Below are 72,089 nucleotides of genomic sequence, written 5' to 3'. Positions count from 1 at the left end.
CCTATTTACTGCTAGGTAGCAGGATATCAGGGTGAAAGAAACTCTGCCCATTTTGTTTCTGCCTTCATCGGGGATCGAACCCGGACCCCTAGGATTGCGAGTCCAGAGCCCTGTCCACTTAGCTATCAGATCCCATTAACCCCCATTATGTGTGTGTATGTGTGTGTGTGTGTGTGTGTGTGTGTGTGTGTGTGTGTGTGTGTGTGTGTGTGTGTGTGTGTACACACGTTGTACCTAATAGGGCAAGTTGCCAAACAAGCCGAATTCTCCTTATACTTTATTATTTTCACAATTTTCGTTCTTGTGTAATGATTAACCTTTCCATTACATTATACATGATTTGATTTTGTATTTGAGTAAACACTAACATAAAAATTTGATCAAACCTAACATAATTTACCTAACCTATTCAAACCTAACCTAACATAACTAAGTCAGTTACTCATGTTCCTAATATAATAATGGAGAAATTTATTACACTGCGGCAGTGTTTCAATGAAGTTGAAGAGAAAACCCAAGTTATGTTTATATATATTCAAAACAAAAAAATCAGATGTAACCTACATCCTTTCTCAAGGTGCTGTATACATTCTGATCAAGATTCCAGACGCTTGCGTTTATACGTCTGACACAACGTCATCTGTAAATATCAGCACAGACGACCTTCTGAGGCTCTGAGTAGGGAACGTAGCTCCGGGGGACCCCTGGTGACAGTTCCCAGAAATCAGGATAATTGCGCATTCTTCTGTAACTTCGTCATCCCTTGGAGAGTCCCTGGGACGCGCCATCCCTTGGAGAGTCCCTGGGAGAGTCATCACATCAACGTCTAATGATGTACGTCAGGCTGTCAGTCATATAAAAAGCGAACTTCTAGAATCTTCTTCAGTTACGGGTTATTCATGACCGTGCCACATCTTGGGGTGGCTTAATATTGATTAATCATTCAAATCTTCTTCACAACATTATATACAGCACCTTGAGAAAGGATGAAGGTTACTTGGAAAAATTTGATTTTTATACACTTCAACATAAATTGGATCTTTCCTTCACCTTCAGTGTAATATTATTAATTGTAATAAACTAATTTAACTAATTTGGAAAGAAATATTTGAAAATAACGAAAATCACTCTTGATTATTAGGCAAATTGGGCCTTTCGTACTAAGCCAAGTAGTGCAGTTCCTGGCTATTAGGTACGACACACACATACACACACACGCGCGCGCGCGCGTCTGCGGCATATGCGAGGCTGGCTAACATCAGAACAGCCTTCAGGAACCTGTGTAAGGAATCATTCAGAATCTTGTACACCACATATGTAAGACCAATCCTGGAGTATGCGGCCCCAGCATGGAGCCCGTACCTTGTTAAGCACAAGACGAAGCCGGCAAAAGTCCGAAGGTATGCCACTAGACTAGTCCCAGAACTAAGAGGCATGAGTTACGAGGAAAGGATGCGGGAAATGCACCTTACGACACTGGAAGACAGAAGAGTAAGGGGAGACATGATCACAACCTACAAAATCCTCTGGGGAATCGACCGGGTAAACAAGGATAAACTATTCAACACTGGTGGTACGCGAACAAGGGGACACAGGTGGAAACTGAGTACCCACATGAGCCACAGGGACGTTAGAAGGAACTTTTTCAGTGTCAGAGTAGTTAACAAATGGAATGCATTAGGCAGTTATGTGGTGGAGGCTGACTCCATACACAGTTTCAAATGTAGATATGATAGAGCCCAGTAGGCTCAGGAATCTGTACACCAGTTGATTGGCAGCTGAGAGGCAGGACAAAAGAGCCAAAGCTTAACCTCCCCAAGCACAAATAGATGAGTACACACACACTCACGTGCGCGCGATGAGGGGTACCTGGCGATCCCCGATTTAGTATATCTCACCCTCAATCCACCCCCTCTTCTCCCCCCCCCCTCAAGAAGACCTGAAATTCTCTCTCACACTGCTATTCCCTCTCAAGATGCGGGGATATATTTTTTTAACACATTTAGGTGCATCTGCATTTGTGCAGCTGTCCTAGACTATATGAAGGGGAGCACAGTGAGTCAAAAAACTAGCTGTGTGATGTTACAAATCCCCATCTCGCAGGACGGTTAGTCATACAGGGCCATATGTTCAGTAGCCTGCACTGGCAAATTTTGGGTGCAATATGAGGATATCTTCAAGAACACGAGAGTTAATAAAGTAATTGCCATAATTACCTTACCTATGCTAAATACGTTTCACATCTATGTTTGCTTAGTACCTGTTTTTATGAAATTTACTAACGAGTTTATCCCATGGTGAATAACCTGACAGCCAAAACTTCAGGTGACAAGACCTACACTTACACTACCTGTGTGTGTGTCGAGCCGTCATCTGATGACGAGGATCGGGTCTCACAAGGGCATCCTTCCGTGCTGAAGCCCATCTTCCAGACGCCACCAGAAGCTCCAATGAATGATTCTCTCCTGCAACCCCTTAATGATGAGGTCCACCTCCCTGTAGCCTCTCCTAACGACAGTCTCGAAAAACTTTCAGGTAATTTAAACCTAGCGGTTTATACACAGTTATAATCTGACCTATCAATTAGCGGTCCCCAGGAGAGACTATTATATATTTTTACAGGTAACTGTTTGATACTATTTATATGTGATCGTTCTATGCATTCTCCCCCCGCGTGTGCTTGCAGAAGGCGAGGGTCCGCTGCTTGGTATACAGGAACCGGCTCGCACTAGGCGCTACCGTCTTGCTAAACAAGTATGTGATTACGCCACTTGGCTCACTGCCATTTGAATGCGACATAAACAGATGTTCCTTGTGACTTACAAAAGTTTTCTTGACGATTTGTATGCATATGTTGGTCCTTTCAGCTTCACTGTGTTTATTTTTTTTCCATTTAAACCGCGATGAATGTTTTGAGAGTACTATATAGGTATATTCAGAATGCTTATGAAGACTGAAGGTTCACCTATTGAAACTCGATAAAGTCGACCGAATCGGACTGTCTGATAGGATAGAAAATCACTTTTCTGGATTTGTCGGTGATAATGCACCTTATTTGTTGTTAGGCAGGATTTGGTTAGTGCATTTAGATATAGGTTATGTTAGGATAGGTCATGTATGAATAATTTTTAAGTTAGCATAGGTTACTTTAAGCTTGCTTTGGTTAAATTAGGGTTATGATTAAGAACATAAGAACATAAAAACAAAGGCAACTGCAGAAGGCCTATTGGCCCATACGAGGCGGCTCCTATCTATAACCACCCAATCCCACTCATATACATGTCCAACCCGCGCTTGAAACAATCGAGGTACCCCACCTCAACAAAGACCAAACGCTTGCTAACCCAGCCGCTAAACTACCTTTTTTATAAATGAAAAAATCACTCTACACACGACTCAACCGATGACGTATGTACTGTTCCAGAACAGTGCTTTGGTCACGTCCTCAGCACGAATCGCACCTCCATAAAATGCTTCATCCACGTTCTGCAAATACCAATAATGGCCAACAGAGCATAACTACCCAACTAAAGTTACGCCTAACGAGAATATAATAGTATTACCGTATATTTGACAAAAAAAACTCATATATCCGCCAAAAATCATTCATATATGCAGTATGTGTAGCCTACCCTCCAAGCAGTCCATCGATTCTTATATTATGTTACCCGGTAATGCATTCCATAAGTCAACAGCCCCGTTTCCAAACCAGCAATTACCGAGGTTTCTCCTAAATATAAACTCGTCTAATTTTTCGCCATTGTTTCGAGTCCTATTTTTGTATGCATGTGTTGTGCTACAGGTGTTGATGTTCTTGGGCGTGTCAGTGAGCCATATAGCTCAGCTGGGGATGACTCTCACCTGGCCCAATGTCCTCGCCTCTGACTTCCAGCACGACAACACCACCATTTACGGCTCCAGTCTCCACCTCCAGGACTGGCAGATGGACATGATGGGTGAGTGGGACGCCATGGTCCACCAGTCTCCCAGTTTCCCGTGTAGGGTTAAGTTACTTAACGGAATAAATGACTTACCTTGATCTCACCGCTTACTGGTTTAATGTAGTCTTTAATGCACGTGTTTTAAATCCTTCCTGCTTCTCACTACGTATAGGACGATTACACAAAGCACTTCAGAGCCCGTAGCTTCGCACGCACATTCACTGGGACACGCGCACAACAGTGACAGGCCTCCAGAGATTTAACAGTTTCACTCGTTGACTCCAAATATCCAAACCCCTACCAATGAGTGTGACCAACCAACCCATCATCAAAACATTGGTAAAATGCTCGTTAATCCAGCTGTTAAATCCCCTGTTTAGGAATGAATACTGGTTTACGCACGACTCACAACTGATGACGTTCGAACATTTCTCGAACAGTGCTTTGCTGGCGACCTCTGTTTGCAACCCAACCTGTCCTCTAAACAAAGCAGCCCGTCCTCCAAACAAAGACCCAAAAGTGATTCCATGCACCCGCCAAACTCCCTTTTTATGAATGAAAACGGTTTACACACGACTCACACCTGATGACGTTCGAACAGTTCCGGAACAAGTGCTTCGCTGACGAATTTTGTTCGAACCACAACGCTGTAAATGCTTCACGCACGTACTACAAATACAAATAATCGCCAACAGAACTTAAACACCCAACCTAACCAGCGCCTAAATATGTGCAATATGCTAATATAATATAATATTTACATTTTATAACAAATGGTAGTTCAGAAGCTGTATTGCTAGCTTCCTTTTCTCACTAACCCCCTCCCACTTTCTCCCTCCCACTAACTTCCTCCCACTGACTCTCTGCTATGGCCGCAGGTAGCATGGTGTACATTGGGTCGTTGCCAGGGTACGTGGTGGCAGGGTGGCTGGCCCGGCGGCAGGGTCGGCGCTGGTCTATGGTGATGGCGACTGTGCCTGGACTGCTGGGCTGGGGACTCATCGCCCTCAGCCTCAACACCCACATGATCATCGTCGGGAGGTAAGCGCCGGGGGTCTCCCGCTCCTATATACACCCTCGTCACCGAACATAATATTTGGTATTCACATAGTCTCCCCAGCTTGGTGCTTTATTTTGATAATAACTTGCTTATTGCTTCCTTTAGCAAGCTATTGTAGCAAGTCCTTTTTGTAATGTTTTTCTCCTTTATAAACTGCGGTATACATTTTATCCATCTGGATATTTGGTAATTGAACCCTGACCGTGTTTGTTGGCAATCCGCTGCTCTAATTGCTGACCAGAGTGCTCACAATATAGGCACACGGGTAATCAATTACCCAAATTGAACCCAAATCATGTCTAACATAAGAGGATGCTCAATGTTTTGGAATAAAACGTAAGGCTAGAGCTCGATCTGAGAGTATCCGCGTGGATGAAATTATTATTATGGCAGTATGGATTAGATCTTATGAAGCATGGACGACATGGTGGAGTACCACTGGGTACCGTGGTGGATGCTCCGGGGAAGGTTTAAAACGCAGGCTTATGGAAATGTTACTTATGTGTTACTCTTTAGCAAAGCAGTCTTGCTTCGCGAGGCAGAGCGTTCATCTTATGAAATAATTGTAATTAAATATTATATATTTACAGTATGTTCCCCTGCTCTCTCAGGTTCCTGACGGGCTTGGCGATGGGCCTGGCAACTGTGTCTGTGAGGATCTACCTGGCGGAGATCGCCGACACAGAGATCCGGGGCGCCGCTGGCATGATTGCCTCAGCTATGCTCGAGTTCGGAGGTCTGGTCACAATAAGTGTGGGTATGCTGCTGCCATGGTACCATATAGCCTTCCTGGTCATTGTAATACTTCTCACCTTCTGTGTTTTCATAGCACCGTTCCTACCTGAGAGTCCCATGTACTTGGCCATCAGCAACAGGGATGCGGAAGCGCGGCAGGTGTTGCTCAGTCTTAGGGGAAACTACGTCGATCTCGACAAAGAAATTAGCCTCCTCAAAGAAGAGAACAAGCAAGTTGAAGGTCGCTATAGTTGGGACGCTCTACTTAAGCCCTTCATTCTGAAACGCATCTTGATAGTCACCGGTATCTTCTGCATCTCTAACTTCTGCGGCACCGAAGTCATCCGAGCCAACGTGACTAGAATGCTGCAGACGACGGGCATGGCCCTCAACAAGGACCTGAGCACCATCTTGGTATTTGTGTTGACCCTCGGGGGCAACTTGACCATGACGATGACTATTGACCGCCTGGGACGTCGGCGGTGTCTGGTGGCGTCGCTGGCGCTGCTGGTGGTTGCCTACAGTGTCCTTGGCTTAACTATTTGCCTGACGCAAAACCCTGCTGTCCTTTACGACACCTCCAGCGCGCCCGGACAAGGTGTCGAGTACTCCCAGGATGTTGGGCATAGGTAAATAATACTGTTATAATTCAATACATATCATAATAGTTATATTAATCTATTTTATTCAATGATATGCATAACCCTGAAGCCCGTTCTCTTGACTGTTCTCTTGATTCAGTATTTTTCTGAATCCTTACAAACAATTAGGTGAGTATGCAGGCGATGAGTCACAATAACGTGGCTGAAGTATGTTGACCAGACCACACACTAGAAATTGAAGGGACGACGACGTTTCGGTCCGTCCTGGACCATTCTCAAGTCGATTGTGACTTGATCACAATCGACTTGAGAATGGTCCAGGACGGACCGAAACGTCGTCGTCCCTTCAATTTCTAGTGTGTGGTCTGGTCAACAATTAGGTGAGTACGCTTGCACCTTTTGGAGTCAGTGCCAAAGTGTCAATGATCATAACAGGTGCCAGAAACAACAGGAGAACGGAGTTAACTTGGAAGTTCCATGTACCGACTGATTAGTTTATTTAATTAAAGTTAGTTCCATCCCTTGGGGATTGATCTAACTTTAATCTAATCTAATCTAATTAGTGGATATTTCACACCCACCCCAAATCCCTTGAGGTGGGTATGAAATAAAGCATATGTATGTGAGTGTATGGGCATTTCACTCAATATTTGTCATCTCCCGGCAGCAGGGCGTTGGCAGTAGAGGACTGGTTGCCAGCCGCATGTCTCATGGTGGCAGCTCTTGCCATAAGCCTCGGGGTTGGACCCATTCCCTGGGTTGTCTCTCCTGAGTTCTTCCCAACAGCAATCAGGTCCCAGGTCAGTACTACGAGACTGTCTTTGGTTATGCATATTTATGTATATGTCTATACGCAGAAATAAGTGGTGTATATGAGGGGCACCTATTAGTATCCTAATCTACGTTTTTGGCTATATTCCTTGTCACTCACGTACAAGGTAGTGGTCTGTTGTTACTCTTCACACTGTCTATAAGCCGGCATCCTTACCATTCACAATATTATTGATGTTACAATTACAATATAAACGTAATTATATTATATTATATTATATTATATACCTTTATACCTTTCTCGTATCCTCCTCACAGGCAATGAGCGTGTGCACGATCATAGGCTGCCTGATAGCTGTGATTCCCCTGCAGCTGTATAGCCTCATGCAGGCTATACTGACGCAGGCCGGCCTCTACTGGACGTACGCGTGTGTTTCTATGTTGGGCATCATCTTCACCATCACCTGCGTCCCGGAGACCGGCAGGAAGAAGATATGGTGATGGTGACGCTAGAGGAGTATGTAAGGGAACGGTAGATCCGGTGATGAAGTCTTGAGAACAGGGACGGGGATAGTAGATCTGGTGTTAGTGAAGCTAGTAGGACAGGAAGGGTAAATCTGATGATGGTGACCAAAATGGTCAAACTTGACTGTGCCACCGCCACCCACTGGATGGGTATGTGATGCATGATGGACAAATGAATGTAGCATTCAATTAATTCACCACATATGTAAATTATTTAGCTTCAAAATCACCGGGGTCCAATTTCTGAACCCATTACGAGGCTGCAACCTTTCTGCCGCCTGCCACAGGCTGGGTAAGAAGCCCATAACTAGACAAAAGGTGCCACATCAGTACGAAGCAGCGAGAATAAACTAAATGAACTGAGCCTGAGGCCACTGGAGGAGATAAACACCAGTTGAGACATGATAAGGCTGTAGGGAGCACTCAGGGAAACGGTCAGGGTGGATTGCGATAGACTGGTTGACTGTGATAGATTGGCCAACTGTGATAGATTGGTTAACAGTGATATATTGGTTGACTGTTTAAATGTTGTAGACTGGTTGACGAGGACTGGACCAGAGCCAGGGAATATGAATGAGTTATTAAGACAAACACACCAGGCAGCCAAAGGGGCATGAGGTGTAGTCTAGAAACAAACACACACACACACGCACACACACACACACACACACACACACACACACACACACACACACACACACACACACACACACACACACACACACACACACACACACACCTTCACCGTTGTGTCACGTCTGGCTATAGTGGCGTGCCATAGATATTTGTGAAGACTTTGTGACTACGGTTAAATAAATAATATCAAAATATTGTAAAAATACATTTTGTTTTTGGCAAGTGAAGTTTTTTATTTTTTATCCCCTACACACAGAGGGTATATATATATATATATATATATATATATATATATATATATATATATATATATATATATATATATATATATATATATATATGCAATTGACGATCACTAAACACTGATCATTTGTATGCGGAAAAAACACAAAGAAATGGGGAAGAGAGATGAACGTTTCGGCCTGTTAAAGCCGTTGTCAACACCAGACCTCTGGTGTTGACAACGGCTTTAACAGGCCGAAACGTTCATCTCTCTTCCCCATTTCTTTGTGTTTTTTCCGCATACAAATGATCAGTGTTTAGTGATCGTCAATTGCATATATATATATATATATATATATATATATATATATATATATATATATATATATATATATATATATATATATATATATATATATATATATATATATATAATATAGTTGTGATAGCGGCACCGATATACTAGGTAATCACTGGTTTATTATAAGTTGACTCATCGTTGTACAATTCAATTTAGGAAGTTCGTTCACTGCCATGTACATATACAGGTCACCTCCTGAGGTGTACATGTACAGGTCACCTCCTGAGGTGTACATATACAGGTCACCTCCTGAGGTGTACATGTACAGGTCACCTCCTGAGGTGTACATGTACAGGTCACCTCCTGAGGTGTACATGTACAGGTCACCTCCTGAGGTGTACATGTACAGGTCACCTCCTGAGGTGTACATGTACAGGTCACCTCCTGAGGTGTACATGTACAGGTCACCTCCTGAGGTGTACATGTACAGGTCACCTCCTGAAGTGTACATGTACAGGTCACCTCCTGAGGTGTACATGTACAGGTCACCTCCTGAGGTGTACATGTACAGGTCACCTCCTGAGGTGTACATGTACAGGTCACCTCCTGAGGTGTACATGCACAGGTCACCTCCTGAAGTGTACATGTACAGGTCACCTCCTGAGGTGTACATGTACAGGTCACCTCCTGAAGTGTACATGTACAGGTCACCTCCTGAGGTGTACATGTACAGGTCACCTCCTGAGGTGTACATGTACAGGTCACCTCCTGAGGTGTACATGTACAGGTCACCTCCTGAGGTGTACATGTACAGGTCACCTCCTGATGTGTACATGTACAGGTCACCTCCTGATGTGTACATGTACAGGTCACCTCCTGATGTGTACATGTACAGGTCACCTGATGTGTACATGTACAGGTCACCTCCTGATGTGTACATGTACAGGTCACCTCCTGAGGTGTACATGCACAGGTCACCTCCTGAGGTGTACATGTACAGGTCACCTCCTGAGGTGTACATGTACAGGTCACCTCCTGAGGTGTACATGTGCAGGTCACCTATTGGTGTGTACATGTACAGATCACCTCCTGAGGTGTACATGTACAGGTCACCTCCTGAGGTGTACATGTACAGGTCACCTCCTGAGGTGTACATGTGCAGGTCACCTATTGGTGTGTACATGTACAGATCACCTCCTGAGGTGTACATGTGCAGGTCACCTCCTGAGGTGTACATGTACAGATCACTTCCTGAGGTGTACATGTACAGATCACCTCCTGAGGTGTGCATGTACAGATCACCTCCTGAGGTGTACATGTACAGATCACCTCCTGAGGTGTACATGTACAGATCACCTCCTGAGGTGTACATGTACAGATCACCTCCTGAGGTGTACATGTGCAGGTCACCTACTGGTGTGTACATGTGCAGGTCACCTCCTGAGGTGTACATGTACAGGTCACCTCCTGAGGTGTACATGTGCAGGTCACCTACTGGTGTGTACATGTGCAGGTCACCTCCTGAGGTGTACATGTGCAGGTCACCTCCTGAGGTGTACATGTACAGATCACCTCCTGAGGTGTACATGTGCAGGTCACCTACTGGTGTGTACATGTGCAGGTCACCTCCTGAGGTGTACATGTGCAAGTCACCTCCTGAGGTGTACATGTACAGGTCACCTCCTGAGGTGTACATGTACAGGTCACCTCCTGAGGTGTACATGTACAGGTCACCTCCTGAGGTGTACATGTGCAGGTCACCTATTGGTGTGTACATGTACAGATCACCTCCTGAGGTGTACATGTACAGGTCACCTCCTGAGGTGTACATGTACAGATCACCTCCTGAGGTGTACATGTACAGATCACCTCCTGAGGTGTACATGTACAGATCACCTCCTGAGGTGTACATGTACAGGTCACCTCCTGAGGTGTACATGTACAGATCACCTCCTGAAGTGTACATGTACAGATCACCTCCTGAGGTGTACATGTACAGATCACCTCCTGAGGTGTACATGTACAGATCACCTCCTGAGGTGTACATGTACAGGTCACCTCCTGAGGTGTACATGTACAGATCACCTCCTGAGGTGTACATGTACAGATCACCTCCTGAGGTGTACATGTACAGACCACCTCCTGAGGTGTACATGTACAGGTTACCTACTAATGTGTATATAATAAATTTGATTAATTTATAATGCGCATGTCACTGTAAGTATAATTACTGACTGCAGGCTTTCATTAAGGTAATATTAAGAATACAGATGACTATTATAGGTTATGCACGGATGATTATTATAGGTTATACACGTATAATTATTATAGGTCATACACGGATGATTATTATGTCATGCATAGGTGATTATTATGTCATACATATGTGATTATTATTTATTATACATTGATTATTACAGATTATAATCGAGTAAGACGGGTTTCTCTCCGCCAATGGCGTTAGGCTGCTTTGTTTATCTCATATAACACACACACAATTTACCTCATATTTCAGACAGTTGACTTGGTAAGCCTGACCAGGTAAGTTATACAACTATAGCTCATTTTCGGCTGTTTTCTACTGGACAATGTATATTAATTAAAGCCCAATTGCGTTTGGTTTGGCTTGGTGTTGGGCTTAAGGCTGATAACTGCTCCATTTTGTTTCTAAAGACTGTCAACATGGTTGCATATGGCCTCTGAATGTCATATTAACAGAAGTATATTCATGCAGTGTAGCATTAGCCTAAACATGTATGGAAGAAGCTTACTATGTATGCTATAACGTTGTTAATAATTAGTAATTCGTATCAATACTCCAGTTATTCCTTCAATATTCATAATAATTCATTGCAATACTTTAGTTACTCATACGTACAACAATCCCTGCAACAATTCGTAAGAGTACTCCAGTAGCTCCTACAATGCCCCGCGCTATCATTTCCAATTGTGCCTATAACGATGGTTACTTTGCCAGGAAAGTTGTGCACAGGCCATCACTGAACTTCTTTCACATACATATTATTGACCAACTGTAGATAAACACGAACCCCAAGAACGTTAAGGCGAAGAGGATGCGTGAATACCACAGGACAGCAGCAGCACGCAGAGACTGCGTGGGCACAAAAGTATCTTTTGGCGGGAATGAGGCGGGACAGGATGAAGGTGACAGCCAGCTAGGGTTGAGAGGCCGGCGGCTTCTCGAGCCGCTGGTAGAGAGGTGTACGCCGATGATGAGAGTCAAGTACACCATGGTGAAAATGTACCAAATGTCTGACTGAGTGTTGTAGGAAGTACCCGGAAGGTCGGCTAGCGAGTCGGTGTAGAGGGCCACGAGCACCAACAGTGAAGTGAGACTCATGGTGCCGCGGTCGGCAAAGGGCTCCGCCGGCAGGAATAATGTACCATAACCAATAGCCAACAGGAGGAAGGTGGGGAGGTAAGTACCCCACACGTATTGCTCAGAGCGTCTCTGCAACACTAAGGTCACAACGTTTGTGTTATCGAGCTCCTCCACGGCCATGGAGACGTTATCAATGATGTAGTCTTCCATGACAAGATTACCTACGTACTCTACCTTGGATGCACCGCTGAAAACTAAATGTTTTGCATTGGTGTTGGCAATGTTGATGTCGAAGCTGCAGGTCTGGGTGTCCCAGGGGAACCGTTGCAAGTCCAGGTTGCACCTCACCACCGGTTGCAGCTGCACTGACTTTTGCAGAGAGTTCTCAGAGCCATCGAACACGACGTCTGCAACATTAAGAACTTTATTGAGTTGAAAGGGGAAAAGCTGGTCACAACGCTGACTCAAGAAAAACCAAATGGAAGAAAAATCACTATTGTTTAAACAAATTTATCAGGGAAGCTCGTTAATAGGTATAAATAAAGGGGTGCAAATTAATAATAATAATAAATGTATTACTATTATTTTTACGCTACTTAAAAATTACTATAAAAGTTTAAAAGCTAGAATTATCTGTATCAAAGTGAGGAGTTTATAATTGTACAAGATACTATTGAAGTGAGTGTGTGATGGTCGCCAGCCACCAGCGTGTTTCATATTTTTATATAAGGTAAATTAGATATTATATATTTAGGGAGATAAGAGCATCAAAATTGCTATATCCGTGCAAAGGAGAATTCATCATTATTATTTTTATTATTAATATTATTATTATTATTATTATTATTATTATTATTATTAATCATTATTATTGTTAGTATTATTATATTGGAACAAATAAAATATAACACTAAAACTTTATTCGCAAAAAATTTTAACATTTTTTTTTTAAGGGAAGGGAGTACCACCTCTGGCTGGAAGAAGGGGGCCCTTAGCCTCGGAGGAAGCTTTATTTATTTATTTATTTTTAATCATATTTCGTAATTAGTTTTTACGAAGAATAATAATAATACCATTGTGAGTTGTATGACCGTAACGCATTCCTCTGAAGCAAATATTGACAGAAGGGCTGTATATAAACATGTTACACCACATCGAACGCTAAGGAATTTGTTTCAGGCAATGATAAATTTAAGGCAAGCATTAGTTCGTGTTGACGCAGCAAATTAAAACCATTACTCAATTTTTAACAGGCTGCACTAGGGGACTGAGTGAAGTCACGTGACGGCCATCAATGTGTCGGGTCTTACCGTCGCCCTGGTAGCTGCCACCCGCCTCTCTCGTCACCACAACGAACGAAGAGCGTTGGTTAGCGAAGCCGTAGGTGGGCGTCACCCCGACGCTCGGCTCCCACAGTGGACTGTGTCTCCCTCCCGTTCCCACGATATTGGTGGCCGTCCCCGGTCTCAGGTTACGGTATCTCACGTTGCTGTCGTACCACCTCAACTGCACTGACAGGTCCAGGACGATGGTCATTTCTCGCAAGTTGACGCTGATGACCTGGAGAGTGACCAAGATGGTCATGGTGAGAGATAAGGAGGGCGGGAAGCTGGTGATGTAGCCTGGGGGAACTATGACCACCTCACAGCCACGCTCGTCACTCCAGTCCCCACAGGTGTTGACCAGGTCACACCGGTCGTCCATGCTGATGCAGGAGCCATCGTCACACGTAAACTCAGAGGCGGAGCAGATGCTCAAGGTCAGGTTCTGAATTTCTGGTTCGAGCTGTCTATTTCTGGAGACAATGGACCATGGCAGTCGGCCGATAGGTAAGCCGTTAAACTCGCAAAAAGCTAGTGTCTGGTTTTTACCTGAATCATAAAGTCTCCAGTAACCATCACTCTCATAAATAATTCTATAAAGCAGAAGACCTATAAAGTAAACACTACATTTAGATGATGTCTGAGAGAGAACAAAACTGTATGCAAGGGTTCGTGGATGCTTGACCCGCCTCAGGCCACGCAAATGAAAGAGTGGTACTTTGTCAGGCACTAATCCAGCAAAGCAGTTTTCGCTATCATTATCATCCGTGATCCAAGTATTGTCAGTATCCTGTAAAGCACCATCTGAGCTTTCGTAAGTACGTTTGTGCCGTTTTAGTTCAAACTGCAGCTTCTCCCCAGTCACGCCATTATGCCAACTGTTGGAGGTGAAGTTAAACTTGGCGTTAATCCATACAGTATTGCCAGTATCCGCATCGTTATCACAGTTTGTGCCATAGACGTTCAATTTCCTGTTTAAGTTTTCGGCATCTTCCAAGTTTCGCGGAAGGAAGGGGCTCATCCCCATGATTCTTAAAGTTTTAAATGCCTCTGGTCGTGTAAGCTTTACATTGAAAAAAATTAGAGAATATGTCTTCTGTGTGCACGGACCGTCGGCGTGGCGTCGGTAGCGACCGCTAGGCTGCCAGGCCTCGGTATCCCACCTCACCCAGTCACCAGGAGTGGATGCTGCACCACACAATCCTTGTTGTTGGATCTCCGTGGGCGTGAGGGCCCGACTCCAGGCGTTTAGATCAGTCACGTGGCCGCGGAAGGCTTGATCACTGTTGTAGCTGGCCATCAGTAAGTCCTGCTCCTGACCCAGCACCAGCGCCCCGCCAGGAAGAAGGCTAGACTTCTCCGCCCAGGGCCACGACTTGAAGGCGACACCGTCCATGTAGAAGGTGTGGTTGAGGCCCTCTACTCCCACCATACACACCCGGCGCCACCTCTCTAGTGCGTACAAGTTCTCTATGGCCACCTCCACCGTCTTGTAGTTATAAGTCACGAAAATCTTAATTGGAGTAATGGCTGTCGACAAAAGAAATGAATCTGTTAAGAGGTACTCGGATATACATGAAACTATCTAGAAATCTACAGATACAAAATATAGACAAAAACATGTGTACAGGTGTGAAGTACAACAAGGGGAAACACGTGACCAATAATACTAGTAACTTATTTTATCCTGTTATAATGATAATACAATTTATATTGTAGTAAATTTGTTTCAGTTACAAAAAAACGTAACCTACAAGATATATGTGTAACAAGTACGTAACTACAGCTGTATCTTCAGTGTAGGAGAAAATGTTATATAAATAGTTAACAACTCATGATTAAATGCAACTGTGGGAACCGACCTGTGAGATTTATATTTATTTAATTTATATGAATTTATATTTACGTTAATTTATATACTTCGATAGCAATTTGTATAATGATAAGTGGACTGTATTTCTGCAATAATCTCATAATCTCACAAATCGATCCTCTACACATTAGGGGGGTTTATTAAATTAATATATATGCAGCCAATCAAACTACAGTAATAGCTACATACATTGATGAGGTTCCTTCTCTTATAGTACAGCAGGTTAGTCCACCAGGTATAACTAGAGTGTAGACACCAAATTATCCTCTTTGAGGTAGCTTCTATCACCCAGTAACTGGTGCACATAATCTTGCATCCTCGTCTTGACCTGTCAAAAGTGTGCTAGCTGTGAAGCCAGAATCCTATATATGACAAGCTATATCAGAGAAAACACTATACAGTACATGGAACCTTAAAGACCTGGCTTAATTACCTTTAGTATGAGGCGATTTCGCGTTCTAACCGGCTAACCCTATATCCTGACATTAATGGCCATAAATGAATGATAAACGGGTTTCGGATAGACACTTAACTTGTATTTGTAGACAGCGTGTTGACAATGGTACACCTTTGGGTTCCATAACACTACGTCCAAGTAAATTTAACAGGAGCCGAATTTGCTCCCGTGTGAGCCTCTGGTCTCAATAACAATGGCTGCCCTCCTTCCCCACTCTCGCCTGGCCTACTTTGTCCAGATTTCAGAAAGTGATAGAAGGGTCACATTTACTCTACTTTAATATTGATAATTAAGTTAATTTATATGAGATGTTTTATGATGGTAAAGTCCAAAGACTAATGTATTTAAGAATAATTCCCACCATAATAGGTGGTGAATTATAATAGTATGTGGTGATGATATCCCGTTTTCTTTAGACGGTAATTCCACTACAAGTTACGTTTTCTATGGTTAACTTGTTGGTAATACAGCTATTATCTGTATGATTATTAAATGGTGTCGGATTTTCCGACATAATTCCCCAGGGGGCTGCTCACGGGTCGAAGTCCTGTTTAGAACAGACGAACACCGATACTCCTCCTTCGAATTATTAGATTAATTTGATGTTAGTAGTTAGTAATCACACATTTGTGTGTCTGTTCGTACAGGACGGATGTCCCGTACTAGAGTTGCAGGGGTTAGAAGTCTAATGCGATTTCATTTCCCTGTCAACTCTTGAAAGGCTAATATTCAAGCCTTATTACTTATTATTTAACCCAGAAGACTGAATGTGATCAAGTACTACAGTCAAGTATGATTCAGGGACTGCAGTGAGATCAGTGACATCAGATATAACTTGAAGTTTCTTCAGGTAACTGGTCACTGATATATAAACACTGAGGCCCATGGAATACATCTTGATTAAATAATAAATGTATCAAATCAGTCATCAGATTTATTGGGGTTTAATTTAGTTAATTGATTCAGAAGATTGAATAGCTCATCATTAAAGTAAAGTATGGTTCTGAGACTGCAGTGGGTTCAGTGACATTGGTCGCAGTGACTTGTAGCTGTTTAAGCTACTGTTCACTGATTTGCCACTGAGGCCTCATGAACTCATCTTGAGCTTTAAATGATGATACTAACATCAACCTCTGTTAGTATAGTCAGCTGTAATCTCCTTAGTATAATGCTACTGGAGAAATATAATCAGCTGACAAATTTAGTTTCTATTGGTATTGTTTATCTGCAGGCATAGGTCTCCTCAGGCTTGATACTGGGCCTGAGAGTAATTTACCTCCTGCAGACTTTAACATGGTTATACCCTGATATTTAGTAGGGCTACCGATGAATCGATGGTAGTAGTCTGCCCCCACAAGGACAGCCATTTGGCATTTGATTTGCTCAAATTTACCTGCAGCTGCTTGATAATAGCTTTCCAGGTCAGCATAATCAATTTGAGATTGTTGTGACAAATCTTCACATTTCTTGATCTGTCTTGTTAAATGGCCTTTAAGACCTGCAAGGGTTCTTTTCATTCTCCCTGCATTATCCATACTGGCTAGTTGGTGAAGCCTTGTGGGGCTTGTACTTGGGCTGCTCATAATACTGAACAAACACTAATGATAGCCTAGGGTAAATTCTGCACTCACTAGGCAATAATCCTACCTCTACTAGAGGTTAGCACTTAAAATTAATACACATTATATATATATATACAATCATACACACTAATGATTTGAGTGATAAACCAGTGTCACTGGAAGTACCTTTAGGTTAGCTCTTCTATATCACCCTAGGATGGTAGAGACACTAATTAATCACTCAAAGGTGTAATGATCATAAGTAAATTATTATATATACAACTCAACTCGAGTTGATAAAAATTACACCCAAAATAGGGTCTGGACCATTCATTAATGGTGTTAGGTTGTTCAATATAGTACAACTGACTATGGTAATAATGGGACTAGGATGAACGATAATAGTTCAACTAGTCAATGGTTTTATCCTACCCTGTTGTGGGTTGGCAATTAGTAAATATTATACTGTGATCACTAGTGCAATATATATTAAATAATTCTCTATTTTGGAGAAATAATATACACAATTATTGTTAATAGCCTCTTAATTAGCCTCTATGAAACTTCTAATATTATCTAGAAGTATTAAATATTATTAGTGACCTCGCGAAATAAACTCCACAAAATTCGTAGATAATCTCTCGCGAAATGTAACACCACGAAATCCGTGAACAATCTTGCGACAGTCACTAATTGGCTGGCTTCTATATTAGCGCTGTCATTTCACGAAATAACACGCCACCAAATATCTGTGGGTGTGCATGAAACCGCTGACGAAGCTGAACTGGGCTGAGGGAGGCTCCTGAGCTCCCTCGAGGCTAGGCTGCCGTCTTGACTGCTGGCCTTTGTTTAAATAACACTGCACTAGTATATTTAATGAATCCACTGGTTAACTGGTTCATCCGGTACTAAGATGACCAAATGTGGGTTCATAGGACCGAATATTCCGGTTCCGAAGGTCCAAATAATCCGTCATCCGGTTCGAAGATGACCAAATAATGTGGGAACCGACCTGTGAGATTTATATTTATTTAATTTATATGAATTTATATTTACGTTAATTTATATACTTCGATAGCAATTTGTATAATGATAAGTGGACTGTATTTCTGCAATAATCTTATAATCTCACAAATCGATCCTCTACACATTAGGGGGGGTTTAATTAAATTAATATATATGCAGCCAATCAAACTACAGTAATAGCTACATACATTGATGAGGTTCCTTATCTTATAGTACAGCAGGTTAGTCCACCAGGTATAACTAGGGTGTAGACACCAAATTATCCTCTTTGAGGTAGCTTCCATATCACCCAGTAACTGGTGCACAAATCTTGCTTCCTCGTCTTGACCTGTCAAAAGTGCGCTAGCTGTGAAGCCAGAATCCTATATATGACAAGTATATCAGAGAAAACACTATACAGTACATGGAACATGAAGACCTGGCTTAATTACCTTTAGTTTGAGGCGATTTCGCGATCTAACCGGATCACCCTATATCCTGACATTAATGGCCATAAATGAATGATAAACGGGTTTCGGATAGACACTTAACTTGAATTGTAGACAGCGTGTTGACAATGGTACACCTTTGGCTTCCATAACACTACGTCCAAGTAAAATTAACAGGAGCCGTATTTGCTCCCGTGTGCCTCTGGTCTCGTATACACAATGGCTGTTTAACACTCCATACTATTGACGTTACTGGCCGACATTGTCCAGAATGATAGGAGCCGAATTTGCTCCACACGTCTCGGAGGTGACACAACAATGGCTGCCCTCCTTCCCCACTCTCGCCTGGCCTACTTTGTCCAGATTTCAGAAAGTGATAGAAGGGTCACATTTACTCTACTTTAATATTGATAATTAAGTTAATTTATATGAGATGTTTTATGATGGTAAAGTCCAAAGACTAATGTATTTAAGAATAATTCCCACCATAATAGGTGGTGAATTATAATAGTATGTGGTGATGATATCCCGTTTTCTTTAGACGGTAATTCCACTACAAGTTACGTTTTCTATGGTTAACTTGTTGGTAATACAGCTATTATCTGTATGATTATTAAATGGTGTCGGATTTTCCGACAGCAACCACATAAAAAATATATTATAATTTGTCATACGCGTCAAGGAAAAAAACGAGATGTATGGCAATACAAATAACATAAATGAGTATTAACTGTTCTAATACTATGGTGGCCTTTTAATGCTCCCAGACAGCTGAGTGTACGTAAGTGCATCAGTGACGACACAAGTGCCCCAGCGTTCGTCAGGAATTACTTTAGAGCTTCACTTAACACGTGATGGTATAGTAAACATGAACCTAATGGAGTGCAGACTTTGAAGGATTCTAATGTACTCCTGCAATTAATGAAAATTGTACATTTGCATGTGGTTCTGAGATTTTTCATGCCAACTAATAGTCAGCACAGGTTCCAAAATGGCCCCTCAGACCCAAATTTTCTCATAATACTAAGAATTTACACGAATATTATATCATTACTTCGTGACCCACTCTGACGGAGAGCGACAGCATGCAGTAAATTAGGCGAGTAATATGTGACAAATCATATCCTAGGGACAGGTTATAATCATATACAAACGAGTGTAAGTGCATTCACAAGTGATTTGCCTGAGTGTGTGTGTGCTGGTGTATGACTTGAGTGTTCACACACACAGTACACTACCCGTTCGGAGTAAAATTACATTAATTATTGGTTGTGTTTACGAGAATGATCGATGTAAATGCAATGCATGAGACGTTAACTTGACTTCCAGGACGAGCACGTGCATGTCATGTCTCAACCAGGACGAGCATGTGCATGTCATGTCTCAACCAGGACGAGCATGTGCATGTCATGTCTCAACCAGGACGAGCATGTGCATGTCATGTCTCAACCAGGACGAGCATGTGCGTGTCATGTCTCAACCAGGACGAGCATGTGCATGTCATGTCTCAACCAGGACGAGCATGTACGGGTCATGTCTCAACCAGGACGAGCATGTGCATGTCATGTCTCAACCAGGACGAGCATGTGCGTGTCATGTCTCAACCAGGACGAGCATGTGCATGTCATGTCTCAACCAGGACGAGCATGTGCGTGTCATGTCTCAACCAGGACGAGCATGTGCATGTCATGTCTCAACCAGGACGAGCATGTACGGGTCATGTCTCAACCAGGACGAGCATGTGCGTGTCATGTCTCAACCAGGACGAGCATGTACGGGTCATGTCTCAACCAGGACGAGCATGTGCGTGTCATGTCTCAACCAGGACGAGCATGTACGTGTCATGTCTCACCTAACACCAGCATGCTGGTGACGGTATTACTGAGGGCGTAGCTGAAGACAGTGGCCTTGTCCGTGAAGGAAGAGAGAGAGAAGGCCACGCAGATGGTGTACTCCGTCAGAGGCTCTTGGAGGTCGTCACTAACGCAGCCACCAGTTGTATCCGGGCTTGAAGATGTGCGTGGTATTGAAGCTGTATCCGGGCTTGAGGATGTGCGTGGTACTGAAGCTGTATCCGGGCTTGAGGATGTGCCTGGTATTGAAGCTGTATCCAGATTTGAGCCTGTGGATGTGTTTAGGGCTGTATCTTGATACGGGTCTGTGTTAGGGCTTTGAGTCGTGTTTGGGCTAGATTTTTCATTTCGGAGATCTACGTTCAACCCTGGCTGTAGCAGATCCGGAGAGCTGCCTTGATTCAAGAGCTTGGGGGCGTGTTGAGGGAGTGGATGAGACGGGTACCTCTTCTCCGGAAAGCAGGCCGGATACAGGACAACACATGTATGGTTGTCCGAGGGATCTGCGGCCTGGAGCTCGTACACCACCGTGCACCGCACGCAGTCTGCAACACCAGAGACGGGGTATCAAACCTCACACTCAGATACAGCCGGTTCATGCCCAAAACCCACATAGCACAGGGGAGGGGTAAGGTCTCTGATATTTGTGTGTATTTACTATTTGAGCCGAGCTGTTAGCTTTTGGACCCCACCTTTCTAACCGACGGTTGTCTGATACACTGACTCCAGACCTATTTTCCTCTATCATATCTACTACATATATTTTTGTTTACACACACGAACATACATCCTTAAGATGCAGCCCGTTGTAGCTGTCTCACTTCCAGGTACCTATTTACTGCTAGTTGAACAGGGCCATCAGGTGAAAGAAACTCTGGCCTGTTTCCTGCCTCCGCCGGGAATCGAACCCGGGCCCTTAGGACTACGGCCAACGAGCACTGTTCGCTCGGCCTCGAGGCCCTGTGTGTGATACTCACCTAATCGAGTTCGCAGGGTCGAGCATCTGCTCTTAAGCAGACGATTCTTCATTTTCAGATGTGTGGGTTGGGTGTCCACTATCCACTGACTCCCTCTATAATGGATTTTTCTCTCGTCATAGACTCTCACATACACAAAGACAACAAATACTCATCCACTCCCTCAAGTGAGGCTAAATGGTAAAGTGAGCTAGGCACTAGGCCACAAGCGATGCTGTGATATGTAACGTGTGGACGCAGATAACATAATTTAGTAGCCACAGTCAATGAACTCATCATTCATAAAACACAACGTTGATGTTATATGCTTTTAGTATTATATTATAACGGTCGAGATGATAGAAGCTTTTAACCGCAAAAAACGAGTTAAAATATTTTAAACCTCTTTTGTATGTTGAAATTGCGTTCTAACCTAAGAACGAGTCATTATGTTTGGACTTACTGAGCGATGAAACGGCGAGCGCTAGCAGCTCCATGAGAAAGAAAGGAGTCATGGTCTTCAGTGGTGCTGGAGGGTCACTGGCAGGCTACCTGTGCCACCTGCCTGCCGAAACTAAACCTCCAAACCAGCTGAGAGCGTCTGCTCCTATGTTTACATGGAGGAGCTCGCGTCAGCCACGGAGAACGTTGGTAAACAAGCACGATGGTTTGATCGAGCGGCCCATGTCAAGGCAACCTGATCAAGCCTCCATTAATCAACTCGTGCACAAAAAAATCTTTGAGAGCGAACAGAGTTCAAGGCCAACACGACACGAGCAATTATCTGGTGTTGACCACCTTAGGGCGGACGTGTAAGCAATTAGTGAAAGTGTTTACTGTTTGCTTGCCCTTTTGTTGATCGGGTGATAGTGTGGATGGAGCTTGTAGATTACAGGCTTCGTTCTCGACTCATAGACGAAGGTTCCCGGGCAAGACAAAAGTGGTTAGGCACGTTTCTTTTCACACAGTGCTTATGTTCACCTAGTAGAAAATAGGTACCCGGGAATTAGGCAACAGTTGGGAGTTGCATCCTGGGGAGGGTCAGTACCCTGGAAACACAAACCGAAACTGTCTCTATTTTCCGCTTGCTACAACTTGTAATAAAGTTGTTACATCTTGGCTTAACGTGTTTATGGCGTATTAGAACGTTGTTACAACTTGCTATATTGGTTGTTATAGCTGGTTAGGAAGTGTTAAAACTTGTTCGAACGTTGTACCAACGTCGTAGTTTCGGTGTGTGTTTGGCGGGTAGTCCCACCTTAGGGAACCTCGATACAAGCCTAAAATTTCTATCTACACAGTACACGTGGGTCATCATTGAAGAGTCCGAAAAGTATCTCAGGGACCAATTGAGAAAGCAACTCAGCAATGCCAACTTGACCTGATGCAGGCAGGTTAACTAGACAAGCTGATTGACTCCGAGGGCCACATTGAACCTCTCATTTTACTCCAGTCCCCAAACCAAAACAGTGTGTTGCCCCCAGGGGCAGCAGCCGCTGGGTTGGCAAAACTACCAGACGGGTCACCGTGCATCACCACGCAGGAGGGCAAATCGTTTGTACACCGTCACAGCAGGCTGGAGAGGACAGCAGAAGCCATTTGGTATGTCAGCTTGGGTCATTTTATGTTTCCGTCTCCACATGTCGGGCTAATTAACCCTCAATATTGCCCCTTAGTGAGTGGTTCCTTGACGAGGTCAGTGGGCTCTTGTGCAGCACAAGGGCCCATGCACTCACTCCAAGGAACCACTCACTGAGGGGGTAATATTGAGTTAATTAGCCTGACATGTGGAGACGGAAACAAAATGACCCAAGCTGACATACCAAATAAAATTCTTAATGACAGCCATTTTGGGGGCCAGTCTCAGACAACCATTCTTACATCAGAGTTTATCCTCAAATTTTCGGTCATTTTTATCGGTATTATTAACCGCTAAAGTACTGTACTAATACACATTCCAGAACATTGTTGTTAAGTGACAAGAGACAATGAATTTCATCAGTGAAATGTACAGTACCTCAAATCACCAATGACCACAGCTTCAATTAAATTGACTAAATTAAAGTGGCTTCAAGTACAGTATTTTACGCTCATTATAGTGACCAACTTCATTGCGTTTGATGTTATATAATGAAGTCGATATTAAGGCCCAACTGAAATAGTCACTGCTTCCCAAAGCGGTAAAGTTTCTGTGGGAAGAAAACGTATTACCATGAATTTGTGTCTAACCGACTAAGTTGTGCGCGCGCGTGCATTGAAATTGAAATTAAAATTGAAATAAGTTTATTGAGGTAAAATACACACAAAGGGATGAGGTAGCTCAAGCTATTCTCACCCCATTCAGTACAACGTGTTAATATATACATACACACACATTGAACGGGGCGCGTGCATTGAACGGGGTACTTAAAGCGCGCCCGCGGACTCGGCGACCTCTTGTTCGCCTTCTCGTCAGATACACTACAAAACGCCCACCCTCCTCCCGGGATCCCCTGCATCCCCTGTTATACTTTCCAAGGGAAGACGCTAAAGCAGTTTGCTGGGGACACTTGTTCCATCTTGCAACGAATTTGTGTTACCTTTGGGGGTGCTCCGACAGGACCCCCAAAGTGATAAGCTAAGAATACCAAGAATTGGAATTACCGAAAATTCAAATCATGCAACTTTCAATTACTAATTAGAGATGTCACTTTAACTGTAATTGATTTAATACATTATCATTATAACGGCTATCCATTAATATTATTTCTGTATAATAATTTATGGTTATTCACTAATCATTATTAGTCACCATAATTAATTATCCACTTTAATTATCTATTTATTCGTTATAATTAGCTATTATGCTTCTTCATTTAATTAATAATAATAATAATTATGATTATTATTAATTATTTGTATTTAATTAATTATTATTATTATTATAAAAATAAAATAAGTCCCCCACTCTGAGCGTTTTCTTCCAACCGCAGAAATTGTGCTTTCTTATTGTTAACAAGGTATTTTTTAAGATTTCGTTGTCAAGATTCTGAGGGGCCAAGTCTGCACTAACTTTGACACCTAGTGATATGATGACCCCCTCCCCACCACCACAGACGAGGTAGTGGCAGAAAAAAATGTAAAAAGCTCGGATGGTCAAAGACATATTCAGAGGTGTGATTTCAAGACAGTAGGAAGGTGTCAACATCCACTGTCTAAAGCAACAGATGTTGGAAGAGAGACTGGCGGGTTCAGGCTCAAAATCCTTGCTACTACTCTCAGCTTAAGGCAGTGTTCAAAAAAAAAATGTCATCGACAACAACAAATCAAAGAAAAAAGCATACAATTTTTTTCACATTTCCAGCAATTACATTTTTGTCATGGGCGACCTGCCAATTTTAAATTTTTAAAGAAAACAACAGAGGAATGCAGTTACATCCAAAAGTTCAATGATTATGATTCAAGCAGTGATATGAACGGAAATTTCAAATGCTGTTCCTCATTCACAGCATTATAAAGATTATAGCCTGAAATCACATTTAACTGGTTTTATCTTACAGCTTCCTGGGCCTGCAAATTTAACCAAGACTATCCAACATATTATAAGGTACAAAGGAATGTACAGTATATGAACTTTAGCTTTGCTGGATGAAATAAAAACCATAAAGGGGATACACTACCCAAATTCACTGGAAAACAATATACTCTATGTATACATAAGAAATTAATTATGTTTGAAGGATTAAAGGAAAACAAAAATTATATTCCAATATGATTCTTCAGCACTCATACAGCAGGAAACATCTGAATATAAATGATATATACTGTGTGTGTGTATTTTTTATATATTTATATATTTATATATATATATATATATATATATATATATATATATATATATATATATATATATATATATATATATATATATATATATCTATCTATCTTTTAAAGGAAACCCACTAATCTAATAAATACTGTAGCAACAAAGCTACACTCTGAAGCTACAACTCTCACCAATATTTAAGGCAAACCCTGAAAGTCTGCAAATAATACTGTCAAACGAATATACTTTATAGATTTTAGGTTTTAAATAACAGCTTGAATATCAAATTGACTACAACAAAAAAGTGAAAGTCAATAGTGCCCCACAAAAACTCGTTAAAAATTGTACATGTAGAATTTAATTTACTGTACTGTCAATAGGTAAAAACTAACAAAATATAGTACACCACACCCTAATATAAATATAATTTCAATGAGAAGCTCCTTTAGAAATAGTTCATCAACCCACATTACTTATGAAAACCCTATACTGTATCCTTTTCACTCCCAACAAAGAGGCGACAATCAGTTGTAAAGCAAGGAAATGCAACCAAGTGATGAAACTGGAATGTTACAAGGATATTTTTCAACTATGACGGGCTATCCCAAAATATGCGATTTCATAGTAAAAACCTATTTTAACTACTGTATATGGTTTAAATTACAAGAAGATTTTGCATTGAAATATTGCCCTTTTTTAAATAACTATTGAAAACATGTACAGTATAAGAAATATTTTACTTAAAAGTATGCAATACATGTATTACCATTTCAGTAACAATAATTGTGTACTGTATTGGCATTTTGATTACACAGTTTTTTTATGAGATTCGTGAATGTTACAGCTGTATTTTCCATTACTTACCTCCATATGAACCCAAAATAATATTAATATTATTTTTAATGTTAGTTTTGCACATTAAGTCATGCTGAGAAGCAGATTTTAATGCATGCTGCTGGCATGCAGCAGAGTATCTTTACATGTTAAAACTATTTTCACTCGTTATCACACAGGAATTAAGAGAATACTGTATTGCAAATGAAATGGATTTGCTAGTAATAAAAATCAATAATATCTATTTATATTTTAAAGGTTGCATTCATGCAAAAAAAAAAGTAACATGTAGCTCATTCAAGCTCCAGAGGCATCTATTAAGGGCAGAAAAAATCCTTCATAACCTGACTGCTGTGGGGTAAAATGTATTATAACAATTGCTGCAGAGCCGTCTTGGCAAAGAAACTGTTATAATCATAACAGCTTAAAAGTTCTCCATTTTAGCCCTCAAGTCTAATGCAGTATCTAAATTAGATTTTATGTACATCATAAAATGTAAAATTTTAAAAAATGCACAGAAATGTCTTAAAACCTTGTTAATTACTAGTTATCAATAACTCCATGCTAACTATTGTTGAATTAATTAATTTTTTCCTAACCACCCTAAAGTTGCTAATATGAAGGTCCTATCCAAACGAGCCACATGTAACAAATTCAGCTATTTTTTTTTTTTCATCCTAGGTATCAATATTCCATATCATTCTTCTTCATTACAAATTTAGTAAAGTATTTAAAAAAAAAAAGTCATTGATCAGCAATAAAAATTTACACCAGCTCTGCTAAATTTCTTGATGTAAAACTCTGTTGCCTCTTAGCATAAATGTAACTATTTATAAACCTCTCTCATTTCAGGTTTCATAAAATTTAATTTTGCTCTAACACTTTTCTAAACATGTCTATCAGACTCACTGCATAAAAACACACACACACACACTACCACTTTCTCTTTATTTTCTTCTCATCCCCCTCTAAGCATCAGAACACTAAATTTTAACTCTTGCCATCTTGTTAACCACGCTATCCACTCACTCTTTCTCAGGAAGAACACATTAGTTGTTCATATCTAATGTTACTTAATGGCACTCCACTAAATACACACTCATTAAACTTCAGCTCTACAGCCATGTAAATCACAAAAATTTATTTACACGCAAGGAACCGATGCAAAATACAATTACAGACAACCACATACTTTCCAGACGCCACTTATCCAGATATGCCTGTTATCCATTTTGGGTTTATCTGAATAAAACAAAAAAAAGTCCTAATAACTGGTAAGGCGGGCGGTCAGAATAAAAATATACAATAAAGTTGTGAAGCGTGAGAGATGGGCCCAGTTTGCTCAGTGACTGTGTTGGGTGCCACTCGAGTTTCTACCCATGCGACGCTAGTCACGTCCCATTACCTCAAATTGTCGAGAAAGCAAAGCATTCATTCCATGATTTTTCCATTATGAAAATCTAAAAACATCCATGTACAATATCAGCTCCAAATGCATGCATTGTGTGAATGAATGCTTCAACAACTGAGATACAAACAAGAAAGCGGTCAGTGCGAACATTTGAAAGGAAATATGAAATAATTAAGAATGTGGAGAATAGATTTCAAAGAAGTGTTGTGTGTGTGCTGATTATGGTGTTCAAGATTACACTTTCAAATATTATTAAGGCCAAATATACCATCTTTAACTATTTTTCTAGAAGCAAAAATGATAAAGCAATACATAAAAGAAAGGCAGCAAGTAAAGCAAAGGTGTAGTGTTGAAAAAGCAGTGTGGCAGTGGTACAAGCAAAAGGGTGAGGAGACAAAAAAGCCAGTGGCAGGCTGGCTACTTATGAAAAATGCCTGAAAATTTCATAAATCTATGATCACCTTTTCCATCTAAATAACAATGATCCATCAACAATAATCTTCAAGTTAATAAGCAGATCAGAACTCTCATAAGGCGAATAAACAAAATACTAAATTTTTTTTCCCCCTAGTTTTTCAGGATGACGAACCACTTATCCAGACACAACATGTTATTCGTTCAGTCTCAGTTTCAAGGCGTCCAGAAAGCATGTGGCATCATTAATTACCTACATGTGGCTATTAAATATTACCTGCACCTAAATATTTAATCTTTTAGATTATACAAGGTTTTGTCCTTGTCTAAAATAATGCTCGATCCAAACTTTGACAAAAAAAAAATATTTAATAATTAAATAATTTTGTCTGACAAGCCTTAAATATATTTTTCTATATAATGAGCATAAGGAAATTTATAAACTAAAATATAGGATATGTGCATGCACTTGGTAATAAAAGATAAATAATTTACCAGTTTATGAAAATTGTGAAACAAACCAATATTTGCAATTTAAAGATTTTGGCCTTAACAATAACAAAAACTTTGAGTGCAAACCAGACCAAAATCACTAGTAAAGAATAAATACTGTAATCTAAGATATTCCACAAATGGAGAAGAAAAATATTCACAATAAAAAAATTACAAATATAAAAATTTATACAAAGGCCTCAATCAGCCTGCAGAAACACTTCATTGCTATTATGTCTTTTTAATTGAATTACATAATTTACACTACAACTAATTATATACCATTCAAGCATTAAAACATAAAATTAACACTAATTTTTAACTTCCTATTGCTAAAATCTCTCTACTATATTTTTACAATTCAATAAAGTATGAAAACTACAGTTTCCTAAAATCAAGAGAGAAAGGCTAAAAGGTTAAAGCTAGTTACACATGAATACAGGCCTTGTATATTTTGATACCATCACCACCTCAGCACTCACATGGCACACAGCAAAATTTGGTTTATAACGATAATGAACAAACAATAAGTTGTTGCACATAATCTATAAAACATTTATTTGGACTGATAACACTACATTAATAATTACTGTATATCACTAATTATAACACAATATTTCAACAAATCTATAAGATACAGGGCTCTGCTGGGTATTTTCTGAGGAATGCTTTAAAATGAAATTATGCAATGAACACACCAGAGAAAAGCAAATTAAATAAATAGAGAATTTTTTTAAAAAAGATACTATATTACCAATTCAATAACAGGTACAGGCACAGCATTACCAATTTAATATGTGCACTGTATCATCCTTATTTATAGAAGTCCACTACGGTCTCACCATAGCCCGTGCTACATGGAGCTTTTGTTCCGAGTAGCTGAATCTAAATCATCATCATCCTTGGTTATTTCATACCTGAATTACTGGAGAAATACTGTACATAACAGTTAGAAACAATAGTTATTAATTACAAAATTATTAGTGTAATACAGTATACTGTATCTGCAGAAGATACACATTACTTTGCCTCTACTGCAGAATCAAGCACAATACTGTACTAACATATTAACTTAAAATACAAGATAAAAGTTTCAAATGAGGTAATATGAAAACCAACTTTTCTAACAATGAAGTTAATATACCCTAGAACAAAATTCCGTTACGCAAAACATGAATGTCAATTTCTTAAAATATTTTTAATTCATTCGACGACTCACGATTCTTAAAATTGGCACACTATTTTAAACACTGTACTCAAAGGCAATTAGTTAATCCACTTTAAACAATTTCCCAAACTTACATGAAGGTAAATCAATTTAAATAAACATACTGGCATTTAAAATACAATAATTTAATCAGCATTCTCAACTCCACTAAGTTGTGCAATTTAATATTTCTTTGTTCATATGATTACAGAAAGTAGAACTGTACTTCAAACATTAAATGAATAAAGGCAAAACACTACACAGACACACCCCCTTCATCGTAACTTTCACTTGAGAACAGCTTTGATCAAGTCTACTGAAAGATCAAGCCGGTCCCAAGTCAAACATCACATACAGTAACATTTTGTACCCTGTGTGGTATGTGCCAACACATTGTTGTCAGCAGCCATTGCCTTGCATCCAAGAAACTATGTACTAAGGGTGCGTTAAGACATTCTTGAATACCAAGATCAGAGAGCTTAACATATAACACACAACAATGATTTAGTAGCAAATGTCCAAGTTTTTTTTATCAAATATTTTATACATGCTGCAGCAAAAACTAAATGAATTTGGTACCTTTTGTTAACATTAATATTTGTCACTTAATTTTAAACAGCATTTAGAAGAATGCTTACTAAGTGGACAAAATTTCTGTAGTCTTCAATAGAATGCGTTCTTCCCTGTTTAAAATAATATTAAATAACTTTGCTACAGTATTAAAATGAAGATTAACATCAGAAAAGAATTATGACACAGGTCAGGCTGATGCTGCTAGACTAAATTAGATTACTTTAAAAATCACAATACAGTAATTGTTTTAACATATAAGGGAACCAAAGCAAAGTACAACCCTCCCTAAAAGTCTACTGTAATTATCAAGGCTATAGGTTACAATAAGGGAGAGAATAATGCATTAGTGTCATATATGTATGTGATAGTTTCAAAATTCAAACTAAGCCTTTAAGTACAATGGATCTATCTTTCACTATTTTCTCTTTTTAAATCATAATAAAATAATTTAAATGTCTAGCATATTAATAATTTAATGTACATACTTCAAGAAAGTTATGTCTATATAGGTGACCTCACTTACACAGTCCTAAAATTATGTTACTTGGTAGGAGTTTCATAGTAAAGTTTTCAAAACATGGAAGATTAAATAATCTACATAACAAGTTATATAATGCTACAAATACTTTACTGACACTTGCTTAACATGTGAGCACATATTTAACACTTACAAAAACTGACTACACAATCAGCAAGTGTAAAATATTGTGCATGTCCATTACCCGAATACTGTATATACAGCACATTGTAATGTAGAGGATAGCAGCTAGCAATATATCTCCAAATATAGTTTAAGTGGCTTTCAATTGGTCTACTGCATTTGACCATTAGCTGAGAATATGAAAAATAAATATATGTACAGCATGATGAGCAATCACTTGCCCACTAACATAGACCCAAATTTCAATATCAAAAAGTTCTCATTATTCGCATATAAAATGCATACAAAAATTACATCTAAATAGTGTTGTCTTTCCGAGGCATTGCAGAAATACACTGACTAAAACACATATCCTAATAACAATCCTGTCAACATATTTTAAAACATGCTTATGAAAACACCATATACAGGTACATACATACACAATTGGGTCAAAGTCCAAAATAATTTCCTTCACATTGTAGAAACACCAAAAAAATAGTTTCATTGTGTCAACAAGTGACTGGATAAACTTTGTCACACACACATTTAACTACAAGGACATGCATAACTCTTTCATCTGTAAGCTTGTTTAACTTATGAGGAAGTGGTTGTGGTAAGCCTTACACCAACTGTGTTGGAAAGACACTAGGAATGATGACCAATGTTATGTGAAGTTTCAAATATTTTGAAGTATTTCACCATTTTCTATATTCAACTATTTCATAGCAAGAGTCAAGTAATGAGGTATTACAGCCTCTTGTAAATAAGTGTATTAACAATAATATCACTGAAGATAATGCCAGGTTTCACATTCAACTTAATAATGAGATTTCAATAGTCATTTGCATAAGGCAACAAAAATATGAGCAAAAATGTGGATGGGACAATGTATATTGATGCTGCAAATTGGCAAATAATCCAACCCAAAATGAGATTTTAAACACTAAATGTTAAAAAAATGGAAACGAGTCATAAAACAATGAGAGGGGGACAATTTGTATTCAACAATAAGATAAGGAATGCAATCTCATCAATGAGAAAGGTTTTGGCTACCACAGTCATAAAGGGGGGTCCACATTATTCCAACACTGAAAAAGGAGAGACTATCCCAACAATAATGGAGAGGTTATATTGCCAAATAAATGATCCAACCACTGAAAAGGAACGGTATCTTACCAATTGGATCAACACTCCTTGACATTACATATACAGAGCACCATACTTTAGTATCCTTATTGAGATACGCATTACAAAATGTCCTTAGTAATTGCATAGAATAAAATATAAAAATATATGATGAATTTGTCTAAATGTACTGTATATAAAGTTCATTGTTTCTTCTGGTACATGTAAACTAACAGCTTCTTTGTGAAAATTCTGCCAAGAGTTTCTAATAAAAAAATCTATTATGCTCAGACATTATGCATGTACTAATTTGCATGGAATAAATCATAAGATTTAAATATATACAATACTGCAATGTACTATATTACATATTTTGCTGATCTTGTATATCACTTTCATCACTAACACTGTCTCAAACTCAATAATTTACAATTTATTTAAAAGATCTTTATCTTGCTAAAGTGCTAGACCCTTATAACAAGACTCGGATGCTGGACCCCTATAAGTAATTATCAAAAGTGTTAAACCAGTACGGATACAAAGCATTAAAGTTACAGAATATTCAAGAGGCCCTCGATATGTCGAACCCTTAAAATATTGCTGGGGAACTGGAAACTTATAATCTTGCTATGGTGCTGGGACCTACCCTTCAGGCAAAGCTGGCCAAATGACACTGCTGTGTCTTTATAAATTAGTAGAGATGCAAGGATAAAGTTAGATAAAGGTATATAACACAAAGGAATGCACTGTACAGCATGATAGTTAAAAAAAAAAAAAAAAAAAAAGTGCACGCCTAACATTTTTCACATCAAAATTAATGTGTAATTCTGAAGTGTTAGAAAACAAGTGTGATTACCTAATACAGAATTGACAAATCTGCAGCTCAAAGGCTTATGTTCCAACAAAAAATACACCCAAGTCAAAATGATAAAACTGCTTATCTATTAGGAATTTCTACTCAAAGTATATTGTATTTGCTATTGTAGTCAGGGAAAATGTTGAACCCTTGAATCTTTAATGGTTAAGAAATAACTGCAAGATTAGTGTGCCTGACACTAGATAATTACTGAGACATAGTACCTGGGTGTCTAGGGAAACAAAGATTGGCTTCCTAAAGTCAGGAAGCCTGTTACGATTATTGAAGTCCCCCTAGACCAACTACAGAGCTTTTCCCGGGATGCAACCGCCTAACTCCTGAGGTATCTATTTACTGTCAGATGAAGAGAGACTTCAGGTGAAAAACTTTGCCTAAAGACTTCTGACCTTCTGTGGAAAGCCAACCCGGAACCTTTCAGTTGTGACCCGTCTATGCTAAGAGGAATAACCAAAAACAACTGTATTGCAGAGAAGAAATTTTATATAAAAGAAGGCAATGTTAACTAAAAACCAACCAATAGATTTATTCAGTACTGTGAAAAAAAATGAAAAAGCATCCACTAAAATAAAACAAAATAGGAAGACTACTGTATGATTCTCAGTGAAAGAGTGTAGACAGAAGAATATGCAAGATGTAGAAAAGGAAGAGCAGTAAAGGGGTGAAAAGAGAAATGGCAAATGGGAGATAAGAGCAAAGTATCAATGCAAGCTTGATGGTTGGTTGGTTTGGGGGGGGCCGGGGTTTGTGCGTGCACGTACACAACCTGAGGAGCTTCCCTAGCCAAGCTTGCAGCAAACAAACTCAAGCCTGTGCCTTCATGGGCATTAATCAAATGATGTAATGCATTATTAATTAATATTCAAGTCAGTGCATGATGTTGGCCTCCATCAGTACAACTCATACAATACTTTCACACTGAACACTTTTTTATAATCATACATTGGTCCATCTGAAGTTTATTTTTCCTATGCATGTCCCAGTGTGGTTACTCACGCTCAAAACACGCACAAACACCTACAAATTATGTGGAAAGGCATGAAAGATCTCTGACAAAGAAAGATACAGTATCTAGGGATAGTTCTGGATAGTACTCACCAGAGGACTACATAAAGCACATTGTGCGAGGAGCATATAAGTACTATGCTCTCCTGTTTAGCATAGTTTTTAAATACTGTACTGTACAGTATATGGATGGTGAAATATTAAAGTGACTGCTCATGACTTTTGTGAGATCAAAACTGGAAAATTTATCAGTTGTTTGGTGTCCATATCTCAAGCAGCACTTCAGTAAACTGGAATACAGGGGTACCTCGGTTGAAGAGTTTAATGCGTTCCTGGGGACAGCTCGTATTCCGAAGCTAATTTCCCCATAAGAAATAATGGGAAATGAATTAATCTGTTCCCGACTACCCCAAAAACCCCACATCAAACTAAATTTTTATACCTAATTCATCTAAATAAACCTACAAAACTATGTTCAAGTTATTACTTACCCTTGCTGAGGACTGCTGTTGGTGTATGGAAGATGTGAGGAGGAGGGAGGAGGAGAGGTGTTACTGTTTGGAAGGGGAGTCTCCTTCCATTATAACATCAGGCAGTGAGGACTTCACTGGTATGCACATTCTGGCACATTTTGCCTGCATACCACTAGGACTTGCTTGTTTTACTAAGAATCTGTCTAAAGACACTTGTTTTTCCCTACATTTTAACACTTGTCTGTAGTAAGACATCACATTGTCATTTAAAAGGTCAATGCAAAGCTTTATCTGGGTGAGTTTTTTCAACAAAACTTTGCAGTTCTTCCCATACTTCACACATTTTCTTAATCAAGAAGGGACATCCTCTACTGCGTCTACTTACAGCTATTTGCTTAGGTTGAACCTTACCAATGGCTTTCTTGAGACCCATGGCGAGATATATAATGACAACTTTTATGCTCAAATGGCCAAAAAAACGACAAAAAACTGTAAATCCTTGTGAAGAATTCAGGTGGGATAGTCACTGGGTGCGAGACACTGGTAAACTGAGGCGCGATCGCCGTGCCACCATGCGCTAGTCGGCCTGTACACGTATCAACAAACTCGTGTTCCGAGGTAACCCTCGCCTTCCGAGGCACATTTTCCGAGCAAATCCTGCTCGTATTCCGAAAAACTCGTATTCAGGGACACTCGTATTCCGAGGTACCACTGTAGATGCAAAGGTATCCTACAAAATGGTTTCTGTAACAGAAAACAAGGGGTACAAGGATATGCTAGAGAAGTTAATTATACCAAAGCTGGAAGACAAGAAAAAAATCAATATGATCACTACATAGAAAATAACAACAGGAACCAACAAAATTTACCAAGAGGAATTCATGAAACTTGCAACATCAAAAACAAGGGTCATCCCTGGAAACACAAACCGAAACTGTCTCCATTTTCCGCTTGTTACAACTTGTAATAAAGTTGTTACACTTTGGCTTAATGTGTTTATGACGTATTAGAACGTGTTACAACTTGCTATATTGGTTGTTATAACTGGTTAGGTGGTGTTAAAACTCCTTCGAACGTTGTACCAACGTCGTAGTTTCAGTGTGTGTGTTTGGCGGGATAGATTCAATTTAAGGAAACAAAGGTGAAAGAAAAAAAAAAAAAAAAAAATCTGTTTTGCAAACAGGGTTGTAGATGGTTGTAACAAGTTAAATGAGAATGCAGGGGATGCCAAAGCCGTCAGTAGTTTCAAGGTGTATCTATACAAAACAAGCTATATACAGTACAAATTTTTTTTTTAGTTCCATATTCAGGGAACTTGTTTCAACATTAGCGAAAAAAATAAAAATTTAATTTACTTTTTATGTGCACCACAGAGTTGTCACATGAAACAGATAAACAGTGCAGTGGTTAATAATATTAACATGCAGAATTATACTGTGTAGACTTCATGCATAACTCTGGCCTAGTTTTGCATGTTGACCCGTACTGTATTAAGGAATAATTGCCATAATTTGGTTAGATCATGATGCAAAGTTTTTAAATAAAAAAAAATTGCTTCTTGTTCACTTAATACACATGTTAACCTTTTACGAAGCTTCTATTTGTAACAAAATTCAGCTTTTTGTGTAACTGACTATTGGATATGACACCATATGCACCTGTGTACATGTACAGTATGTTTATAGTGCGCATGCATTTACACACACACACACCCTGTCAATCAACTGTGCCAGTTGATTGACAGTTGAGAGGCGGGACCAAACAGCCAAAGCTCAACCCCCGCAAGCACAAATACGCAAGTACAAATAGGTGAGTACACACACATGCACACACACAAATTTCCATTACCAGCGGGAAGTAAGGAAGTGTTTACTAGAGTTGGATGTGACAAAGGCTATAGGCCCAGATGGAATCTCCCCTTGGATACTAAAGGAGGGAGCAGAAGAACTGTGCCTGCCACTCTCCATAGTGTATAACAAATCCCTGGCAACAAGGGAACTCCCAGAAATTTGGAAAGCAGCTAACGTAGTTCCGATATACAAGAAAGGGGATAGACAGGAGGCACAACTACAGGCCAGTATCTCTAACCTGCATACCATGCAAGCTGATGGAGAAGATTGTGCGAAGAAAGCTAGTGGAAACTCTGGAGCGAAAGAACTTTGTAACTCTGCATCAATATGGGTTCAGGGATAGCAGGTCCTGCCTCACAGGGTTACTTGAATTCTATGACCAGGCAACAAAAATCAGGCAAGAAAGAGAAGGGTGGGCAGACTGCATATTTTTGGTTTGTCAGAAAGCCTTTGATACAGTACCACACAAGAGGCTAGTGAAAAAGCTGGAGATGCAGGCTGGAGTGAAAGGTAAGGTACTCCGTTGGATAAAGGAGTACCTAAGCAACAGGAGACAACGAGTTAATGTGAGGAGTGAGGTCTCAGATTAGCGAGACGTTACAAGCGGAGTCCTGCAGGGGTCAGTCCTTGGACCTATACTGTTTCTGATATATGTAAATGATCTCCCAGAGGGTATAGACTTGTTTCTCTCAATGTTTGCTGATGATGCAAAAATTATGAGGAGGATTGAAACAGAGGATGATAGTAGGAGGCTACAAGATGACCTAGACAGACTGAGTGAATGGTCCAACAAATGGCTGTTGAAGTTCAACCTGAGTAAATGCAAAGTAATGAAACTAGGCGGTGGAAACAGGAGGCCAAACACAGGATACAGAATAGGAGATGAAGTACTTAATGAAATGGACAGAGAGATCTAGAAGTTGATATCACACCAAACCTGTCTCCTGAAGCCCACACAAAAAAGAATAACATCTGCGGCATATGCGAGGCTGGCTAACATCAGAACAGCCTTCAGGAACCTGTGTAAGGAATCATTCAGAATCTTGTGTACCACATATGTAAGACCAATCTTGTTTGCAGCCCCAGCATGGAGCCCGTACCTTGTCAAGCACAAGACGAAGCTGGAAAAAGTTCAAAGGTCTGCCACTAGATTAGTCCCAGAACTAAGAGGCAGGAGTTACGAAGAAAGGCCGAGGGAAATGCACCTTACGACACTAGAAGACAGAAGAGTAAGGGGAGGCATGATCGCAACCTACAAAATCCTCAGGGAAATCGACTGGGTGGACAAGGATAAACTATTCAACACTGGTGGTATGCGAACAAGGGGACACAGGTGGAAACTGAGTACCCACATGAGCCACAGGGACGTTATAAAGAACTTTTTCAGTGTCAGTAGTTAATGGATGGAATGCATTAGGCAGTGATGTGGTGGTGGCTGACTCCATACACAGTTTCAAGTGTAGATATGACAGAGCCGAGTAGGCTCAGGAATCTGTACACTAGTTGACTGACGGTTGAGAGGCGGGACCAAAGAGCCAGAGCTCAACCCCCGCAAACACAACTAGGCGAGTATGTATGTACAGTACGTACGTACGTACGTACGTACGTACGCACACACACACACACACACGCACTCGCCTAGTTGTGCTTGTAGGGTTTGAGTTCCAGTTCTATAGTCCCACCTCTCAACTGTCAATCTACTGGTGTACAGGTTCCCAAACTTCTTGAGCTCTTATCATATCTACATTTGAAATTGTGTATGGAGTCTGCCTCCACCACACCACTTCCTAATACATTCATTTACTAACTATTCTGACACTGAAAAAGTTTTTCTAATGTTTGTGACTCATTTGGGTGCTCTGCTTTCCCGTGTGAGAGTACCACCAGTGTTAAATAATCCGGCCTAATCTACCCTGTCAATTCCCTGCGAATTTTGTATGTGGTGATCATATCTCTCAAAGCTCTTATCTCTTCCAGCAACATGAGGTACAATTCACACATCCTTTTTTCGTAATTCATGCTTCTTAGTTCTGGGACAAGTCTAGTGGCATACCTCTGAACTTTCTCCAGCTTCATTTTGTGTTTGACAATATATGGACTCCATGCTGAGGCCGCATACTTCAGGACTGGTCTTACATATGTGGCATACAAGGTTCCGAGCGATTCCTTACACAGTTTCTGAAGGCAGTTCTGATGTTAGCCAGCCTTGCAAATGCCGCCGATATTCTTTTGATGTGGACTTCAGGAGACAGGTTCGGGGTGATAACTCCTAGATCTTTCTCTAGTGATTGCATTTGTTTTTTGGTTTGTGAACTCTCATTGTACAGGCTTAGTGTGTAGTTATTATACATAGTATCAATTACTAATATGCTTTTGCACTTTTTGTTTATCAATATTTTGAGATGGGAATCATAACTGTTCCCTATTCTAACTTGGGCCAAAAATATTTTAAGCCTTCCTCCATGTACTTGATTATGATGAAACTGGCCAGAGTAGCATATGTGCCTGTTACTATACCCTTTATGCGACCCTCCTGGTGTCTTGTTACTATCCAAGACCACCCCTAAGTCTTTCATTGCCCAAGTTTTATAGTCTTTTCCAACAACTTTTATAAATATAATCCAATTTCACTTATTCTACAATATTACACGACATTTACCCACACTGAATTCCATTTGCCATGCATTCTTCAGTGTGTTCATTTTGTCGTCAGCCATTTAGAAGCTTAGGATCATACACAAACACATTCCTATAACTATTCCTTAAGGTATATTACGTGTATGCAATACACAACGAACATTGCTGGCACCGAGGCTCATGGGATTCTTAGCGACATCTCAGAAGCCAAATTTATTACTGCTGTCATCTTTATTTAAAAACAATTCATTCAAGTAGTAGTAATCTCACCTGCCAACTACCAGAATTTTTACGTGTGACTTTATTGAACGCCTTTTTCAGATCTAGTCTTGTGCATTGTGCAATATGCCCAGCCATCTCTGACAAAACCTTAGCAATCCTATTATAAAAATGAAGTACTGTAGATTTGAGATCCATGACCTAGTCCTAAACTCAAAATGTGTCATTAAATTGTTTTCCAACTTACAGTACATATGCTTCCCTTTACATAATATACCATGTGCTGATCACACTTAATCCCCCACTGCCTCACACACTTCTCTCCTTGAATTTCCTCTTATACACTCTTCACCAGTATACTGTCACCACCTCACCACCTCCATGACTAGACAATCTCGGTACACACTCCAATCTTGCAGTTTATTAACATTTGCTCTCCACATCTTTGACATTTTCATAGCTTACTTAATTTATTATACCCATTTATTTACTTATACTTATACCAATTTATTATACTCATACCACACAGTCTCGTAACATTGTTCATTTCTACTGCTATAACTCTCTGAATTTCCATGTTCATACCACTTATCCATAAATCCTTTTAATACTAGTGCAAATTGCAATATATACTGTATTCAGTACAGTACTATACAAATTGGTAAGATACTATAAAAGTGTGCATTATAAATTCAAAAGAACAACAGGACTATAATACCAATAGGTTTCAGGTTTAGCTACATGATAAATACAACTAAAATTACAGCATGCAAGTATAAACTTGGAAAAGAAAAGTGGCATGCATTATCAACTCTGCAAAGAGAGATGCAATACAATATTTGCAAATCAAACTGAAAAAAAAAAGACACCATGGAGTAGAGATAAAGAATGTCAGATCAAAACAGCAGAGCGAGAATGTGTGAAATAAGGTCAATAATCCGTGGTTATATATCTAAAAAGCATCAGTTATACAGGAGGAATGCCAAGGTTATCCAACAACTTTTCCATGCTCTGGCAAGACCTCGCCGGGTTGTGCTGCGTTCCCTTGGTTGGGATCACTGTCCCCGGGTTGGTTGCCATACCGTATTAAAGAAAAATTCTTTGGAAGCAGAGAAACAAGGAAAATCTAATTCCTAGCTTTCAGAATCCACTTGGCCAATATATATTAAGAGGATTGAGGAAAACTACACTTATTTGAGAAGCATAAAATGAGGGGGTGATATGACTGAGTACACAAATTGATGAAAGGCATTAGAAGATATAAAAATACAGGCAGTGCTTTAAACTAAAAAGTTGTAACTCTAAACAATGGATTAAATTTTGGAAAAATTCAGTTGTAAACCAAATATGGGTAAGAACTGGTTTATATGGGTAAGAACTGGTTTAGCAATAGAAATGTACAAAGGTGAAACAGACTGCCAAGCAGCATCACTGAAGTAAATAACTTGGACAGATTTTTTGAGTGAAAATGGCTGTGTAAACAGGACCTGCAAAAACTGGGCCAGTAGAAATGCACATTCCTATACAGTACTGTATTCTTATTTGTATTTCACTAAATAAATATTGAGCATGTAAAGTTGTGGTACAGGTAATTTGTTTATCAAAACTCTTACTATTTTCAGTTTAAACAATACATCCTCAATGAAAACATTATACTGTATTCTGATATTATGTATGCAATGCAGATTGTTGATCAAGATTATAGGAAGTCCATTCTCATACATAATTAAGTAATTTATTAAAACCACAAGTATTCAAACAATGGAATTACAGTATACTAATGACAATAACTTTAGCCAATTTCCTAACTATTTTAATTTGGCTTTAACTGTTATTTTATCAACATATGTTCATCATGAATATCATTACTCTATATAATGTCCTGAGGCTTATGAGAATAAATCCTAACAAGCAAGTGTACTAACTTTTCAAAGTAAGAGGATGGAGTAATACCCTCAATATGAGATACAAATTACTGCAAATCTCCCAGGAAATACTAAGATCAGGATTAAATTAATTGTCCAACAAGTACAATACAAAGCCAAAAACTAAAAATTCAGGACTTCTATCAATGCTTTCCTAAAGCTATAAGAATGTCTTCACAGATTTCATTACGAAATTAAATATTCAAGCAACTTTAACACATTAAATAAGGGGGTCCAAAGTGAAACAGAACCTCAACCATTTCTTATATTTAATGGCGCCTCATTAGCTACGAGAACCACCACCACAAAGTTCCGCTCTGGAATATGCATCTTCCAACTGGGAAAACTAACCACTTAAAAAATATAAAAGCTAAAATATATATATATAGGATTGTAATTTACAAAATATACTAATTATTAATTTTCAAGGTGAGAAATAGCAATAAAAATAAAGAATGTAGCATAGTAGTAAGGTGATCAAGAAAATATAAGAATAAATCAAGGGGGCGACAAAGATAGCCGATAATATATGAACAACATGAAATGAGTAAAATAGTAGTAAAACAGGAGGGTGGTGGGAGGGGGGAACAAAAACAATTATCAAAAGAAGGCTCCAAGCTGGGATAAAGAAGAAATTAATAAGACCAAAGTATAAAACCAGAAGCGAGTTGGCTAATCAAGTCAAATTTTAAATTCAACTTGTGAAAAGGGAAAATGCCAATATATACGGTAGGGGGGAAATGAATAATGATAGCCAGGCAAGGAAGAACTCGAACACTTCACCTTGGAACCTTCCTTTTATGGATATTCTGCATATTTACAAGTTAATCACATATCTCCCTCCTCAGTAAGGAGCTACCAGTTATACACAGCACAAAATAATTCTTAAATATTTTTACTGCAGTGTATATAAATAAAAAGGAGTTCCGGTGCTCCTTTATTTTAGACAACAAATGTTTAAATATAAAATTAGACTAGGAAGGAGAGACACTATTCAAATCCCTTTTGAAAAGGAATTTTTAAAACCCGATTTATTTATTTCTAGTCATTTTCAGAAACCATGGTTACAACTCAAGGCTCTGAAAGATTCAACTTTAGTTCCTGACAGCTTGCAGAATCCTTAGAGAATCACACACTGAAAAATAAAATGCATTTGTATAAATTATCTAAGACAAATTTGTTTCCCAGACACCACTAAATGAAACACTAACCTACCTTAGTAAATCCTTTCCTTATTTTTGTTCACACCAATTATAAATTTCCAAATAGGTATCGCCTGGTCCTGTTGACTATCACTGCGCACCATGCACATGTGTACTACTACTTCACACACACACACACACACACACACACACACACACACACACACACACACACACACACACACACACACATCATAACTACCCATCTTCCTTGCCTCTCTCTCTCCCCATCCACTCACAAATATACTTTGTACATTATTATAGTTCATTTGTTACACATGCCCATATTTTCACAGAAAGCTCCTTAGTATTACAAGTCACACACACATCATGGCATTTATTATTTTCCTAACACCATAGATAACCAAAATTATGCTCTAACATTGCTGCTCTAACATTTTTCATGTTTATGCCACATCTGTATTTTACATTTATAAATTAGAATTGGAAGTCAATCCTTCACTCCTTTCTATCAGGCTCTCTTCATTTAACCAGAAAAATTCTAGTTAAATAGAAAGTTACTTTACTCTCATAATCACTTGCAGAAATTCCTTCAGTTAACTCCACATCCAAAGTACAGAATTAAATACACTTGCCATGATTTCATGTACCAAATTTTCATCTCTGATTTCACTTAGGCAACAGACGAAATATTTTGCTATCCTATACATATAGTACAGTGGTACCTCGGTTTAAGAGTTTAATCTGTTCCTGGAGATGGCTCGTATTCCGAAAACTCATAATCCGAAGCTAATATCCCCATAAGAAATAATGGGAAATGAATTAATCCGTTCCTGACTACCCAAAACCTCACTTCAAACTAAATTTTATACCTAATTTATCTAAATAAACCTACAAAACTATGTTCAAGTTATTACTTACCTTGCTGATGACTACTGTTGGCGTATGGATGATGATGAGGGGGGAGGAGGAGAGGTGTTACTGCTTGGAAGGGGGAGTCCCCTTCCATTATAACATCAGGCAGCGAGGACCTCTCTGGGGTGTATTCTCTGGCACGTTTTGCCTGCATACCACTAGAACTTGCTTGTCTTACTAAGAATCTGTCTAAAGACACTTGTTTTTCCCTACATTTTAACACTTGTCTGTAGTAAGACATCACGTTGTCATTTAAAAGGTCAATGCAACGGCCTGCTACAGCTTTATCTGGGCGAGTTTTTTCAACAAAACTTTGCAATTCTTCCCATACTTCACACATTTTCTTAATGAAGAAGGGACATCCTCTACTGCCTCTACTCACAGCTATTTTCTTAGGTTGAACCTTACCAATGGCTTTCTTGAGACCCATGGCGAGATATATAATAACTTTTGTGCTCAAAGGGCCAAAAAACTGACAAAAAACTTTAAATCCTTGTGAAGAATTCAGGCGAGATAGTCACTGGGTGCGAGGCATTGGTAAACTGAGGCGCAATCGCCGTGCTACCACACACTAGTCGGCCTGTACGCGCATCAACACCCTCGTCTTCCGAGGGAACCCTCGCCTTCCGAGGCAAATTTTCCAAACAAATCCTGCTCGTATTCCGAAAAACTCGTATACAGGGACACTCGTATTTTGAGGTACCACTGTACTATATCAACATCCAAAATTCAAACCCCCCTATTTAATAAGTAATAATTTACAACTTTCCTCTCAACCAAATCCATATATTGCAACCTCAAAACTTTTAACTTAATACAGCAATTGCAGATCCATTCTGAACTTTAAACTTCAAACTTTCAAGTACTTATTTTTATTTTCAGTAACAAAATTTTAACTACACAAATTGTTTTGCATGCCTACACATGTATATATTTCATCATTTAAAAACCCAGGTGACAACTAAAATCAGCAAATGACAATAACCCCATAACTGCTCTTCAAGGGTTATATTGGAACAATATTACACAATTCTTTATATAAAAAAAAACTAGAAACAATAGTAGATTTTTGAAGCTTACCTCCTTTTTCTTTTTCTCCTCTTGTGTATGCGGTGGGTGCTGGGGTGAATGGTGAGTCTGTGGTGGTGGAGAATCAGTTGTCTGTTGTGGTGCATTAGCTTCAGCCTCTGCCTCGGCTGCTAACCGGTTTTCTTCCTCTTGCAACTTTTTAGCTATTTCCTCACTGAGTGGGGGGAAAAAAAATTAATGATTTCAGTCACCATCAATCATGCCTATAGACCTTAAAAGCAGACAAAGACAGTGGGAGTGATGCATCTTGCACTACACAAACCACAGGAAAGCACAGATGAACCAATCAACATTCTACAGCTGATAAAGTTTTTTACCCAACTCTCTACCACAATCTACAATTACGATAAGAAAAAACCAGTGTTGAATGTAATGAAACACCATTTTCTAGACGAATCCCGGAGGCTCTCCCGGAGCTATCCAGGCTGAATGAATATGCACAACTTTCTGGCATAAGTTAACGTGCATGGAGTTCTTGCCTACCGGGGATCACGAGCCAGAACCTGGCCCCCTCGGAGAGGCACGAGGCGCAATGGCCTATAGGAACTCCCATGTGGTTGGGAGTTGACTGATGCCAGAAAGTTATACATATCCATTCAGCCTGGGTAGCTCTGGGGAGCCGACAGGGCTCCCCCCAGAAAATGTGCAAGATCAGTACACACACAGTAGACACACACACAAGTATTTTACACAAAAACACCATCTTGTAAATCTAAAGCAGGGGGGTATCCATTTCTTTATACAACTATCTTCAAGAGAGCACTCACTCGGACATATTATGTAGGCCAAGCGAGTCCTTCAAACGCTCAAACGATTGTTGCTGCTGCTGTTGTAAATCCACTTCATGCTGAAGCATCGCTGCCAACTGTTGACTGAATAGTTTCACCAAATTACAAAATAATGAAAACAAATATTACTTCGGTGGACTTTGATACAAGAACATAATCACTTAACTCACTGTTGACAGTGCTTGTGAAACCCAGTTAATATCCCAATCTGAATTTATTAAATTTATGAGTAAAAATACGCCTGATAAAATTTAATTTGAGCAGCATACAAACATTTATTTACACTACAGTATTTAAAGAATTACTAGCATTAAAGACTTTGCAACTCCCCAAATTCACAAAAATTATTAGTAAATGCAATAACTACTGCATTCCAAGATATTACAAATTTAATAAATACGGTATATACATACTTCAGTCATAGTGATTATATGGTACTGTAATGAGCAGAGGCTAGTGTAGTAAGCATTGGGTAATAATGGATGGTTGCAGTGACGAGTAAATGTGTTGTCTGTGGCGGAGACACACACACAGGACAGAGCAATATATGATAAAGGTTTTCAAGCATTTTGGGGCATAAACAAGGGAATTTAAAACAGGATTCTGAAACTTTCCAAACACGTCAGAAGTTTCAACAATGGGAATAATATGGAGAAAGCGTATCTTGGGGATAATACTGTAAGTTTGGGAAAATGATTGTGGAAGAGTCGAATGGCCTTCTAGTTAGCATTACATGTACTGAGAAAAAACTAACAGGTTTCAAAAATGGATTGGTTACGTACATAATTCAGAAGTCGTAGTTAAATGTGATGCATCTAATACGAGCCAACAAGCCTGGTGTAATAAATCCCCATTCTTATATTATGTTGTTATGGGTGAATTTGAATGTCTGTAGTGGCAATTATTTTAACATTTTAGAGGGTATGACAACATAAATCTCTGCCTCATGTATGCAAGCTAACAGCTCTCTCAATCACAACCTTACCCAACTTATTTTACCCAGAACACAATCCACCAAACTTTTTTTCCATTCATGTTCCCAATTACTGAGTTCACAAGAGTGAATAGAAAAGTGCCCAATTACAGTACAGTATCTCAATCCATCCAGGATTCGAACTCCGATAATCTCACTTGTGAGACAGGCATGACAATACTGCACCACAGGGTGTTGTCATGAGTCATGTTATGATGACTCTGTAGTGCTCACCAGTCATGTCTATGAGGAGCAAGACCTGGCTCCTTGAGCACCACTTCCTAGCTTTATGAACCTAATGCATTTAAATTTCTTATTCTATTTGTTTGTCATATTTGCTCTTGAAGCTGTGGATGAAGGTGGCTTCCACGACTATTATATGTATTCCACCTGCTGAACACCCTCCTCAATGTATATTAATATTCTCTCAATGCTCTGCACAATATGCATTTACAGCTTCCACCTATGTCCTATTTTCAAATTGATAAGCTGTCTTTGTCCACTTCATTTATTCCCCCTCAATATTTTGTATACAGTTATCATATTCTCCCTCTCTCTCCTCTCCTCTGGGGTTGCCAGATTCAATTCACAACCTGTCTTAAGGGATGGGAAACTAAAATTATTTGAATTATGTGAAAATTACTTATAAATGAAACAAATCTCCAACTTGTTGGCTTCAGCGTCGTGAAAGCCATCCCAATATTTTCAGAAATGGATTTTAGACGATTTAAAAAAAAAAAAAAGTTTGTTGACAAGGAGAACAGTTATTAATCGGAACTGAGGGATAATGCAGTAATAAAGAGATGCAAGCACCTGTCTGATGCACGAAGAAGAAGAATAGTAGTAAAAAGTGTGCACAATGTGGATATGCAGCTGGTACCTTTATAGCATTGCCAAGTAATACATAACACAAATACAGTGGTACCTTCGTTTACGATCCTAATCTGTTCTCAGAGACGTGTCGTCAGCCAAAACGAATTTTCCCATAAGAAATAATGTAAATTGAATTAATCCGTTGCACACCCCCAAAAATATTAACTTAAAAATACATTTTATACCAAATAACACTCATTTTCTACTAGCTACAATACAGTATGTATATCTTACCTTGAATGGGTACTCTTGTTGGCATATGGAAGACAGTGAGGAAGAGGAGAGGTTTATGTTTGGAAGGGAAGGGGAGGGGGGAGGGGAGTCCCCTTCCATTATAACATTGGGAAGTGATCAATTTTCTGGGGTATTCTCTCTATGTTTTGCAGGCATATCACTAGGACCTGGTTGTGGCTCACTGCTTGCTTGTCTTACTAAATCTGTCTAAAGACACTTGTTTTTCCCTACGTTTTAACACTTTTCTGTAGCGAGACATCACATTCATTCACTATGAATGATCGTGTTTTTCCTCTATCGTCTTCCTCAATTATTTTCTTAGGTTGAACTTTACCACTGACTTTCTTGGGACCCATGGCATGATATAAAAAACTTTGTTAAAAAAACAAAAAAAAAGCAGGCAAACAAGGAAATTCTTTACAAAGACTTCAAGCGCAGCCACGGTCGTAACTACATGGGATAGACTTGTAAACAAACTGAGCGTGCCTCGTCCCACGCCCCCAGCACCATGTGCTTGTTCGATCTACATGCATATGAACAGATGTCGTCTTCCAAGTAAACCATCGTTCACTAATTCAAATTTCACTAAAAAATTTGACGTCGTGTTCCAAAAAAATTTGCCTTCTAGGGCAGTCGTCAACCGAGATTCCACTAATAATGAGTAGGTATGTTATTATGCTCTATTTTGTTATATATTACAAATATATTGCCCAATGTTAATATCCGTTACTTTCACCAATGTCAAAAAAATATTTTTTCAAGGGATTTTTTTGTTTTCCTTTGTTTATTATCTGATTTTGTTGTAACCTCTATATCCTGGAGAGTGCATACCTGCCCCTAACTATGTGAAGATAGAATAAGTAAGTAAGTAATTATCAAAAGAAGGCACCAAACCGGGAAGGCTATGTAGCACCATCAAATACGCAAAATAATCAGAGGGCGCTAAATATCACCAAGGATGCCAATACGAGAACAAAAACGCATAAGGCGAACGATATCAAAAGTATCCGAGTCACCAAGAATTCTATCGAGGGACAGGTGACCGCGAGGGGCGGTCGGAAAGCAAGACACACGCTCGTCCTGGAAGTCAGGACATTCAAGAAGGACATGCACGACCGTAAGAGGGACAATGCAACTAGGACAATAAGGAGCATGGCGGCGCTCCATCAAGTGACCATGGGTTAAGCGAGTATGGCCAATACGCAACCTCGCCAGAGCTGTTTCCCACCGCCGGTTACGGTGGAAGGAGGACGGCCACGAGGAAACACAACATTTAAGAGTACGTAGCTTGTTACCAGTAACAGACAACCAAGAAGCCTGCCAAAGGGTAAGGACTGAGGAATGGATAACCGGGTAAAAGTCGGAATACGGAATGCCTTTACGAGAGATGGGACAAGAGTGGACAGCTTCCTTAGCGGCAGCATCCGCACGCTCATTTAAAGACACGCCAATATGGCTGGGAACCCAACAAAACTCAACCGACTTAAATTTACTGTGAACGAGAAACAGCCAATGCTGGATCTCGACAACTACTGGATGAACTGGATTAAAGCACCCGAGAGCCATGAGGGCACTACGAGAGTCAACAACAACCACAAAGGAAGACTGACAACGAGAAAGCAGGAGACGAAGAGCATAGAGAATAGCATAAAGTTCCGCTGTAAAGATGCTAGTCTCCGGAGGCAAGCGACACATATAAGTGCGATCAGGAAAAACAACAGAGTAGCCAACACCGTCCGCTGACTTAGACCCATCGGTGAAGACAGAAACGGAGCGGGAGTGAGAAGAAAAGTGCTCGAGGAAAAGGCGTTTTAGAACCGTAGGAGGGGTAAAAGCTTTAGTGATACGAGTCAAGGATGTACAAAACCGCGGAAGAGGGACCCTCCACGGGGGCAAAGAAGGAACAACACGAGGAGAAACATCAGAAATACGAACGGAAAGAGAATCCTGTAGGCGAGATAACCGGACAGAAAGAGGGAGGTGGTGAAGAGGAACAGGAACCGCAGGAGGGGTAAAAGTTAAAGCACGACAGAGGCGAGAGGAAGGATGTTGCAAGGACCGCGCAAGATAGCGAAGACAGTAGCGATCACGGCGGTCCTGGAGAGACAGGAAGCCAGTGTCAACATACAGGCTAAGGACGGGAGTCGAACGAAAGGCACCAGAACTGAGGCGCAACCCAGTATGGTGCAAAGCATCAAGACGGCGAAGAGTAGAAGGAGAAGCAGACGAGTAAGCAGGGCAACCATAATCGAGCTTAGACAGGACGAGAGAGGAATGTAAAGCAAGGAGAGTGCGCCTATCTGCCCCCCAAGAAGTATGGGACAAGACCCGAAGGAGGGTAAGGGCCTTAGAGCACTCAACACGGAGGTAAGAGATATGGGAAGACCAAGACAAACGAGTGTCAAGGAATAACCCCAAAAGCTTCGCGGAATCTTTGTATTCAAGGGGATGACCATAACGTGACAAAGAGGGACGAAGAACAACCCGTTTCCGCGTAAAAGTCATGGCACAAGTCTTAGAAGTAGAGAACTTGAAGCCATGACCTGTGGCCCAAGACGACACGGCATCAATTGCAAGTTGAAGCCGGCGTTGAAGGAGAGGCGAATCATCACCCTGACAACAAAGGGTAAGATCATCGACATAGAGAGGAGAAGACACCAGAAGGAAGAGAGGAAAGAAGACCATTGAGGGCAACCAGAAAAAGAGTAGTGCTCAGAACACTACCCTGGGGCACACCTTCGTATTGCTGAAAAGAGGGAGACAGAGCGGTACCAAGGCGCACCCGAAAGGAACGACGAGAGAGGAAGCTGCGGAGAAAGAGAGGGAGATGACCACGAAGGCCAAAAGAATGAAGTTGAGATAGGATATGATAACGCCAAGTGGTGTCGTAAGCCTTTTCTAGGTCAAAAAGGACGGCAACAACGGAGGTCTTCGCAGCAAAAGCAGTACGAATATAGACCTCCAAGTTCACCAGGACATCTGTCGTGCTGCGGCACTTGCGGAAACCAAATTGAGAAGGGGAGAGGAGGTGATGGTGTTCCAGGAACCACATCAGACGAACGTTAACCATACGTTCAAAGAGTTTGCAGACACAACTTGTGAGAGCAATAGGGCGAAAGTCCTTAGGGGAAGTACCCAGAGACCCCGGTTTGCGAACAGGGAGGACAACGGCATCGAGCCAGTCCTCAGGGACTGACGACGACTCCCAGATCCGATTATACAGACTCAGTAAATACTGAGACGTGCTCGGAGGGAGATGGCGAAGCATCTCATAATGAATACCATCGGAGCCCGCCGCCGTAGAACCGCAGAGGGCCAGGGCAGAACGAAGTTCAGAGAGAGAGAAGGGATCATTATAGGGAAGCTGAAGATGAGTGCAGAAATCTAAAGGACGAGACTCAAGGACAGGTTTACGAAGAAGGAAAGATTGGGGAAGATGAAGACCAGAGCTAACAGAAGAAAAGTGGGAACCCAGTTCGGAAGCGACCTGCAACGGGTCCGCCACAAGAGTATCATGGAGGTGAAGGACCGGTGAAACATCGGGAACGAACTTACCCGCTATCTTGCGGATACGCTTCCAGATCTGGGCCAGAGGGGTTTCGGACGTAATTGTCGAGACATAAGATGCCCAACATTCACGTTTAGCCGTACGGATGGCCCTACGGGCCACCGCACTCGCTTTCCGAAAGAAAAGAAAAGAATCGGTCGTCTGCCTACGGCGGTGCTTCTTCCAGGCTGCACGCTTACAGCGGACAGCCCGAGCACAGTCCGCATTCCACCAGGGAACGCACTTCCGTGGACCCCGAGAGGAAGAGCGAGGAATAGAGCGGAGGGCAGCGTCGAAGACAGTGTCATGAAAAAGGAGGAGAGCGCGAGAGAGGGGCAGAAGGGAGAGGTCAGAGAGAGTAGCACTGAGGGAAAATAGGGTCCAGTCCGCCTTAGCAAACTGCCACCTAGGGAAAGAGAGGGAAGGGCGAAAAGAGAAAAAGGAAACAAGGATGGGGAAATGATCACTTCCATGGAGGTCATCAAGAACCTGCCACGTGAAATCTAAGTAAAGAGAAGAAGAGCAGAGAGAAAGATCAAGACAAGAAAGGGTGCGAGTTCGAGAGTCCAAATGAGTGGGCTCACCAGAATTCAGAAGAGACAGGGAAGAAGAGAGGAGAAACGGCTCAAGGAGGCGACCCCGGGTATTCGTCAGAACGTCACCCCAAAGAGAATGACGACAATTGAAGTCACCCAGCAGGAGCACAGGCTCCGGCAAGGAGTCTAGGAGGTGTTTCAAATCAGGAAGAGAGAGCGGGACACTCGGGGGGAGATAAATGGAACAAACTGTGTACCATTTCCCCACAAAGATACGAGCAGCAGAACAATGGAGAGGTGAAGGAAAAAGTAAAGGAACAAAGGGAACATCAGCCCGAATCAAGAGAGCAGAAGAATTAGAAGCCCCAGCAATGGCTGGGGGGGGGGGGGAGAGAAAGGAATAGCCACGAAAACGACCAGGACGAGCACCAAGCATTGGCTCCTGGAGACAGACACAAAGGGGCGAAAACCGCGAAACCAGAAGTTGGAGTTCGAGGAAATTGGCGTAATAACCTCGAACGTTCCATTGAAGAATGGACAACGACGAGAAGAGAAAGGACAAAAACAGAGAACAAGGAAGAAACAAAGGCGAAAGACCAACAGAGCACGTTAAAGAATATCAGGGTCGGGATCAGGGTCAGCAAAGTCAGGGTTAGGGGGCATGGGTAAACTGAGCAAAGACGGAGGGAAGGAAACGGGAGAACAGATCAGAGGTGGGCGGGCAGGGTCCGGAGGAGGAGGAGGAGACAACGGAGAGGAGCAGTCAAGGACAGCAGCAGGAAGAGGGGGAGTAGAAAGAGAGGAGCGCACCCCAGCAAGAGCAGCAACCGAAAGGGAAGCAGGGGCCAAAGAAACCTCCATAGCAGGAACAGGGGGCGCAAGCACTGAAACGGGAGGGGAAGGAGCAACAGAGCCAGAAGGAGGAGCTGAGGAAGAAAGCGAAGCCTTCTTACCCGCCGGGGAAGAGGAAGGAGAGGAGCCAGGCTTACGCTTCTGACTTAAAGAGACCGGTGTCCCAGCAACTACGTACCGGGCAACGGATTCCAGTGTCTCAACAGGAGAAGCCGAACGAGAGCACACACGACGGCCGTTAGGAGAGCGATGGACATCCGCCCGCACCGACAGGCGGCGGGGAGAGCCGATAGATGGAGGAAGAGGATGGGAAGGAGGATCGGAGGGGGACGAGGAAGAAGACACAGAAGACACGACAGACCGGGTAGAAGGAAGGGGAACCCCAGACAGAGGACCAGGAGGAGGATCCTTCGGGAGAGAACCCAAGGGGACAGAGGAGGGGGCAGTGGGCGCATCAGGGTCCAAGGCCCGGAAACGGTTGTGAGTCTGAGGAAGGCGGGAAGGATGAGGAGAGGAAGAGCGCAACACGCGAGCATAAGAGATATTAGCATAAGGCGGGAGCCGGCGAACCTGGCGCCTCGCCTCAGGAAAAGATAAACGCTCCCGGTGCTTCAAGTTGAGGACGGCTGCCTCAAGCTTGTAATGGACACACGCACGGGAGAAGGTAGGATGGGCCTCACCGCAGTTGAGGCAACGAGCCTGGGGAGAAGCGCACTCCGACTTAAGAGTGACCTTCGCCACCACACAAAGGACAGAGAGAGACAGTCCCGGAGCAGCTGAGGGCACCATGCCCAAACCTCCAGCACTTGTTGCAGAGCCGAGGAGAAGGAATGTACTCCTGGACAGAGCACCTGGCACCAGCAAGAATGACAGAGGGTGGAAGGGTCCTACCATCAAAGGTAATCTTCACAACCCGGAGGGGTTGACGGCGACTACCACGAGGGGGACGAGTAAACGTGTCCACCTGGAGAATAGAGTGGCCCTGGGCAGCGAGGATATGTCGAATATCGTCGTGGCAGTCGCGCAGGTCCCGAACACCGGTCGCAACATGGGGCGGGAGCAAAATAGTGCCAACACTGGCATTCAACTGAACGTTCTTCGAGACCCGAACGGGGGTCTCGCCAAGGCAGGATAAGGCAGCCAAGCGGGAAGCAGCATCCTGAGAAGGAGCAGCAACGACACGTGTACCGAGACGAGTGGGGTTGAAAGTAATGGAGGCATCCACGGAATCAATGAGATGTCGATGGAGGGAGAAATCGTCAGGAGGCGCAGAATCAAGAGGGAGGAGATCAAAATATTTGGCCCACGAAGCGGGACCAAACAAGGCTTGATAGGTAGCAGAACTGGAAGGAATCGAGCGAGGGCGGCCGTGACGAGGACGGCGGTAGGAACCCCCAGAGAGAGAGGGGTCAAAAGGCGCAGTAGTTACAACTAGAGAAGGAGCCGCGCCAGGGGACGAGGTAGTCACCACTGGGGGCTTGGGGCTCGACCCAACCACAGAGGAGGGAGGGGAGCCAGAGGAAGGAGTCAGAGAGGCCAAAGGAGGAGCAAGGTCGGGGCCCAATGCAGCGGAGGCTACAGAGCCCGGTCTTCCAATACGGACCGACTCGGGGGCTTGGTCGCCCACCCCACGAGCCTGAGAAGGTAAACCAGAAGAAGCCGAAGCAGGGGTAATCATCTTGACGAAAGAAAGAATTCACTCACGAATGTGCCCCCACACCCACCATGGAGCCACAATTAGAGGCAGGACACCCAACAAGAAGATATCGCCGATCTTGTCGGGGCCTCCTAGGGGTGCGTCGCGAGTATACGCCCCACAAACGCCACCTTAAGAAACCGACAGTCCGTCGAGATCGGGTTCAGTGACGAAGTGGGGATTGACAATAAAAGGTTCCCCTCGCTCTCGACGTCGGGTACTGCAGTTCTACGGGTGCATGAGTATGCCTCCTCAAGCACCCGGGCGTCAAAATAGAAGAAGTCCAAGGGAAGAACCAGAACGAGCAAAAGGTCGGTAGGAAACGGCAAGCAGATAGGAGAAGAGGGGGGAGAAAAACGAAACAGAAGGAAAAGGAAAAGATGCCCAGCAGAATTGGAGAGGACGGCAGCAGGAGCACAAGGCTAGAAAAGGACAGAGGACTGTCCCAAGGAGCATCACACTCCGGCAGCCGCCCACTAAGCCCCCACACGGCGACAACGAGCTGAGCGGGGAGGGGGGAAGATAGAATAAAATTGGTCAACAAATAAATCAGTCAACTGGCAGAACTTGGGACATTGAATTTCTTTTTAGTCGATTTTTTCACAAATTTCAAACTCAATTTTCTTTGTCTCTTTAGGTTGTTTTGATGATTAGGGATCAGATTATGGCTTTATCACTTACATAAAGTCTACCTCTAGATCACTTAAATCTAGATAATTAATCCTATATTTTGTTTGTGGAAGTTTTTTTTTACTTCATTTCAACACATTTACCTATAATTTTCACACACAGTATTTGAGTACGAATGCCAAACAATGTTTATTAAAACATTTCATCTTTCAAAGAATTTCAACTTTGAGTCCGCTTCAAAAATCCAGTTTGACCGATTCTCACCATTTTAATATACAGTGGTACCTCGCATAACGATCGCCCCAAAAGACGAACATTTTGGGTAACGAACGGCCCGATCAGCGTCAAATCGTCCCATATGACGAACGCTGGTTTGAGTAACGTCAACACCACACAGTGGGGTCGCGCTGCTTCTTGCACATTCCTAGACGCCTCCGACGATGCACATAAATTATGTTGTTCTTGCTTAAAGATGCTAATGATGCTGGGATATAAAAGGGTGACTGCTGAGATGTTGAAAAGCATTGACGTTTTTGTAGAAAAAAAGAAATGAAATGTCTTATATACAACAAATGTCAAAAAGGTTCGTTCGGTGTTGGCAGGTAGGCTGCTCTATTATAACAATCTTTCTTTGTTTCAAATGTGTTTCATTTGTTTTGTATTTGTCATTTACGTCTCAATAATGGAGAAGCCTACCTTACATACACTGAATAAACCATTATGACATTTTCCTTTCTTCAAATGTGTTCAATATTTATTTTTCATTTGTCTTATAGCAAAAGGTTTGTTCGGTGGTCGGCAGGTAGGCTGCTCCATGTTTCTTACATACAAAAAACGTAAATAATAAAAAAAAATGAAGAATTTTGAAAACCAGTACAAATGTCAAAAAGGTTCGTTCGGTGGTCTACAGGTCGGCTGCTCCATGTTTCTTAAATAAACAAAAATGAAAAATAAAAACTGTTGAAACAATTTGAAAAATGGACAAATGCCATAAAGGTTTGTTCAGTGTTTGTCGAGTAGGCTGCTCCATTATTGAGACGTAAGTGACAAATACAAAACAAATGGAACACATTTGAAACAAAGAAAGATTGTCATAATGGAGCAGCCTACCCAACAAACACTGAACGAACCTTTTGTAATAACGAATATGAAAGACAAGGGCTGCTGGCTGGGTTAGTACTGCGTGAACAACCATTTGTGGCACACGTGCCTCTGGCTCTCAAACACCTGTCCCACACGGTGTTGAAAGACTGCGCTCAATCGGTGCAATTCAGACCCTATTGTTTGAAGAACATAAGGGTCATAACATTGGTGAAGCTAGGCGCAATAAGGGCTTAACACAACGGTCGGATGCCAGTGATACAGCACCTATGAGGATGATACAGCGAGCGTATCCAGGTGTAGCTCTGAGCCCCACCCTTGCCATCTCGAATTTATATAGATGATACATAGATGAATCGTTTTCTGCGTTCAGTGATGATGCATCTGATACAAGTAGCATAGATGAAGTGTTAGCGGCTTCCATGGTGGTGTTCATTGATATTTTCAAGAATACCTGAATCTCTTCCTGACTGATGGACACTCTTTGAGGCTAGCTGAATCTCTTCCTGTGTGGGACCTTACAAAGCGATCTTTTCAAGACTACCTTACAAATTGAGCTTTTCCTATAATCGTTTCAATACTACTTTATGCTTTACAAGCTTGGCTACATACCACCTACAAGTACTAAAGCCAAGGGTGCACGCAAGTGCGTTATTTGCAAGAACACAGAACGATGAAACAGGAAATGAAAATCTATCTGTAGCTGGTGCAAGGAGAGCAAAGTCGCGCTGTGTACCATGGACTACTTCGTTGACTATTACGCACCTCCAAAGTAGAGTGTGTAATACAGTGTGTTACTGTGTAAATAGTATGTGAAACTGTACATATTGTAATTTTAGTGAATTTTTACCATGTAATATTGTGACAATAAACATTTATTGTGGACACATTACTGACACATGTATCACAGTTCCATGGAAAATTATGAACATTCTACTGTATACATATTGTAAAGGTCACAAATATGCATCATATACGATAAAAGAAACAAATAAAACCACATTGGAAATGCATAGAAAAAATATTTGAAAATATATTTGTGGCAACATGCGGTGCTTGAATGGCCTGCGCGACTGTGTCTGGGAGCTTCACACACGGGCGACCAGGCCCTGATGACGTCACAGAGCACCTTGTCCACGCCCTCACACCCAAAGTAAGTGGAATTTGGTAATTATTTTTACATAGACATGTTCAGGGAAGGTAATTTATCATTTTGCAAAGAAAAATGATATTTTGGGGAACATTTGATGTCATGCACTCTGGGGGAATTTCACAATAAACACAGTGCATCACACTGGTTACATGGGGGGACACTCGTTTTGTATGACGTCCGTTTCACATGACGAACATGGAACGGATTAAATTCGTTATGCGAGGTACCACTGTACTGTACTGTATATGTAGCGTGCACAGCTGTCTGTTCTACAATCCTATATTATGGATTTTTCAAACCCTAAATATTTGGAGTTTTACTTTTTTTGTCTAAATTTTGCACATATTTCAAATGTCACATTGACATTTTTTTTACAGTACACTATACTGAAAACCTATTTTCTAAATCTATGAAAATGAAGATCATATGCTATTCTGAGAGCATAACACCAAATGAACAATTGGTGATTAGCTTAGATCTTGCCATCAACTTCAGGACTTCAACCTCCCCCTATGTTTCAGTGTGAATACTGTGTCTGCTGTTCATTCTAGAACTGGTCTGGCCATAGGCTGTTTAAATTATTTTGAAAGAGTCCTTGTTTAGGTTTCTGAAACATTTTCCTTATGTTTGAAAGTTTGCCATATGATGCTGATGTCATCATATGCTACCATTATTAGTGTTTAAGTGTCTATTCGCCAAGTTTCTCTCCCATTCTGAAACCTATAGCTCCTCTCTCTTATGACAGTGTATCTATGTCTCATTTTTTCCTTCCTCTCTTCATTACCTTACATTTGTAAGGAAATTGAAATCTAGCAGCCATTTTTTTACCAACTCATGTGTGTGCCAAGTTTCCTGCAACACACCTCAGCATCCTACAGTTTCTACTTTTGTCCATTTTTCATGCAAACATTTGCATGTTAAAATGGACACCCTTTAGTAGGCTGTTAACACAAATCAGAAGCAGCAACGGGTCGAAGACCAAGGGACTTTACTTGAGGGACTCTACTTGCTACAACTCACCCCATACACCCCACAGATGCTCTCACACACATACACACACACACACAAAGATAGAGAAGAAGCGTCACCAATTGTGAACAAAGCTGAAGATGAATTGAAAAGTAATTTGTTAAAAACAGTAATCAGATACGTCATTTATCATTATCACTACTACCAGTTTAAAAGATATTCTTACTCTGAACTAATCTGTTGTTGCATGGTCATATTCTGAGCACCATTAGTTGATGATGATGATGGTTCTGGGGCTGGAGGAATAGGCTCAAAATTTCCATTTACAAACTCTGAGAAAGTGGCATCCACATCATTAAGCGTTTCCCACACCATATTCTCATGCAGGAAGCCTTGGTCAGTTAGCAGCTGGTATAGTTGATCCTGAGGACATACATTTTCAATAATCACAGATCCCAATTTAATTTCTTCAATAATTCTACGTTCAGCACAAAGAAAATTATTTTGAATTTCAATTACTGTATGTATATCAAAGATCAAATGACAAGACATACTGATGTACAGGTGAAGAACAGAATTACAACCTTTGCCAGTAAACTTACCCCTCTTTTATATATAGTGGAAAAGTGGTTATTACGGAAGAGAACAGCTATTTCCTCACATGCTAGAGCAGAACCCAGTTCAAACAGTCCATGGATTGTCAGTTGGGATCCACTGTTGGTCATAAATTCCTCACACAACATTGCTAAAAAGTAAAAAAAAACATTAACAAGTAAATAACATGCTAACATTGTAATTTACTTCCCCTTTTATTACTGCAGGTATAGTACATACATACATACACACACAAGGGGCCTGTGGCTGACTGAACAGTGCTAAGGACTCGTAATCCCAGGGTCCGAGTTCGATCCCAGGCGCCAGCGGAAACAAATGGGCAGTTTCTTTCACCTTGATGCCACTGTTACCTAGCAGTAAACAGGTACCTGGGAGTTAGACAGCTGTTACGGGCTGCTTCCTGGTGGGTGGGTGGGTAGGGGTGCGTGCGTGTGTGGAAAAAACAAATTACTGTAGTAGTTAGCAATAGTCTATTGATGGTCGAGAAGCAGCCGAAAGAGCAGAGCTTAACCCCCGCAAGCACACCTAGGAGAATATATACATACATACACAAAATTATAGATCTGTATCATTGACAAGTGTAATAGTCCAAATATTGGAAAAATTATTAAAACTAAATGGGTGTAACACCTGGAGAGAGACGATATAATATCAGACAGACAGAATGGTTTTCGATCTGGAAGATCCTGTGTATTGAATTTACTCGGTTTCTATGATCGAACCACAGATTTTACAGGAAAGAGATGGTTGGGTTGACTGCATCTATCTGGACCTAAAAAATGCTTTCGACAGAGTTCCACATAAGAGGTTGTTCTGGAAACAAACATATTGGAGAGGTGACAGGTAAGCTCCTAACATGGATGAAAAATTTTCTGATAGAAAAATAAGGGCAGTAATTAGAGGCAATGTATCGGACTGGATAAATGTCACAAGTGAAGTACCACAGGGTTCAGTTCATGCATTGGTGATGTTCATTGTCTACATAAATGATCTGCCAGATGGAACACAGAATTATACGAACATGTTTGCTGATGATGCCAAGATAATAGGAAGGATAAGAAACTTAAATAATAGTAATGCCCTTCAAGAAGACCTGGACAAAATAAGTATATGGAGCATCACTTGGCAAGTGGAATTTAATGTGCATAAATACCATGTTATAGAATATGGAATAGGAGAACAGACCCCACGCAACCTATAAACTATGTGGAAAATCTTTAAAGACTTTTGATAAAGAATGAGATCTAGAGGTGGTTCTAGATAGAAAACTATCACCTGAAGACCACATAAAGAACGTTGTGCGAGGAGCCCATGCTATGCTTTCTAACTTCACAATTGCACTAAATACATGGATGGCGAAATACTAAAGAAATTTTTCACGACTTTTGTTAGGCCAAAGCTAGAATAAGCAGCGGTTGTATGGTGTCCATATATTAAGAAGCACATCAACAAACTGGAAAAGGTGCAAAGGCATGTCATTAAGTGGCTCCCAGAACTGAAGGACATGAGCTACGAGGAGAGGTTAGAGGTGTTAAATATGCCAAAACTAGAAGATAGATGAAAGAGGCGATATCACTATGTACAAAATAGTAACAGGACTCGAAAAACTGATAAGGAAGAATTCCCGAGATCTGGAACTTCAAGAACAAGAGGACACAGATTCAAGCTAAGGAAACAAAGGTGCCACAAAAACATTACAAAATTTTCTTTTGCAAACAGAGTGCTAAACAGTTGGAACAAGCTAAGTGAGGTGGTGGTGGTGGCCAAAACTGTCAGTAGTTTAAAAGTGTTATATAACAGTGCTGGGAAGACGAGACACCACTAGCATAGTAACACCCTGTAACTACACTTAGGTAATTACATATACACACACACACACATCCATACTCCATCCATACATACTTACAAGAGTTCTTACATTCTTATTCAGCCACTAGTGCACACAGCTTTTCCGGCAAGTCCTTAATCCTAATATTGCCCAGAATACGACCCGCCAAATTGTTTAACCAGGTACCCATTTTACTGTTGGGTAAACAGAGGCTACAGTTAAGAATTGGCACCCAGTAAATCCTCCTTGGCCAGGATACAAACCCAGGCCAAAGCGCTCGCGAAACGCCAGGCGAGTGTCTTACCACTACGCTACGGAGACTACTAGCAAATATAAATAGCAAATAGAATGGAATGTGGCAAATGCTCCATAACAGAGTGCAGAAAATTTCAGGCAACACTAAACCCACAAAGTACAGAATATAAAAAAATATTAGAAAAAAACTCAGCAAGGGAGAGAGATCTACGAGGGAGTACTGTATAGTAAACTATCACCAGATACCAAGGGAAGGCATAGGGGTAAATAGGTACACTTAGTTGTACCTATTTTCCTCTGGTCAACTTCTGAATTGTCTTTAAATACATTAACAGAAAAATGCTTACAAAAAATTTCACAACATTATGAGACTTCAATTAAAATGCTGTATGTCCTATAACACAAAACTAAGTTTTTAATGTAACGAAAGGCCCCTTTTCTGATGGCCCCCAGTAGTACCACAAGCTTAACTCTGGCACAACTAAATAAGCAAGGCTTCCAAAACCCATCCATCATCTTGCCAGAATCAGCCAAATTCAGAATCAGGTTCGCTCCATGAGGCAAAGGGGAACTTAAAGAGATCAGCGATTCAAAACCAGGAGAAAAAAAACACCAAAAAGCAAAGGTGCAACTAAACAACTAGGTAATGATCCTTACTGATCATTACCTAGGAGTAATGATCTTTACTGTTGGATAAATATTCTAACTGATTTATCTGACTGCCACCAGATGGCAACTTAGGTCAGGGTATCAGTCAGCCTGCACCCTCACTCTGAAGCCACCAGTATAACACCCCAGGAAAAAGTGAACACTCGGCCAGGGAAGCCATAAACCTACTGACTGGTATGTTAGATTGTGCTTGTGCATGTTAAAAGACCTGACAATTCTGTTGTCTTGCTCCTGTGTATATTAAAGAACTCGGCTAAAGTGCAAGGCACTTAACATGTACAAGCACAAAGTATAATTAATAATAATAATAATAATAATAATAATAATAAAAATAATAATAATATTTTTTAACACTTTCATGCACCCAGCACATGCGCCCCAGCCCAGCCCAAGATGGACCTGGCATTTCCTGGGAGCACGCACCCACACTAACATACTCTTTCCAGTGTTCTGACCTCAATTTTCGAGCTACGTCGTTCATTTTGGTATCAAATTGTTCGCAATCTAAGGAAGCACATCACAACACTTTCGTCCGTTTTTAATTGGCAAGATAACATATTAAAATGTTTAGTTCCCCGATTCATGTGCTTCATACTATTCTTTTTTTTTTTTTATCTTTATAAATCCTTGGGTGTATATAATTGTTTGGATATTTCCTGGCACAAATTTCAGTTAAATCATTGCAGGCTTTTTCCTTTGATTTTTTACGCTAGCTCGCATCCAAAAAACTGTATGCAATTAAGTTAATACTTTCGTCCGGTGGCGACGCAGTCTGTGTCAATAAATAAAGTGATGGATGTCTGCTGGTAATGCATGTTGCGTCAAAACTTAAAATATTTGTTAAAATTATATTTTTTATCCGAGTCCCATAATGATCGGAAACAAATATAATTTTAACTAACACTAAATTTTGACGCAACATGCGTCACCAGCGGACATCCGTCAATTTAGTTATTGACGCAGACTGTGTCGCCACCGGACGAAAGTATTAACTTAATTGCATATAGTTTTTTGGATGCAAGCTAGCATAAAAAATCAAACAAAGGAAAAAGCCTGCAATGATTTAACTGAAATTTGTGCCAGGAAATATCCAAACAATTATATACACCCAAGGCTTTATAAAGATAAAAAAAAAAAGAATAGCATGAAGCACAGGAATCGGAGAATTAAACTTTTTAATGGGTTATCTTGCCAATTAAAAACAGCTAAAAGAAATTGTAAGTATCTACCACTACTAAAAGAGGGCACCAAGTCAAATTTAGCCCTGTTTGTGTCAAGAGATATTCAGAATGTTCCAAGTATCACTCAGGATCCCAATACGAGAGCAAAAATCATATGGCAAATGACGGCAAAAGTATCCAATACCTTTTACAAGCAAATCATTGTTGTTAGTTCTGATAGCTTCTTCTCGCCAAGCGAAGATGTTGTTGGTCAGCTGGTTGTAGGATAGATCTTGAATAATAGCAGCAGCCTCACTGGAAGTATCTATCACCCATCCATGGTACAGCATAATGCCCAGCAAGTCAAACACACACAACTCGCCCGTAAATTCAAAGTCCCGAACTCTGTGAAACAGAAACTTGTCTAAGGGAAGTATAATAAAATGTATACAAAGATTTAGCAATACATCTGATTACATACACAATCATATAATCAATACTCCATTGCCACCTTCATGGGATGGGAAGGCATCATCCGAGTATACATTCAGCGTTGAATGAAATGAAATACCTCTTTCCGAGAAGTGACTTGGCAGTTTCCCCTAGCCATATGCTCTGGACAGATCCAGGTAGAAATACATCACTAGGCTCTGAGCGAATGAACAGTCTCATATCCAGCCAAGATAACTGCAGGTTATAATACACAGAAACCCTTCGCACTAAAGATGTACCAATGTATCGGTATCAGCCTATTTTTGTAATACTGTAGATTCAGAATAATTTTTTAAGCTATTGCCAATATCTTATTGCATGAACTATGGACAGTTCCACTGTAACTTTTCACAATAAAATGAAAACTCACCCTGAAAACTTAACATTAACATCAAGACCAGTAAGCAACTTGTGAAGTATACTGATAGCATCTTCAGTGTTTTGTTCAACATGGCGTCTCATCTCCGAGGGCAGAGATTTTCTTGGCAGATCAAATAGTGCGTTTCCAACAACTAGAACCAACTCTCCCCCAGTGATTTCTGTTCGGTCAGATGGGAGTGTGATCTGACCCTGTGAGAAAAATTAAAATCAGATTAACTTAAAATTGTTAATTCATGGCTAATCATTAATTGCCTTCATTTGTTACAGTACCATTAATTAAAATTAGGGATGCTTATCAATTTTATGATGAAAAAAATTTGCTCTTATGTAGTTTCTCTAATTTTTTCTTACAGAGACTAGCTACAATAGGACACACTGGCACATTAGACAAAATCTCTGTGGTAACATAACAGATAAAACCGAGCACGAGACCAGGTAAAATCAACAAAAATACCTACCAGGTATATATTTTTTTTTAAACTTAATGGGAAATATTGTTCATTAGGAGCAAGTAGAATGAAATTGCCAGCGTCTGGGCCACTATCTCAAGTTATTGGGGTTCAAATCAGATTTAATACTAATATACCTTCACAGAAACATCGATAAAATGAATTGCTGAATGGTTCCCACAGTTAGGGACAGGCAGTCTGTTAGGCATATTGAGGTTCACCTGAGCCAGGGGTGGGGAACCTTATTAGAAAGTGCATGATTTGGCAATAATTCTCTTAAAAGTTCTATAGTGCCAATGGAGAAAAATATGATTGAAAGTATTCTTAGAAGAACCTTCTTCAGGTGAGCAATAACTGTATTATCTTGGGTATAACTGTATCTTGGGTACCAATTTACTGCTAGATGAACAGAAGCATCAGAGGAGACAGCATTGCCAAAATGCTTCTGTCCTACCATGGGAATCAAACCCAAGACCTTACTGGCTGTAACCTGACTGTTTGCAACTGCACCACATGATATTATATATAAAATTATACACCCATGTCTTTAGATATAATGCTTATCGAGCTACTGTACATTGAGAAAATCCACACGAGCCGTGATGAGAGTTTAAACCTATGTGCTGTGTGTTCCCAGATGCACCCTCTAGTCGACTACGCCTTCAAAGGCTCGAACCCTCATCATGGCTCCTGTGGATCTTCTCATTGATATATCACGTTAATGTAATTTCTGTGTATACTGTCCAGTCTTAATAAAAATATACAAGTCCTCTCTAGCCCTCTGGATGCCAGTATTTTGCAAGGTAGGTACAGGTATGTCTATTTTTAATATTATAATTAATTTTGTCTGGGGCAGGAAGCCTGTGTGTATACTGTATACAGTATACTTAGGCTTATATTGAGGATCCCCCTAAAGGTCAAACTACTCACCCTTCTCAGGATGCAACCCCACAACAGTGCCTAACTCCTGAATACTTATTTAGTGCTAGGTGAAAGGAAATGTGCCCAACCATTCTGTCCTGCCTGGGAATCAAACCTGGGATCCTTGATCAAGTCTCTTAGAATAAGGCCAACTGTACTACATGATCCAAGTATGACCATATACATAACTGTACAGTATAGGGTACAATCTAGACTCGACGAACAATATGGAATCAACTGCAATTCGTCGTAGTGAGGGATTCGTTGCAACTAGAAATGCATCCAAGACTTATTTCTCATGGCCTATGTACTAATTTCACTTGGCAACATTTTAATTTCAACTTAATATGACAGACAACTACCAAATGAACACATCTGCAAAGAAATTTAACATCTACTTTATCTCTCACATCCCCAGCCTCAAAACACTTTTGAAAAAGGTAGCTGGGGCCATACCTGAGTGAACAAAAATCTTGCCAACTCAAAATGATTAACCATAGAATTTGGTTTTAAATATCAGTCCCTCACGCAGTCTCTGTGGGACAGTGGTAAGACATTCGCCCCGTCTTCAAGAACAATTTGGCCTGGGTTCGTATCTTGGCCAGGGAGGGTTGACTAGGCATCAATCTTTAACTATACACCTCTGTTCATCCAGCAGCGAAAGGGTACCTGGTTGTTAAACAATTTGGCAGGTTGTACTCTAGGAAAAATTAAGATTAAGGACCTGCCCAAAATATGCATACTAGTGGTTTTATAAGAATGTAAGATCTCATGTACTGTATATATAAATAAATATATCTTCAATAACTTTACCAAGGACCCCAATATTTTATGTAATACTGAGTCCATCTACAAAAAAACCATCTCAAATGTGATTTAAGGCCATAATGAGAGTTACCATTTATAACTTAATGTTCCCAATGCTCTATGGATTTATATCACACTGAAATTTTAATTTCAACCTTGGTACAACAGTTATGTTGCACAGGCACTATAGGTTTTTTAGGCTCCAGTGGCCAGATACAGGCAACTATATCTTCACAGGGTTTAGTAATACTGTACAAGGGGGTTTCATTATCTACTTGCAATCGGGGATCCCAGGTTCGAATCCCAGCCATAAAATAGGTTAGTCATTAGCTTAGGGGAACAGCGATAAGCCTAACAGGGTTCCTGTCACTGACAATTGGAAACCAAATGATGCAGGTAACAATTTGTTTTTTGTTCACTTAAAAAGGTAGCTTATTGTCTTATGTATAACCATTTGCCAATTTTAGTTATTGCCGGGTTTTTTGAAAAATGCTGTGACTATGGTTTACATTTATATGGATGTAATGGAGTTAACCAAGACCAATGAACAAATTCTGCTATTGCTTTTAATTGATTACCAAGCACCAAGTTTACTGTGTACTAGTAGTCTGCAATTATCAGCATCTCAATACTGTACTGTATGGTCTTTTCTTCGTGTTCTGGGTTCAAGTTCGTTAACGCACCTAACCTTCTCCACTCACTACTGCCCTCAGTATGGGTATGAGGTACATAATAAACGTTCGTACCTCCAGTGACAATCTATTTCCGAATGAAGTTCCCAGACAGAACAGCAAAGAAATGCAGCAAAGAAAATGGCAAGATTACTTATTTGAGCTGTGCAAGGGCCAGGTTTGTGTTATATAGGTGTACATATTACATTGTAAGCCTATATACAGTGCTCACTGGTTTTGCTAATTATGTGTACATAAATTATGTAAACCAAAGATAAAGCCACGAGCATATCAATTACACACTTCATCATTTGAGACCTCTCACTCCTACATCATGAATCGGCAAACTGTGCATTGTAGTGCACTCTATGACCCCTCCACTACTAATACTGTAAGCCCACACGCACTTCATATAACCAGAAAAGAATCATTTGTTTTGTATAGACAATATGACAATTTTTATGAATTTAAAAAATAATTAAAACTGTCCATTTTGAAACTGAAGAGAAATAAATGCCCTTTGTTACCAATGAAAGGCATAGAAAACAATTATCATATTTAGGAAGAAAAAATACTTGTGTTATGCCTATTTTATACACTGTTTATACACTATACTATTTCAGTACTGCCCTGTATTAGCATTACTAGAAATTATGAATAAAGTCCTTAGAAATTCCATTAGGAATACTGTACCATAATTAAAAATATATTACCTCAAAACTAAGCAAGTGTTGGCAAAGAATGAGAGCACAATATAGCACAAGCTTGAATAGAAATGCAAATTAATTTTGACCTACCTTGAGAATCATAACATTAACAATTGCAATAAGAGGACATGGACCATTATTGTTTTGTGTGATGATGGGCACCTCAATGTCCTGCCACTTTATTTTCTTTATCTTGTGCACCACATCAGAAGGGTCAACAGGTTGTGGATCAGGACTGCGCTTTTCTGCACTTTGAACACCTGCAACTGCCGACGAGACTGTTGGTTGTGATATTTGGGGCTGGGAGGCCTTAGTAGGGATCTCCTCAGCTTCAGGAAGAATACCCATGGAAGGCAGCACCGATTCTCCCTGTGATATCCAGCCACAAACATCACTACAGTCTTTCCCTTTGTTATCACCTTTATCAAGATTCACACTAAGTTGCTCCACTAGTTCCGAGCTTATTCGTTCATGGTTTCCACTGGAGGCAATCGACTCATTTTTCAATTCACTCCCAAAACTCTCAACAAGAAGATCTGGTAAACCTACTGCACTTTGTTTTTCAGGAATGTCCTCTACAGTTGGCACTATGGTTAAATTTCCTAAGTTTCTCTCCTCCTGCTCCATTTGTGATGAAGTTAAGGAGGTATGGGAAGTTTCAGAAGGCACTTTGGGGGACACACAAACTGGGTCCTGAGTACCAGCAGACACACAAACAACATTTTCTGGCCCATGCTCCGAGTTTCTCTCCCTCGCTCCTGATGCTGTTGTATCAGCCACAGCAGGTATACCTTCAGAGCTTGTCAACTCCCCCTCACCCACATTACATGCAGACTTCCCTGAAAAACAAAAAGTACTTGTGCATTTAGTCTCCTTGTCCAAATACAATAACAAACAATTATTACAATTTGCATCATAATTGCATAAGTAAAATAATATACAGTACAGTACTGTGTAAGCAGTGAAAGGATAGATTCTTATAAAAAGCCATGCATTTTCTGTAAGCAAATAGACATCTCTGCATGATGTCTAATCTCTGTATTATACATCAAATAGTATTATCAGCTACTAACTGGACGGTTTGAAATCGCTAAATATGAATTGCAAAAGACGAGGGTCATGATAAGTAGGGATCTTGAGTAAAACAAAAAATGTAAATGGTCAAAATAAGGCAAATAGAATACTGGGATTCAAATCCAAAAATGTTAGCAATAAGACATTTAATACACAAGGAAATCACGCCTACATGATACATCAATGTCTAATGTTATTCTTCAGCTTTATCTTTACCTTGTTAAGCCCCATTTAGATTATACAGTTCAGTTTTGATCACCATACTATAGAATGGACATAAATTCATTTGAATATGTACAGAGAAGGATGACAGTTAATTCCAGAAATTAAAACCCTTAAGAGAGCAATTAAAAAAGTTTAAATTAAATTCCCTATAAAGGCAGAACTTTGAGGAAGCATGACTAAAATGTACAATTGGATGAAAGCGCGTAATAGAGGTTAAATGTATCAACACATTATAGAACAAAAAAATGGATATATCTTTATACAAATTGGATATTTACCAACTCCTTATTACGACTATTAAATAGCTTGGTCGATAGAGCACCAGCCTCACACGAGTGGGGTCCATGGTGCGAGTCTCCTACAGCCCAGAGGAACGCAATGGATATCTACTGGTTCTGAGCGCCCCATTCCCCCCCCCCCCCACACACAAAAAAAAAAACTGAATATGTGTTGTGACAAATGAGTAATTTAGCTAGGGGTACCTAGATGTGTCTTGTTATCCTTGAAAATTTTATTGTGAACTAGATACAGTATAACATTATGCTACGAGTACTGATATTTTTTCACTATGCCTACTTGATCTTAAAACAAATTTACCTAGTAGGGGTTCAAGTCTAGATCAGTGTGGACTGTGCCGTATCAGTCACCTGTATGCAAGAGAACATTTTCAAGAAAGAACAAGTTGGCAAAAATTAAACTGGAACTGCACTAACACTTTAGTTGATGCACGGCATCCCATTGTTACTTCTCCGTTACTAGGCCTTCTCAATACAAAGAGAGGTCGATATTCCCTTACAATAATATTACAGAGAGACTATCCAAAATTATATTAGGAGTTGAACATGACAAAAAATAAACATGTGGACCTTTTTAACTAATCTGTTGTGCTCCAAATGCTTTTATGCAAGTGTTTCTTATGGTAGATAGTAGGTTAACAACTGCCTTCTCACCATGTAAATATTTCCTTGCTGTAATAAAACCAATTAATGCCTCCGTCAAACAATGATTGAAAGTCATTGCATTGTACAAAAACCGAGAAAACCTATTTCCTTGAATAAATTAAAACTTACGACAATGACCATGTAAATAGTGCATGTGCCTTACTAAGCGAATAAAAAGGTTATGCCATGAGGGGAACTGACATTATTCATGCTTCTATAATAATAATAATAATAATAATAATAATGTATTCACAAGAAAGTACAATGGGTTGGCGAAATTACATAAGATTGGTATTTTTACATTCTTACAAAGCCACTAACACGCATTGCGTTTCAGGAAGTTTCTAAAAAAAAAGCAATAAAACTGTGAAAATTTCATTTGATAAGCATAACAATTTCCTCCAAGATGGATTTTTTTGGTAGTAAAAGCATTAAACTGATAATGTGTATTAACTCGCTGTCAATATCTTAAAACACATCGCCCTATAATGCGTGTCTGCTAAAATATCCCCACAAGAAATCCACCATCCGTTCGAACGCCAATTTGCATGCTGTTAAAGCCTGACACGGGGCCCACAAGCTCTCTAGCTGACCATCACCATCCCCCCACCACCACCAATTGGAAGGCGAGACTCACCTGGCGCATCCATAGTTAGTGCATGTTGAGTGTGGAGGGCGGGACCATCACTATTCTAGGTGGGGTGGAGGCAGACGGGCCGCCAGACGCCCAACATCTGTAGTAAACAAACACGACTGATGGTCGCCAGCGCCACCTCCTCCCAGCGGCCAACCTCCCTAACTACACACACACACACACACATATACATTATTATTTTTATTATTAAACACAAAAAGTCATGTTGGGGCCAGTTCAATTATTACTCTCCCTTATTTTGGACAATTTTATAAACCTATAAATCTTATCTTATGTTATCTAAATGTCAAGCTCTATAGCCCGAAACGCTGTGCGTATTAAGGGTTTTAGGCATAGCTTGTATTAGTTCTATCTAGAAATCCAATATTTTGTTTGTAACTCATCTTGTATGTATGTATTTTTACCTGAATAAACATTTATTTATTTACTTATTTATTTATTTATTAAAAGGATAAAGCCAGCATCGTACATCGGCTGTTTGTTTACATCGACCTCCCACAATTGTACAATAACGTTTATTCTTTTTTTTTTATTTAGTTTAGCTAATATATTATGCTCTAATCATGCTGCCAGTGGTAGTGGTAGTGAAAAATGTTACAAAGGGACATAATGAATCTGAAACTAAACCTATTTTTTTTTAGCTATAAGCAAGTAATTTCAGCACCGATGAGCACTTACATAGTTTAACATTTATCCTTCAAACAGCGTATTCACAGTTTAACCAAATAACTTCTAAATTCGTGATTCCAAGAGGCTCTAACACAACGAAGGATGCTTATAGAAAGGTTAATTAGTATATTATGGCCCATAAGACCCCTTAAATATGTTTACAAGTTATACATGTTTGGGTCCCGATAGTACAGTCGGATTCGTTCTCGACGCATACTCGAGAACTCCGAGTTCGAATTCCGAGCGGGACAGAAATTGTTGAGCACATTTCTTTTCACCTAATGCCTCTGTTCACCTAGTAGTGAGTAGGTACTCAAGAGTTAGTCTGCTTGTTGTGGGGGTTGCATCCTGGGCGGGGTCAGTAGTTCGGCCTTGGGGGGATAAAAGCCAAAACGTTTATGAATACACTCTGGCTTCCTGTCCCCCGGCACAATGAATTATGAATTATTATATATATTTACTTGAATTTACCAGAGGGCCACTAACACTTAAGTACAGCGGTCGCCATCCGGTGGTCCACAGAAAAATGTTCTATTAATAATAAAACAAAAATAATATTCTAAAAAAATCTTATATTCTGAATGCTTTATTGAATTTGTGTATTGTATGTAATTATGTATTTTCTTTAACTGTTATATTTAATGGCATCAAATAGTTTGACTTTAATAACTATCATTTCTTGTTTGCTTTTAGATTCGAATGCAATAAACCCATAATGAGTGAAAAAAGGAATATTTTGCATTTCTTTAGTACTACAAAAAAGCTAATGTAACTAATGACAATAGTAACAATAGTAATATGTGTACTTGACTTGACCGTGAGCTGATCAATGGTTCACAGCCGTCACAGTCCTCGTCAGCCACCATTAGCAAGATCATTCCAACTGGAGGCTGAGAGAACATTCCAACTGGCGGCCGAGAGAACATTCCAACTGGAGGGCCGAGAGAACATTCCAACTGGAGGCTGAGAGAACATTCCAACTGACGGCCGAGAGAACATTCCAACTGGAGGGCCGAGAGAACATTCCAACTGGAGGACGAGAGAACATTCCAACTGGAGGCTGAGAGAACATTCCAACTGGAGGGCCGAGAGAACATTCCAACTGGAGGACGAGAGAACATTCCAACTGGAGGCTGAGAGAACGTTCCAACTGGAGGGCCGAGAGAACATTCCAACTGGAGGACGAGAGAACATTCCAACTGGAGGCTGAGAGAACATTCCAACTGGAGGCCGAGAGAACATTCCAACTGGAGGCCGAGTGAAGAACAAACTCAGAACATCAAGAAAATATGATGTATTTAGTCTTATCGAGGTCCCCCCAGGGGACTGACTTTCCCCGGGACGCAAGCCTCATCAACTCCTTAACTCGAGGGAACCTATTTTCTTGCTAGGTGATCAGTACGAGTGAAGGAAACATGCACACTCCAGGCTTGTGTTGTCACGATATGTTTTTATATGAAATATCAATGTCAAAATGAACAGAATGAGATGTACGACCAGTCCTCTGCACAGTGCATGGTCTTTTCGTCCTCGGCCCTGGGCAGAACACATCATCATGCACTGTGTGCTACAGGATTATTCGTACACCTCATTCGGTCCACAGTGATGTTGATATTTAATAAAAACATATATATACATTGTGGCCAAATAATTTATGTTTACGTTGAAAAAAAAGGTAATCTGTCCAAATGTATATTGTCAGCAAAATTATTCGCACAACTTTCACCACAATATATTTTAAGGTATCTGAGAAAATTTTGAATTTAGAAATAACTCACAAATGTTCAAGATATGTGTGAACTGAATGATGAACTACATGAGCTCTTATAACTAAGAAAAAATAGTATGCCTTATATAGGAGGTGCCCACCACTGCCCACTGAATGGGTGCCAGGTGCAGTACATAGAAAAATTTAAATTATAAGTAACGGCAGTTCACAAAAATAAAAATG

The 72,089-nt window shown here is 40.4% G+C and overlaps 2 protein-coding genes across 6 annotated transcripts in view; one reads left to right on the top strand and one right to left on the bottom strand.

Moving 5' to 3' along the window:
• LOC123762785 (facilitated trehalose transporter Tret1) overlaps positions 1-8,492 on the top strand; it is a 14,209-nt gene extending 5,717 nt beyond the window's left edge. Inside the window, exons 2-8 of one of the 4 annotated variants that reach the window (XM_045749576.2) lie at positions 2,326-2,535; positions 2,687-2,754; positions 3,803-3,956; positions 4,820-4,982; positions 5,613-6,365; positions 7,006-7,138; positions 7,428-8,492. In XM_045749576.2, the coding sequence (XP_045605532.2) occupies positions 2,326-2,535; positions 2,687-2,754; positions 3,803-3,956; positions 4,820-4,982; positions 5,613-6,365; positions 7,006-7,138; positions 7,428-7,610 (1,664 nt within the window). In that variant the 3' untranslated portion in view covers positions 7,611-8,492. Of the gene's footprint in view, positions 1-2,313; positions 2,536-2,686; positions 2,755-3,802; positions 3,957-4,819; positions 4,983-5,612; positions 6,366-7,005; positions 7,139-7,427 lie in introns of those variants that run through there. The other 3 variants (XM_045749569.2, XM_045749547.2, XM_045749583.2) reach the window with 3 other exon arrangements.
• A 32,404-nt stretch (positions 8,493-40,896) lies between these two features.
• On the bottom strand, positions 40,897-69,603 carry LOC123762830 (ubiquitin carboxyl-terminal hydrolase MINDY-1). 2 transcript variants are annotated; one of them, XM_045749596.2, is made up of 9 exons: positions 69,452-69,603; positions 66,665-67,413; positions 63,009-63,208; positions 62,352-62,551; positions 58,222-58,364; positions 57,846-58,042; positions 45,035-45,139; positions 44,259-44,421; positions 40,897-42,235 (listed from the first exon to the last, which is right to left on the bottom strand). In XM_045749596.2, exons 1-9 carry the CDS (start codon positions 69,462-69,464, stop codon positions 42,221-42,223), a joined length of 1,785 nt encoding a protein of 594 aa, XP_045605552.2. In that variant the 5' UTR covers positions 69,465-69,603; the 3' UTR covers positions 40,897-42,220. The 2 variants fall into 2 exon arrangements, with proteins under 2 accessions (XP_045605552.2, XP_045605559.2); XM_045749603.2 differs by lacking the exon at positions 45,035-45,139 and having other exon boundaries at positions 41,353-42,235.
• Between the last annotated feature and the right edge of the window lie 2,486 nt (positions 69,604-72,089).

Source organism: Procambarus clarkii, chromosome 5, assembly GCF_040958095.1.
Source record: "Procambarus clarkii isolate CNS0578487 chromosome 5, FALCON_Pclarkii_2.0, whole genome shotgun sequence".
Taxonomy (NCBI): domain Eukaryota; kingdom Metazoa; phylum Arthropoda; class Malacostraca; order Decapoda; family Cambaridae; genus Procambarus; species Procambarus clarkii.
The sequence above is the reverse complement of the archived record's forward strand: the minus strand, read 5'-3'. Positions and strand labels throughout refer to the sequence as shown.

What these genes read in the sequence shown, in the direction of transcription:
- LOC123762830 (XM_045749596.2), bottom strand. An exon ending in GTTAATGTTAAGTTTTCAGG is followed by an intron (nt 62,552 to 63,008) that starts GTGAGTTTTCAT and finishes TCTGTTTCACAG; the next exon opens with AGTTCGGGACTTTGAATTTA. An exon ending in CCACTATATATAAAAGAGGG is followed by an intron (nt 58,043 to 58,221) that starts GTAAGTTTACTG and finishes GTATGTCCTCAG; the next exon opens with GATCAACTATACCAGCTGCT.